This window comes from Bufo bufo, chromosome 1, assembly GCF_905171765.1.
Source record: "Bufo bufo chromosome 1, aBufBuf1.1, whole genome shotgun sequence".
Classification (NCBI taxonomy): domain Eukaryota; kingdom Metazoa; phylum Chordata; class Amphibia; order Anura; family Bufonidae; genus Bufo; species Bufo bufo.
Genome location: NC_053389.1, coordinates 84,559,088 through 84,631,176, shown reverse-complemented (window position 1 = coordinate 84,631,176; position 72,089 = coordinate 84,559,088).

The following is a 72,089-nucleotide window of genomic DNA, read 5'->3' as shown; positions in this document are numbered from 1 at the left end:
CATCTATGATTTCTTAGGCAACAAAACTAAGTTTATTAAAACCAATCCTTTCAAAAAGTTGCAACAGGAAATAGGGCGTTCATTCTCTGACAATTCTTAGTCACTCGCTATTGGCTTCTTAACTTCCAATTTTAAATGTGTCACCCACTACGAAGTGGGGGTTAAGACGCTCCTAAATTGGTATTTTACTCCTCAGAAGTTACATATAATATACCCTTCTACTACTCCTTTATGCTGGAGGGGATGCGGGAACTTAGGATCATTATTTCACATTCTGTGGTCGTGCCCAGTTATTGCTGACTTCTGGAGACGAGTGTTCACGTTACTCGGGGAGTTAACGAAAATAGCCATACTCCCGTCCCCAGAACTTGCACTTTTGTTCTTGGGCATCCATCTTATACACCCTTCTCATAGGCCCATAGTCGGACATGTACTGCTTAGTGCTAAATTAATAGTGACTCATCACTGGAAAAGTCTAACCCCCCCCCAGACATATCAGAAGTGATAATTGATTTGAACACAACATGCCGCTATGAAAAAATGCTTCCATCCTCATTGCTCTCTTCCGCAAAATATGAGCATACAGTCGTGGCCAAAAGTTTTGAGAATGACACAAATATTAGTTTTCACAAAGTTTGCTGCTAAACTGCTTTTAGATCTTTGTTTCAGTTGTTTCTGTGATGTAGTGAAATATAATTACACGCACTTCATATGTTTCAAAGGCTTTTATCGACAATTACATGACATTTATGCAAAGAGTCAGTATTTGCAGTGTTGGCCCTTCTTTTTCAGAACCTCTGCAATTCGACTGGGCATGCTCTCAATCAACTTCTGGGCCAATTCCTGACTGATAGCAACCCATTCTTTCATAATCACTTCTTGGAGTTTGTCAGAATTAGTGGGTTTTTGTTTGTCCACCCGCCTCTTGAGGATTGACCACAAGTTCTCAATGGGATTAAGATCTGGGGAGTTTCCAGGCCATGGACCTAAAATGTCAACGTTTTGGTCCCCGAGCCACTTAGTTATCACTTTTGCCTTATGGCACAGTGCTCCATCGTGCTGGAAAATGCATTGTTCTTCACCAAACTGTTGTTGGATTGTTGGAAGAAGTTGCTGTTGGAGGGTGTTTTGGTACCATTCTTTATTCATGGCTGTGTTTTGGGGCAAAATTGTGAGTGAGCCCACTCCCTTGGATGAGAAGCAACCCCACACATGAATGGTCTCAGGATGCTTTACTGTTGGTATGACACAGGACTGATGGTAGCGCTCACCTTTTCTTCTCCGGACAAGCCTTTTTCCAGATGCCCCAAACAATCGGAAAGAGGCTTCATCTGAGAATATGACTTTGCCCCAGTCCTCAGCAGTCCATTCACCATACTTTTTGCAGAAGATCAATCTGTCCCTGATGTTTTTTTTTTTTAGAGAAGTGGCTTCTTTGCTGACCTTCTTGACACCAGGCCATCTTCCAAAAGTCTTCGCCTCACTGTGCGTGCAGATGCGCTCACACCTGCCTGCTGCCATTCCTGAGCAAGCTCTGCACTGGTGGCACTCCGATCCCGCAGCTGAATCCTCTTTAGGAGACGATCCTGGCGCTTGCTGGACTTTCTTGGACGCCCTGAAGCCTTCTTAACAAGAATTGAACCTCTATCCTTGAAGTGCTTGATGATCCTATAAATTGTTGATTGAGGTGCAATCTTAGTAGCCACAATATCCTTGCCTGTGAAGCCATTTTTATGCAATGCAATGATGGCTGCACGCATTTCTTTGCAGGTAACCATGGTTAACAATGGAAGAACAATGATTTCAAGCATCACCCTCCTTTTAACATGTCAAGTCTGCCATTTTAACCCAATCAGCCTGACATAATGATCTCCAGCCTTGTGCTCATCAACATTCTCACCTGAGTTAACAAGACGATTATCAGCAGGTCCTTTAATGACAGCAATGAAATGCAGTGGAAAGTTTTTTTGGGGATTAAGTTAATTTTCATGGCAAAGAAGGACTATGCAATTCATCTGATCACTCTTCATAACATTCTGGAGTATATGCAAATTGCTATTATAAAAACTTAAGCAGCAACTTTTCCAATTTCCAATATTTATCTAATTCTCAAAACTTTTGGCCACGACTGTACATGGGCCCCCTGGATGTCTCATCCACGATTCTCCCGGTAGGAACAATCCTCACTCTCACATTTTTCTGATAATGAAAATCTTATAATGCCTTTAGCGTTCCTCACAGTCGGGTCTCTGCAATAGCTCTTGTTTACTTGAGTTTTTTCCTTGTTAGTTTACTAATACACTGACACCTGATTGGCAGCATCCGAGCGGATGCCCAGGTGTCCTACTGGAGAGGATGATATCACACTGGTAATTATTACTAGTGATAAGCACATTTATTGATCCTGTTTAGTGAATCTGATGTTATTGTAACTATTGAAGCTAATATAACTGTACCTTCTTTACGTGGCTGCGTCCACCACTTCTTTTCTATTACTGCTAAATATACTACATATTACTTAGCGGTTGTACACACCGTAATATGTTTATTTCTAGTGGCTGCGTCCACTACATTCTACTTTATTATACTAGATCCTGCTATACTTTTTTGTGAAAAATTTAATAAAAAACGATGGAATTAAAAAAAGATGAAATTTCAGAATTTAAATTTTTTGCCAAATTTTCCATTTTAATAAATTTTTTCCATTAACAAAGCAAGGGTTAACAGCCAAACTAAACTCTATATTTATTGCCCTGACTCGGTGGTTTACAGAAACACTGCATATGTGGTCATACACTACTGTACGGCCACACGGCAGGATGTAGAGGGAAAGGAGCGCCGTGTGGTTTTTGGAAGGCAGATTTTGATGGACTGGTTTATTTACACCATGTCCCATTTAAAGCCCCCCCTGATGCACCACTACAGTAGAAACTCCCTAAAAGTGACCCCATCTAAGAAACTACACCCCTCAAGATATTCAAAACTGATCTTACAAACTATGTTAACCCTTCAGGTGCTCCACAAGAGTTATGTCACTAGGGTGTCAAGAACCACGCCTGAGTCCGCTATACCCGGGGTCAGGAAGTCGCAGCGGTTGGCTGCGCGCTCTATGTAAGATAGGGCTGTTTCCTTATGGTAGCTTTCTGAGTTTGCTTTGCAACCCTTATTGGCTCACTCAGGGATCCGTAGCTCCTTCTCCTCAGCTGTTCCTTGTCCAGCACTCCCAACCTCCTTATATTCCCCTCTCACACTTCTCTGGTTGCCAGATATAGAGCTTCCTGCCTGGACTTCTATTCTGACCCTCTGGAGCTGTGTTGCTGCGTTCTCTGGTAGTTGTTGCAGAACGTTACCCTCCGGATCCCTGTTGGACCTTTATGATCTGCTGTGGTCGCCCACCTGGGTGTATGTGTTTGTCTGTATTATCTGTCCTCTCCCTGGTGTTTCCCTCTTAGTGTCAGTGGTGCGGACTAGCGATCCCACCAGCCCGTTCACTATCTAGGGCTCATTTTAGGGAAAGCCAGGGTTTAGGCACGTGATCGCCGCACGGGTGAGGAACCCGTCTAGGGACGTCAGGGCAGTCAGGTGCCAGCCGCAAGGTGAGTCAGGGGTCACCACCTTTCCCTCTCCCTTGGGCAGGGCTTTCCCTTTTCCCTCCCTGTGTGTGACGCCGGTCATTACAAGTTATTGGCAAATGGATATGACATTTCAGAATTTAAATTTTTTGCCAAATTTTCCATTTTAATCCATTTTTTCCACTAACAAAGCAAGGGTTAACAGCCAAACTAAACTCAATATTTATTGCCCTGACTCTGCGGTTTACAGAAACACCCCATATGTGGTTGTACACTACTGTACGGCCACACGGCAGGGCATAGAGGGAAAGGAGCGCCGTGTGGTTTTTGGAAGGCAGATTTTGATGGTTTGGTTTATTTACACCATGTCCCATTTGAAGCCCCCCTGATGCACCCCTACAGTAGTAACTCCCTAAAGTGATGCCAATTTGGAAACTACAGGATAAGGTGGCGGTTTTGTTGGGACTATTTTAAGGTTACATATGATTTTTAGTTGCTCTATATTACATTTTTGGGAGGTAAGGTTACCAAAAATAGAAATTCTGAAATTTCATCTCCATTTGCCATAAACTGTTGAGGAACACCTAAAGAGTTAATAAAGTTTGTAAAATCTGTTTTGCATACCTTGAGGGGTGTAGTTTCTTAGATGGGGTCACTTTTATGGAGTTTCTACTCTAGGGGTGCATCAGGGGTTCTTCAAATGCGACATGGTGTCCAATAAAATGTCATCAAAATCTGCCTTCCAGAAACCATATGTCGTTCCTTTCCTTTTGCGCCCTGCCGTTTGGTCATACAGCAGTTTACTACCACATATGGGGCATTTCTGTAAATTTCCGAATCAGGGTAATAAATATTAAGTTTTGTTTGGTTGTTAACCCTTGCTTTGTTAATGGAAAAAATGGATTAAAATGGAAAATGTGCCAAAAATTGCTGCTTTGGCACAGTTTTTAAATTTTTATTTGGACCGTGTTAATCTGGGGGGTTAGGTCATGGGGTATTTTTATAGAGGAGATTCTTACGGATGCGGCGATACCTAATATCTCTACTTTTTTACATTTATTTAGGTTTTACCCTATATTATCCTTTAATAAACCAAAAAAAAAAACATTTTAGTATCTCCATAGTCTAAGCAAAAAGAAGTTGAGAAAAATCCAGCTCCACTTTAAAGGAATGTGCGTTTATTCAGCTTGCGGTTAAAAACTCATCCATGAAATACAAAATTTAGCAGTCTTGTCTACATGTTTCGGGCTACCAGAGACATTTCCAGCCCTTCTTCATGACACCATGAAGAAGGGCTAGAAATGTCTCTTGTAGCCCGAAACATGCAGACAAGACTGCTAAATTTTGTATTTCATGGATGAGTTTTTAACCGCAAGCTGAATAAACGCACATTCCTTTAAAGTGGAGCTGGATTTTTCTCAACTTCTTTCTGCATTTGCTGCCCACACCTGACACGGGCCATCCGTGCTCACAACTAAAGGAAGGGCAGGTGAGAGCTGCTACACTTCTCCTCTCCATAGTCTAAGAGTCAGTTTTCTTTTTAGTTTTTAGCCGATTATCTTAGGTAGGGCTCATTTTTTGCGGGATGAGGGGACAGTTTTATTGGCACTATTTTGGGGGCTATATGACTTTTTGATCGCTTGCTATTACACTTTTTGTTATGTAAGGCGATAAAAAAAATACCTTTTTTTGCACCGTTATATATATATTTTTGACCGTGTTAATCTGGGGGGTTAGGTCATGGGTAGGGATGAGCGAACCCGAACTGTATAGTTCGGGTTCGTACCGAATTTTGGGGTGTCCGTGACACGGACCCGAACCCGAACATTTTCGTAAAAGTCCGGGTTCGGGTTCGGTGTTCGGCGCTTTCTTGGCGCTTTTTGAAAGGCTGCAAAGCAGCCAATCAACAAGCGTCATACTACTTGGCCCAAGAGGCCATCACAGCCATGCCTACTATTGGCATGGCTGTGATTGGCCAGTGCACCATGTGACCCAGCCTCTATTTAAGCTGGAGTCACGTAGCGCCGCACGTCACTCTGCTATGATCAGTATAGGGAGAGGTTGCAGCTGCGACGTTAGGGCGAGATTAGGCAGATTAACTCCTCCAAAAGACTTCATTCTGTGATCGATCTGCAGCTGTGGATCATTGAAGTGCTATTATTGACTTGCTCACTTTTTTGAGGCTGCCCAGAGCGTTTTTAGATCACTTTTTTTCTGGGGTGATCGGCGGCCATTTTGTGACTTGTGGTGCGCCAGCACAAGCTATCACCAAGTGTATTTAACCATCGATAGTGTGGTTATTTTGTGCTATATCCTATATCAGCTGCAGGCTGAGCCTGTGTCACCGAAGTGCATTTAACCATCAACAGTCTGATTATTTTTTGGCCATATACTACATCAGCTGCAGGCTGAGCCTGTGTCACCGAAGTGCATTTAACCATCAACAGTCTGGTTATTTTTTGGCCATATATTACATCAGGGGCAAGTTGAGCCTGTCACCCAGCGCCTAAAAAATAGACCTGACATTTCTATTCAACCAAATCTGCACAGTTTTAGCTGGTCAAGTTATTTGTAGTGACCGTAAAAGCAGACTTTTTGTTCTGGGTTGAAAAAGCATTCCCAAATTTGCCATTCTGAAAATAACTAGTTTGTGGTATTTCAGGCCTACTTGAAATCTATCCCAAAAAGAAAATCTTACATTGAAGTTATTGATAGTATCATTCAGAAAAACCTAAGACACACGCTAGCGTGCTGATAGAAGTGTCATTCTGTGATTAAACCTATAACTGTCACACAGCACAAAAAAAAACAGGTCTCACATCTGTATTCAACCAAATCTGCACAGTTTTAGCTGGTCAAGTTATTTGTAGTGACCGTCAAAGCAGACTTTTTGTTCTGGGTTGAAAAAGCATTCCCAAATTTGCCATTCTGAAAATAACTAGTTTGTGGTATTTCAGGCCTACTTGAAATCTATCCCAAAAAGAAAATCTTACATTGAAGTTATTGATAGTATCATTCAGAAAAACCTAAGACACACGCTAGCGTGCTGATAGAAGTGTCATTCTGTGATTAAACCTATAACTGTCACACAGCGCAAAAAAAAACAGGTCTCACATCTCTATTCAACCAAATCTGCACAGTTTTAGCTGGTCAAGTTATTTGTAGTGACCGTCAAAGCAGACTTTTTGTTCTGGGTTGAAAAAGCATTCCCAAATTTGCCATTCTGAAAATAACTAGTTTGTGGTATTTCAGGCCTACTTGAAATCTATCCCAAAAAGAAAATCTTACATTAAAGTTATTGATAGTATCATTCATAAAAACCTAAGACACACGCTAGCGTGCTGATAGAAGTGTCATTCTGTGATTAAACCTATAACTGTCAAACAGCGCAAAAAAAAAAACGGTCTCACATCTCTATTCAACCAAATCTTCACAGTTTTAGCTGGTCAAGTTATTTGTAGTGACCGTAAAAGCAGACTTTTTGTTCTGGGTTGAAAAAGCATTCCCAAATTTGCCATTCTCAAAATTGTGGTGAACGGGAACAATGAGGAAAACATCTAATAAGGGACGCGGACGTGGACATGGTCGTGGTGGTGTTAGTGGACCCTCTGGTGCTGGGAGAGGACGTGGCCGTTCTGCCACAGCCACACGTCCTAGTGAACCAACTACCTCAGGTCCCAGTAGCCAGCAGAATTTACAGCGATATTTGGTGGGGCCCAATGCCGTTCTAAGGATGGTAAGGCCTGAGCAGGTACAGGCATTAGTCAATTGGGTGGCCGACAGTGGATCCAGCACGTTCACATTATCTCCCACCCAGTCTTCTGCAGAAAGCGCACAGATGGCGCATGAAAACCAAGCCCATCGGTCTGTCACATCACCCCCATGCATATCAGGGAAACTGTCTGAGCCTCAAGTTATGCAGCAGTCTCTTATGCTGTTTGAAGACTCTGCTGCCAGGGTTTCCCAAGGGCATCCACCTAGCCCTTCCCCAGGGGTGGAAGAGATAGAATGCACTAGCGCACAACCACTTATTTTTCCTGATGATGAGGACATGGAAATACCACCTCAGCACGTCTCTGATGATGACGAAACACAGGTGCCAACTGCTGCGTCTTTCTGCAGTGTGCAGACTGAACAGGAGGTCAGGGATCAAGACTGGGTGGAAGACGATGCAGGGGACGATGAGGTCCTAGACCCCACATGGAATGAAGGTCGTGCCACTGACTTTCACAGTTCGGAGGAAGAGGCAGTGGTGAGACCGAGCCAACAGCGTAGCAAAAGAGGGAGCAGTGGGAAAAATCAGAACACACGCCGCCAAGAGACTCCGCCTGCTACTGACCGCCGCCATCTGGGACCGAGCACCCCAAAGGCAGCTTCAAGGAGTTCCCTGGCATGGCACTTCTTCAAACAATGTGCTGACGACAAGACCCGAGTGGTTTGCACGCTGTGCCATCAGAGCCTGAAGCGAGGCATTAACGTTCTGAACCTTAGCACAACCTGCATGACCAGGCACCTGCATGCAAAGCATGAACTGCAGTGGAGTAAACACCTTAAAAACAAGGAAGTCACTCAGGCTCCCCCTGCTACATCTTCTGCTGCTGCCGCCTCGGCCTCTTCTGCTGCTGCTGCCGCCGCCTCGGCCTCTTCCTCCGCCTCTGGAGGAACGTTGGCACCTGCCGCCCAGCAAACATGGGATGTACCACCAACACCACCACCTGCGTCACCAAGCATCTCAACCATGTCACACGGCAGCGTTCAGCTCTCCATCTCACAAACATTTGAGAGAAAGCGTAAATTCTCACCTAGCCACCCTCAATCCCTGGCCCTGAATGCCAGCATTTCTAAACTACTGGCCTATGAAATGCTGTCATTTAGGCTGGTGGACACACACAGCTTCAAACAGCTCATGTCACTTGCTGTCCCACAGTATGTTGTTCCCAGCCGCCACTACTTCTCTAAGAGAGCCGTGCCTTCCCTGCACAAACAAGTGTCCGATAAAATCAAGTGTGCACTGCGCAACGCCATCTGTGGCAAGGTCCACCTAACCACAGATACGTGGACCAGTAAGCACGGCCAGGGACGCTATATCTCCCTAACTGCACACTGGGTAAATGTAGTGGCGGCTGGGCCCCAGGAGGAGAGCTATTTGGCGCACGTCCTTCCGCCGCCAAGGATCGCAGGGCAACATTCTTTGCCTCCTGTCTCCTCCTCCTCCTACTCAGCTTCCTCCTCCTCTTCTTCCACCTGGTCATCCAGTCAGCCACACACCTTCACCACCAACTTCAGCACAGCACGGAGTAAACGTCAGCAGGCCATTCTGAAACTCATATGTTTGGGGGACAGGCCCCACACCGCACAGGAGTTGTGGCGGGGTATAGAACAACAGACCGACGAGTGGTTGCTGCCGGTGAGCCTCAAGCCCGGCCTGGTGGTGTGCGATAATGGGCGAAATCTCGTTGCAGCTCTGGGACTAGCCGGTTTGACGCACATCCCTTGCCTGGCGCATGTGCTGAATTTGGTGGTGCAGAAGTTCATTCGCAACTACCCCGACATGTCAGAGCTGCTGCATAAAGTGCGGGCCGTCTGTTCTCGCTTCCGGCGTTCACACCCTGCCGCTGCTTGCCTGTCTGCGCTACAGCGTAACTTCGGCCTTCCCGCTCACCGCCTCATATGCGACGTGCCCACCAGGTGGAACACCACCTTGCATATGCTGGACAGACTGTGCGAGCAGCAGCAGGCCATAGTGGAGTTTCAGCTGCAGCACGCACGGGTCAGTCGCACTGCGGATCAGACCCACTTCACCACCAATGACTGGGCCTCCATGCGAGACCTGTGTGCCCTGTTGCGCTGTTTCGAGTACTCCACCAACATGGCCAGTGGCGATGACGCCGTTATCAGCGTTACAATACCACTTCTATGTCTCCTTGAGAAAACACTTAGGGCGATGATGGAAGAGGAGGTGGCCCAGGAGGAAGAGGAGGAAGAGGGGTCATTTTTAGCACTTTCAGGCCAGTCTCTTCAAAGTGACTCAGAGGGAGGTTTTTTGCAACACCAGAGGCCAGGTACAAATGTGGCCAGACAGGGCCCACTACTGGAGGACGAGGAGGACGAGGATGAGGAGGAGGTGGAGGAGGATGAGGATGAAGCATGTTCACAGCGGGGTGGCACCCAAAGCAGCTCGGGCCCATCACTGGTGCGTGGCTGGGGGGAAACACAGGACGATGACGATACGCCTCCCACAGAGGACAGCTTGTCCTTACCTCTGGGCAGCCTGGCACACATGAGCGACTACATGCTGCAGTGCCTGCGCAACGACAGCAGAGTTGCCCACATTTTAACGTGTGCAGACTACTGGGTTGCCACCCTGCTGGATCCCCGGTACAAAGACAATGTGCCCACCTTACTTCCTACACTGGAGCGTGATAGGAAGATGCGCGAGTACAAGCACACGTTGGTAGACGCGCTACTGAGAGCATTCCCAAATGTCACAGGGGAACCAGTGGAAGCCCAAGGCGAAGGCAGAGGAGGAGCAAGAGGTCGCCAACGCAGCTGTGTCACGGCCAGCTCCTCTGAGGGCAGGGTTAGCATGGCAGAGATGTGGAAAAGTTTTGTCACCACGCCACAGCTAACTGCACCACCTCCTGATACGGAACGTGTTAGCAGGAGGCAACATTTCACTAACATGGTGGAACAGTACCTGTGCACACCCCTCCACGTACTGACTGATGGTTCGGCCCCATTCAACTTCTGGGTCTCCAAATTGTCCACGTGGCCAGAGCTAGCCTTTTATGCCTTGGAGGTGCTGGCCTGCCCGGCGGACAGCGTTTTGTCTGAACGTGTATTCAGCACGGCAGGGGGCGTCATTACAGACAAACGCAGCCGCCTGTCTACAGCCAATGTGGACAAGCTGACGTTCATAAAAATGAACCAGGCATGGATCCCACAGGACCTGTCCATCCCTTGTGCAGATTAGATATTAACTACCTCCCCTTTACAATATATTATTCTACTCCAGGGCACTTCCTCATTCAATACTATTTTTAATTTCATTTTACAATTATATTGTGGGGCAACCCAAAGTTGAATGAACCTCTCCTCTGTCTGGGTGCCGGGGCCTAAATGTGTGACAGTGGCCCATTCCAGTGGTGGGTGACGTGAAGCCTGATTCTCTGCTATGACATGAATACAGATTCTGCGCTGACATAAGGCCAGATTCTCTGTTACGGGACCTCTCTCCTCTGCCTGGGTGCCTGGGCCTAAATGTGTGACAGTGGCCTGTTCCAGTGGTGGCTGACGTGAAGCCTGATTCTCTGCTATGACATGAAGACAGATTCTGCGCTGACATAAGGCCAGATTCTCTGTTACGGGACCGCTCTCCTCTGTCTGGGTGCCGGGGCCTAAATGTGTGACAGTGGCCTGTTCCAGTGGTGGGTGACGTGAAGCCTGATTCTCTGCTATGACATGAATACAGATTCTGCGCTGACATAAGGCCAGATTCTCTGTTACGGGACCTCTCTCCTCTGCCTGGGTGCCTGGGCCTAAATGTGTGACAGTGGCCTGTTCCAGTGGTGGCTGACGTGAAGCCTGATTCTCTGCTATGACATGAAGACAGAGTCTGCGCTGACATAAGGCCAGATTCTCTATTACGGGACCGCTCTCCTCTGTCTGGGTGCCGGGGCCTAAATGTGTGACAGTGGCCTGTTCCAGTGGTGGGTGACGTGAAGCCTGATTCTCTGCTATGACATGAATACAGATTCTGCGCTGACATAAGGCCAGATTCTCTGTTACGGGACCTCTCTCCTCTGCCTGGGTGCCTGGGCCTAAATGTGTGACAGTGGCCTGTTCCAGTGGTGGCTGACGTGAAGCCTGATTCTCTGCTATGACATGAAGACAGATTCTGCGCTGACATAAGGCCAGATTCTCTGTTACGGGACCGCTCTCCTCTGTCTGGGTGCCGGGGCCTAAATGTGTGACAGTGGCCTGTTCCAGTGGTGGGTGACTTGAAGCCTGATTCTCTGCTATGACATGAATACAGATTCTGCACTGACATAAGGCCAGATTCTCTGTTACGGGACCTCTCTCCTCTGCCTGGGTGCCTGGGCCTAAATGTGTGACAGTGGCCTGTTCCAGTGGTGGGTGACGTGAAGCCTGATTCTCTGCTATGACATGAATACAGATTCTGCGCTGACATAAGGCCAGATTCTCTGTTACGGGACCTCTCTCCTCTGCCTGGGTGCCTGGGCCTAAATGTGTGACAGTGGCCTGTTCCAGTGGTGGGTGACGTGAAGCCTGATTCTCTTCTATGACATTAAGACAGATTCTGTGCTGACATAAGGCCAGATTCTATGTTACGGGACCTCTCTCCTCTGCCTGGGTGCCTGGGCCTAAATGTGTGACAGTGGCCTGTTCCAGTGGTCGGTGACGTGATGCCTGATTCTCTGCTATGACATGAAGACAGATTCTGCGCTGACATAAGGCCAGATTCTCTGTTACAGTACCTCTCTCCTCTGTCTGGGTGGCGGGGCCTAAATGTGTGACAGTGGCCTGTTCCAGTGGTGGGTGACGTGAAGCTTGATTCTCTGCTATGACATGAAGACTGATTCTGCGCTGACATAAGGCCAGATTCTCTGTTACGGGACCTCTCTCCTCTGCCTGGGTGCCTGGGCCTAAATGTGTGACAGTGGCCTGTTCCAGTGGTGGGTGACGTGATGCCTGATTCTCTGCTGTGACATGAAGACAGATTCTGCGCTGACATAAGGCCAGATTCTCTGTTACGGGACCTCTCTCCTCTGCCTGGGTGCCTGGGCCTAAATGTGTGACAGTGGCCTGTTCCAGTGGTGGGTGACGTGATGCCTGATTCTCTGCTATGACATGAAGACAGATTCTGTGCTGACATAAGGCCAGATTCTCTGTTACAGGACCTCTCTCCTCTGTCTGGGTGCCGGGGCCTAAATGTGTGACAGTGGCCTGTTCCAGTGGTGGGTGACGTGAAGCTTGATTCTCTGCTATGACATGAAGACTGATTCTGCGCTGACATAAGGCCAGATTCTCTGTTACGGGACCTCTCTCCTCTGCCTGGGTGCCTGGGCCTAAATGTGTGACAGTGGCCTGTTCCAGTGGTGGGTGACGTGATGCCTGATTCTCTGCTATGACATGAAGACAGATTCTGCGCTGACATAAGGCCAGATTCTCTGTTACGGGACCTCTCTCCTCTGCCTGGGTGCCTGGGCCTAAATGTGTGACAGTGGCCTGTTCCAGTGGTGGGTGACGTGAAGCCTGATTCTCTGCTATGACATTAAGACAGATTCTGTGCTGACATAAGGCCAGATTCTCTGTTACGGGACCTCTCTCCTCTGCCTGGGTGCCTGGGCCTAAATGTGTGACTGTGGCCTGTTCCAGTGGTGGGTGACGTGATGCCTGATTCTCTGCTATGACATGAAGACAGATTTTGTGCTGACATAAGGCCAGATTCTCTGTTACAGGACCTCTCTCCTTTGTCTGGGTCCCGGGGCCTAAATGTGTGACAGTGGCCTGTTCCAGTGGTGGGTGACGAGAAGCTTGATTCTCTGCTATGACATGAAGACAGATTCTGCGCTGACATAGGGCCAGATTCTCTGTTACGGAACCGCTCTCCTCTGTCTGGGTGCCGGGGCCTAAATGTGTGACAGTGGCCTGTTCCAGTGGTGGGTGACGTGAAGCCTGATTCTCTGCTATGACATGAATACAGATTCTGCGCTGACATAAGGCCAGATTCTCTGTTACGGGACCGCTCTCCTCTGTCTGGGTGCCTGGGCCTAAATGTGTGACAGTGGCCTGTTCCAGTGGTGGCTGACGTGAAGCCTGATTCTCTGCTATGACATGAAGACAGATTCTGCGCTGACATAAGGCCAGATTCTCTGTTACGGGACCTCTCTCCTCTGTCTGGGTGGCGGGGCCTAAATGTGTGACAGTGGCCTGTTCCAGTGGTGGGTGACGTGAAGCTTGATTCTCTGCTATGACATGAAGACTGATTCTGCGCTGACATAAGGCCAGATTCTCTGTTACGGGACCTCTCTCCTCTGCCTGGGTGCCTGGGCCTAAATGTGTGACAGTGGCCTGTTCCAGTGGTGGGTGACGTGATGCCTGATTCTCTGCTGTGACATGAAGACAGATTCTGCGCTGACATAAGGCCAGATTCTCTGTTACGGGACCTCTCTCCTCTGCCTGGGTGCCTGGGCCTAAATGTGTGACAGTGGCCTGTTCCAGTGGTGGGTGACGTGATGCCTGATTCTCTGCTATGACATGAAGACAGATTCTGTGCTGACATAAGGCCAGATTCTCTGTTACGGGACCGCTCTCCTCTGTCTGGGTGCCGGGGCCTAAATGTGTGACAGTGACCTGTTCCAGTGGTGGGTGACGTGAAGCTTGATTCTCTGCTATGACATGAAGACTGATTCTGCGCTGACATAAGGCCAGATTCTCTGTTACGGGACCTCTCTCCTCTGCCTGGGTGCCTGGGCCTAAATGTGTGACAGTGGCCTGTTCCAGTGGTGGGTGACGTGAAGCCTGATTCTCTGCTATGACATTAAGACAGATTCTGTGCTGACATAAGGCCAGATTCTCTGTTACGGGACCTCTCTCCTCTGCCTGGGTGCCTGGGCCTAAATGTGTGACAATGGCCTGTTCCAGTGGTGGGTGACGTGATGCCTGATTCTCTGCTATGACATGAAGACAGATTCTGTGCTGACATAAGGCCAGATTCTCTGTTACGGGACCGCTCTTCTCTGTCTGGGTGCCGGGGCCTAAATGTGTGACAGTGGCCTGTTCCAGTGGTGGGTGACGTGAAGCCTGATTCTCTGCTATGACATGAATACAGATTCTGCGCTGACATAAGGCCAGATTCTCTGTTACGGGACCTCTCTCCTCTGCCTGGGTGCCTGGGCCTAAATGTGTGACAGTGGCCTGTTCCAGTGGTGGCTGACGTGAAGCCTGATTCTCTGCTATGACATGAAGACAGATTCTGCGCTGACATAAGGCCAGATTCTCTGTTACGGGACCGCTCTCCTCTGTCTGGGTGGCGGGGCCTAAATGTGTGACAGTGGCCTGTTCCAGTGGTGGGTGACGTGAAGCCTGATTCTCTGCTATGACATGAATACAGATTCTGCGCTGACATAAGGCCAGATTCTCTGTTACGGGACCTTTCTCCTCTGCCTGGGTGCCTGGGCCTAAATGTGTGACAGTGGCCTGTTCCAGTGGTGGGTGACGTGAAGCCTGATTCTCTGCTATGACATAAATACAGATTCTGCGCAGACATAAGGCCAGATTCTCTGTTACGGGACTTCTCTCCTCTGCCTGGGTGCCTGGGCCTAAATGTGTGACAGTGGCCTGTTCCAGTGGTGGGTGACGTGAAGCCTGATTCTCTGCTATGACATTAAGACAGATTCTGTGCTGACATAAGGCCAGATTCTCTGTTACGGAACCTCTCTCCTCTGCCTGGGTGCCTGGGCCTAAATGTGTTACAGTGGCCTGTTCCAGTGGTGGGTGACGTGATGCCTGATTCTCTGCTATGACATGAAGACAGATTCTGTGCTGACATAAGGCCAGATTCTCTGTTACAGGACCTCTCTCCTCTGTCTGGGTGCCGGGGCCTAAATGTGTGACAGTGGCCTGTTCCAGTGGTGGGTGACGTGAAGCTTGATTCTCTGCTATGACATGAAGACTGATTCTGCGCTGACATCAGGCCAGATTCTCTGTTACGGGACCTCTCTCCTCTGCCTGGGTGCCTGGGCCTAAATGTGTGACAGTGGCATGTTCCAGGGGTGGTTGACGTGAAGCCTGATTCTCTGCTATGACATGAAGACAGATTCTGCGCTGACATAAGGCCAGATTCTCTGTTACGGGACCTCTCTCCTCTGCCTGGGTGCCTGAGCCTAAATGTGTGACAGTGGCCTGTTCCAGTGGTGGGTGACGTAAAGCCTGATTTTCTGCTATGACATTAAGACAGATTCTGTGCTGACATAAGGCCAGATTCTCTGTTACGGGACCTCTCTCCTCTGCCTGGGTGCCTGGGCCTAAATGTGTGACAGTGGCCTGTTCCAGTGGTGGGTGACGTGATGCCTGATTCTCTGCTATGACATGAAGACAGATTCTGTGCTGACATAAGGCCAGATTCTCTGTTACGGGACCTCTCTTCTCTGTCTAGGTGCCGGGGCCTAAATGTGTGACAGTCGCCTGTTCCAGTGGTGGGTGACGTGAAGCCTGATTCTCTGCTATGACATGAATACAGATTCTGCGCTGACATAAGGCCAGATTCTCTGTTACGGGACCTCTCTCCTCTGCCTGGGTGCCTGGGCCTAAATGTGTGACAGTGGCCTGTTCCAGTGGTGGCTGACGTGAAGCCTGATTCTCTGCTATGACATGAAGACAGATTCTGCGCTGACATAAGGCCAGATTCTCTGTTACGGGACCGCTCTCCTCTGTCTGGGTGGCGGGGCCTAAATGTGTGACAGTGGCCTGTTCCAGTGGTGGGTGACGTGAAGCCTGATTCTCTGCTATGACATGAATACAGATTCTGCGCTGACATAAGGCCAGATTCTCTGTTACGGGACCTTTCTCCTCTGCCTGGGTGCCTGGGCCTAAATGTGTGACAGTGGCCTGTTCCAGTGGTGGGTGACGTGAAGCCTGATTCTCTGCTATGACATAAATACAGATTCTGCGCTGACATAAGGCCAGATTCTCTGTTACGGGACTTCTCTCCTCTGCCTGGGTGCCTGGGCCTAAATGTGTGACAGTGGCCTGTTCCAGTGGTGGGTGACGTGAAGCCTGATTCTCTGCTATGACATTAAGACAGATTCTGTGCTGACATAAGGCCAGATTCTCTGTTACGGAACCTCTCTCCTCTGCCTGGGTGCCTGGGCCTAAATGTGTTACAGTGGCCTGTTCCAGTGGTGGGTGACGTGATGCCTGATTCTCTGCTATGACATGAAGACAGATTCTGTGCTGACATAAGGCCAGATTCTCTGTTACGGGACCTCTCTCCTCTGTCTGGGTGCCGGGGCCTAAATGTGTGACAGTGGCCTGTTCCAGTGGTGGGTGACGTGAAGCTTGATTCTCTGCTATGACATGAAGACTGATTCTGCGCTGACATCAGGCCAGATTCTCTGTTACGGGACCTCTCTCCTCTGCCTGGGTGCCTGGGCCTAAATGTGTGACAGTGGCCTGTTCCAGTGGTTGTTGACGTGAAGCCTGATTCTCTGCTATGACATGAAGACAGATTCTGCGCTGACATAAGGCCAGATTCTCTGTTACGGGACCTCTCTCCTCTGCCTGGGTGCCTGTGCCTAAATGTGTGACAGTGGCCTGTTCCAGTGGTGGGTGACGTAAAGCCTGATTTTCTGCTATGACATTAAGACAGATTCTGTGCTGACATAAGGCCAGATTCTCTGTTACGGGACCTCTCTCCTCTGCCTGGGTGCCTGGGCCTAAATGTGTGACAGTGGCCTGTTCCAGTGGTGGGTGACGTGATGCCTGATTCTCTGCTATGACATGAAGACAGATTCTGTGCTGACATAAGGCCAGATTCTCTGTTACAGGACCTCTCTCCTCTGTCTGGGTGCCGGGGCCTAAATGTGTGACAGTGGCCTGTTCCAGTGGTGGGTGACGTGAAGCTTGATTCTCTGCTATGACATGAAGACAGATTCTGCGCTGACATAAGGCCAGATTCTCTGTTACGGGACCGCTCTCCTCTGTCTGGGTGCCGGGGCCTAAATGTGTGACAGTGGCCTGTTCCAGTGGTGGGTGACGTGAAGCCTGATTCTCTGCTATGACATGAAGACTGATTCTGCGCTGACATAAGGCCAGATTCTCTGTTATGGGACCGCTCTTCTCTGTCTGGGTGCCGGGGCCTAAATGTGTGACAGTGGCCTGTTCCAGTGGTGGGTGACGTGAAGCCTGATTCTCTGCTATGACATGAATACAGATTCTGCGCTGACATAAGGCCAGATTCTCTGTTACGGGACCTTTCTCCTCTGCCTGGGTGCCTGGGCCTAAATGTGTGACAGTGGCCTGTTCCAGTGGTGGGTGACGTGAAGCCTGATTCTCTGCTATGACATGAATACAGATTCTGCGCTGACATAAGGCCAGATTCTCTGTTACGGGACCTCTCTCCTCTGCCTGGGTGCCTGGGCCTAAATGTGTGACAGTGGCCTGTTCCAGTGGTGGGTGACGTGAAGCCTAATTCTCTGCTATGACATTAAGACAGATTCTGTGCTGACATAAGGCCAGATTCTCTGTTACGGAACCTCTCTCCTCTGCCTGGGTGCCTGGGCCTAAATGTGTTACAGTGGCCTGTTCCAGTGGTGGGTGACGTGATGCCTGATTCTCTGCTATGACATGAAGACAGATTCTGTGCTGACATAAGGCCAGATTCTCTGTTACAGGACCTCTCTCCTCTGTCTGGGTGCCGGGGCCTAAATGTGTGACAGTGGCCTGTTCCAGTGGTGGGTGACGTGAAGCTTGATTCTCTGCTATGACATGAAGACTGATTCTGCGCTGACATCAGGCCAGATTCTCTGTTACGGGACCTCTCTCCTCTTCCTGGGTGCCTGGGCCTAAATGTGTGACAGTGGCCTGTTCCAGTGGTGGGTGACGTGAAGCCTGATTCTCTGCTATGACATGAAGACAGATTCTGCGCTGACATAAGGCCAGATTCTCTGTTACGGGACCTCTCTCCTCTGCCTGGGTGCCTGGGCCTAAATGTGTGACAGTGGCCTGTTCCAGTGGTGGGTGACGTAAAGCCTGATTCTCTGCTATGACATTAAGACAGATTCTGTGCTGACATAAGGCCAGATTCTCTGTTACGGGACCTCTCTCCTCTGCCTGGGTGCCTGGGCCTAAATGTGTGACAGTGGCCTGTTCCAGTGGTGGGTGACGTGATGCCTGATTCTCTGCTATGACATGAAGACAGATTATGTGCTGACATAAGGCCAGATTCTCTGTTACAGGACCTCTCTCCTCTGTCTGGGTGCCGGGGCCTAAATGTGTGACAGTGGCCTGTTCCAGTGGTGGGTGACGTGAAGCTTGATTCTCTGCTATGACATGAAGACAGATTCTGCGCTGACATAAGGCCAGATTCTCTGTTACGGGACCGCTCTCCTCTGTCTGGGTGCCGGGGCCTAAATGTGTGACAGTGGCCTGTTCCAGTGGTGGGTGACGTGAAGCCTGATTCTCTGCTATGACATGAAGACTGATTCTGCACTGACATGAAGCCAGATTCTCTGCTATGGCATGAAGAGACTGATTCTCTGCTGACATGAAGCCAGATTCTTTGCTATGGCATGAAGAGACTGATTCTCTGCTGACGTGAAGCCAGATTCTCTGCTATGGGACCTCTGTCCAATTGATATTGGTTCATTTTTATTTTTTTAATTTTAATTTTAATTCATTTCCCTATCCACATTTGTTTGCAGGGGATTTACCTACATGTTGCTGCCTTTTGCAGCCCTCTAGCTCTTTCCTGGGCTGTTTTACAGCCTTTTTAGTGCCCAAAAGTTCGGGTCCCCATTGACTTCAATGGGGTTCGGGTACGGGACGAAGTTCGGGTCGGGTTCGGATCCCGAACCCAAACATTTCCGGGAAGTTCGGCCGAACTTCTCGAACCCGAACATCCAGGTGTTTGCTCAACTTTAGTCATGGGGCATTTTTATAGAGGAGATTCTTACGGACATGGCAATACCTAATATGTCCACTTTTTTTATTTATTTTAGTTTTACAAAATATCATTTTTAGAAAAAAACATTTTTTTTTGGTGTCTCAAGTCTGAGAACCATAGTTTTTTTAGTCAGTGGCTAAATTGGGGAAGGGGATTATAGATTTAGTACTCCATTTAAGTGTGGTACTCCCTGAAGCAACCAATAATGCAGAGGCCCGGATGATCAGGGCACGTGTCACACTGAGTGGTGGTGTCCTTTCGTATCCCCCTCCTGTGACACATTCTGCACCTTTTTTGGGTCCGTCCCTTCTTTCCTGTGTGGGGGACCACACTTGCAAAGAGTTGGCCAGGGACGATCCGGGCGCTTCCAGTTCCTGAGGTACTCCCGCCTGCTCTTTCCCGGTCAGAAAAGATCAGGACCTTGAGGACTGCCTCAAAGAAATGAAGGAATATCCCTGTGTTGTCAGCGCTCTGGGACAGTACAAAAGAGTTGTACAAGGCAACCTGCACCAAGTAGACCGCAACTTTTTTGTACCATGCCCGGGTTTTGCGCATGCCGTTATATGGCTTGAGGACTTGATCAGAGAGATTAACTCCTCCCATATACCGATTGTAGTCGACGATACAATCGGGCTTGAGGACCGTTGGCGCAGTACCTCTGACAGGGACAGGGTTGATGCCGTTACCGTGAATTGTGGACAGTACAAGGACATCCCTCTTGTCCTTATATCTGAACAGCAGCAGGTTTCCACTGGTAAGGGCATGGGTCTCACCCCTGGGGACAGGTACCTGGAGGGGGTAGGTAGGGAGGCCGCACAAATTTTTCTGCACAGTGCCACAAGCGGACGTGGATCTGGCGGCGAGGGACTGGAACAAGGGGATACTAGTAGAGTTGAGCGAACACCTGGATGTTCGGGTTCGAGAAGTTCGGCCGAACTTCCCAGAAATGTTCGGGTTCGGGATCCGAACCCGACCCGAACTTCGTCCCGAACCCGAACCCCATTGAAGTCAATGGGGACCCGAACTTTTCGGCACTAAAAAGGCTGTAAAACAGCCCAGGAAAGGGCTAGAGGGCTGCAAAAGGCAGCAAAATGTAGTTAAATCCCCTGCAAACAAATGTGGATAGTGAAATGAATAAAAATAAAAATAAAATAAATAAAAATTAACCAATATCAATTGGATAGAGGTCCCATAGCAGAGAATCAGTCTTCATGTCATAGCAGAGAATCAGGCTTCACGTCACCCACCACTGGAACAGTCCATTGTCATATATTTAGGCCCCGGCACCCAGACAGAGGAGAGAGGTCCCATAGCAGAGATTTAGGCTTCATGTCAGCAGAGAATCAGTCTTCATGTCATAGCAGAGAATCAGGCTTCACGTCACCCACCACTGGAACAGTCCATTGTAAGATATTTTTAGGCCCCGGCACCCAGGCAGAGGAGAGAGGTCCCATAACATAGAATCTGGCTTCATGTCAGTAGAGAATCAGTCTTCATGTCATAGCAGAGAATCAGGCTTCATGTCATCCACCACTGGAACAGGCCACTGTCAGATATTTTTAGGCCCCGGCACCCAGACAGAGGAGAGGTTCATTCAACTTTGGGTTGCCCCGCAATATAATGGTAAAATGAAAATAAAAATAGGATTGAATGAGGAAGTGCAATGGAGTACAATAATATATGGTTAAGGGGAGGTAGTTAATGTCTAATCTGCACAAGGGATGGACGGGTCCTGTGGGATCCATGCCTGGTTAATTTTTATGAACGTCAGCTTGTCCACATTGGCTGTAGACAGGCGGCTGCGTTTGTCTGTAATGACGCCCCCTGCCGTGCTGAATACACTTTCAGACAAAACGCTGGCCGTCGGGCAGGCCAGCACCTCCAAGGCATAAAAGGCTAGCTCTGGCTACGTGGACAATTTGGAGACCCAGAAGTTGAATGGGGCCGAACCATCAGTCAGTACGTGGAGGGGTGTGCACAGGTACTGTTCCACCATGTTAGTGAAATGTTGCCCCCTGCTAACACGTTCCGTATCAGGTGGTGGTGCAGTTAGCTGTGGCGTGGTGACAAAGCTTTTCCACATCTCTGCCATGCTAACCCTGCCCTCAGAGGAGCTGGCCGTGACACAGCTGCGTTGGCGACCTCTTGCTTCTCCTCTGCCTTCTCCTTGGGCTTCCACTTGTTCCCCTGTGACATTTGGGAATGCTCTCAGTAGCGCGTCTACCAACGTGCGCTTGTACTCGCGCATCTTCCTATCACGCTCCAGTGCAGGAAGTAAGGTGGGCACATTGTCTTTGTACCGTGGATCCGACAGGGTGGCAACCCAGTAGTCCGCACACGTTTAAAATGTGGGCAACTCTGCTGTCGTTGCGCAGGCACTGCAGCATGTAGTCGCTCATGTGTGCCAGGCTGCCCAGAGGTAAGGACAAGCTGTCCTCTGTGGGAGGCGTATCGTCATCGTCCTGCGTTTCCCCCCAGCCACGCACCAGTGATGGGCCCGAGCTGCTTTGGGTGCCACCCCGCTGTGAACATGCTTCATCCTCATCCTCCTCTTCCTCCTCCTCATCCTCGTCCTCCTCGTTCTCCAGTAGTGGGCCCTGTCTGGCCACATTTGTACCGGGCCTCTGCTGTTGCAAAAAACCTCCCTCTGAGTCACTTCGAAGAGACTGGCCTGAAAGTGCTAAAAATTACCCCTCTTCCTCCTCCTCCTCCTGGGCCACCTCCTCTTCCATCATCGCCCTAAGTGTTTTCTCAAGGAGACATAGAAGTGGTATTGTAACGCTAAAAACGGCGTCATCGCCACTGGCCATGTTGGTGGAGTACTCGAAACAGCGCAACAGGGCACACAGGTCTCGCATGGAGGCCCAGTCATTGGTGGTGAAGTGGTGCTGTTCCGCAGTGCGACTGACCCGTGCGTGCTGCAGCTGAAACTCCACTATGGCCTGCTGCTGCTCGCACAGTCTGTCCAGCATGTGCAAGGTGGAGTTCCACCTGGTGGGCACGTCGCATATGAGGCGGTGAGCGGGAAGGCCGAAGTTACGCTGTAGCGCAGACAGGTGAGCAGCGGCAGGGTGTGAACGCCGGAAGCGCGAACAGACGGCCCGCACTTTATGCAGCAGCTCTGACATGTCGGGGTAGTTGCGAATGAACTTCTGCACCACCAAATTCAGCACATGCGCCAAGCAAGGGATGTGCGTCAAATCGGCTAGTCCCAGAGCTGCAACGAGATTTTGCCCATTATCGCACACCACCAGGCCGGGCTTGAGGCTCACCGGCAGCAACCACTCGTCGGTCTGTTGTTCTATACCCCGCCACAACTCCTGTGCGGTGTGGGGCCTGTCCCCCAAACATATGAGTTTCAGAATGGCCTGCTGACGTTTACCCCGGGCTGTGCTGAAGTTGGTGGTGAAGGTGTGTGGCTGACTGGATGAGCAGGTGGAAGAAGAGGAGGAGGAAGCTGAGTAGGAGGAGGAGGAGACAGGAGGCAAAGAATGATGTCCTGCGATCCTTGGCGGCGGAAGGACGTGCGCCAAACAGCTCTCCTCCTGGGGCCCAGCCACCACTACATTTACCCAGTGTGCAGTTAGGGAGATATAGCGTCCCTGGCCGTGCTTACTGGTCCACGTATCTGTGGTTAGGTGGACCTTGCCACAGATGGCGTTGCGCAGTGCACACTTGATTTTATCAGATACTTGGTTGTGCAGGGAAGGCAAGGCTCTCTTGGAGAAGTAGTGCCGGCTGGGAACAACATACTGTGGGACAGCAAGCGACATGAGCTGATTGAAGCTGTCTGTGTCCACCAGCCTAAATGACAGCATTTCATAGGCCAGTAATTTAGAAATGCTGGCATTCAGGGCCAGGGATCGAGGGTGGCTAGGTGGGAATTTACGCTTTCTCTCAAATGTTTGTGAGATGGAGAGCTGAACGCTGCCGTGGGACATGGTTGAGATGCTTGGTGACGCAGGTGGTGGTGTTGGTGGTACATCCTATGTTTGCTGGGCGGCAGGTGCCAACGTTCCTCCAGAGGCGGAGGAAGAGGCCGAGGCGGCGGCAGCAGCAGAAGAGGCCGAGGCGGCAGCAGCAGAAGAGGTAGCAAGGGGAACCTGAGTGACTTCCTTGTTTTTAAGGTGTTTACTCCACTGCAGTTCATGCTTTGCATGCAGGTGCCTGGTCATGCAGGTTGTGCTAAGGTTCAGAATTTAATGCCTCGCTTCAGGCTCTGATGGCACAGCGTTCAAACCACTCGGGTCTTGTCGTCAGCACATTGTTTGAAGAAGTGCCATGCCAGGGAACACCTTGAAGCTGCCTTTGGGGTGCTCGGTCCCAGATGGCGGCGGTCAGTAGCAGGCGGAGTCTCTTGGCGGCGGGTGTTCTGCTTTTGCCCACTGCTCCCTCTTTGTCTTTTGCTACGCTGTTGGCTCGGTCTCACCACTGCCTCTTCCTCCGAACTGTGAAAGTCAGTGGCACGACCTTCATTCCATGTGGGGTCTAGGACCTCATCGTCCCCTGAATTGTCTTCCTCCCAGTCGTGATCCCTGACCTCCTGTTCAGTCTGCACACTGCAGAAAGACGCAGCAGTTGGCACCTGTGTTTCGTCATCATCAGAGACGTGCTGAGGTGGTATTCCCATGTCCTCATTATCAGGAAACATAAGTGGTTGTGCGTTAGTGCATACTATCTCTTCCACCCCTGGGGAAGGGCTAGGTGGATGCCCTTGGGAAACCCTGCCAGCAGAGTCTTCAAACAGCATAAGAGACTGCTGCATAACTTGAGGCTCAGACAGTTTCCCTGATATGCATGGGGGTGATGTGACAGACTGATGGGCTTGGTTTTCATGCGCCATCTGTGCGCTTTCTGCAGAAGACTGGGTGGGAGATAATGTGAACGTGCTGGATGCACTGTCGGCCACCCAATTGACTAATGCCTGTACCTGCTCAGGCCTTACCATCCTTAGAATGGCATTGGGCCCCACCAAATATCCCTGTAAATTCTGGCGGCTACTGGGACCTGAGGTAGTTGGTACACTAGGATGTGTGGCTGTGGCAGAACGGCCACGTCCTCTCCCAGCACCAGAGGGTCCACTAACACCACCACGACCATGTCCGCGTCCGCGTCCCTTACTAGATGTTTTCCTCATCGTTACCCTTCACCACAATAATAAAAATATTATTCGGGCCAATGTATTGAATTAAAATTCAGGCCTTTTTTTACAGACACCTAACACTATCTGGCTATCTATTTAGGTACCGTATTACACTAATACAGGCACACCAGTAATGACAGATTTAGCTGAATATAAATTTGAGGCCTATTATTTAGGCGCTGGGTGACAGGTATACGTTTACGGACAGAATTAGACTTGGATCTGCACAGAAGCGTGTGTGTGAAGTTATTGAGAACTAGCCTATCAGCACCTTGAATTTAATATACCCTTTTAGGGATAGATTTAAAGTAGGCCTGATACAGCAGAAACCACTAATTTAGAGAATTGCAAAATTGGGAATTGTATTTCAACCCAGATAAAAAACTGTGCTTTGACGGACACTAAATAACTTGACCAGCTAAAGCAGTAATGACAGATTTGGATGAATATAAATGTGAGGCCTATTTTTTAGGCGCTGGGTGACAGGTATACGTTTAATCACAGAATTAGACTTGGATCTGCACTGTAGCGTGTGTGTGAAGTTATTGAGAACTACCCTATCAGCACCTTGAATCTAATATACCCTTTTAGGGATAGATTTAAAGTAGGCCTGATACAGCAGAAACCACTAATTTAGAGAATTGCAAAATTGGGAATTGTATTTCAACCCAGAACAAAAACTGTGCTTTGACGGACACTAAATAACTTGACCAGCTAAAGCAGTAATGACAGATTTGGATGAATATAAATGTGAGGCCTATTTTTTAGGCGCTGGGTGACAGGTATACATTTAATCACAGAATTAGACTTGGATCTGCACTGTAGCGTGTGTTTGAAGTTATTGAGAATAACTTCGTGACAGGCTCAGCTTGACCCTGATGTAGGATATAGCCAAAAAATAACCACACTATTGATGGTTAAATGCACTTGGTGACAGGCTCAGCTTGCCCCTGATGTAGTATATGGCCAAAAAATAACCACACTATTGATGGTTAAATGCACTTGATGACAGCTTGACCCTGATGTAGGATATAGCCAAAAAATAACCACACTATTGATGGTTAAATGCACTTGGGTGACAGGCTCAGCTTGCCCCTGATGTAGTATATGGCCAAAAAATTACCACACTATTGATGGTTAAATGCACTTGATGACAGCTTGACCCTGATGTAGGATATAGCCAAAAAATAACCACACTATTGATGGTTAAATGCGCTTGGGTGACAGGCTCAGCTTGCCCCTGATGTAGTATATGGCCAAAAAATTACCACACTATTGATGGTTAAATGCACTTGATGACAGCTTGACCCTGATGTAGGATATAGCCAAAAAATAACCACAGTATTGATGGTTAAATGCACTTGGGTGACAGGCTCAGCTTGCCCCTGATGTAGTATATAGCCAAAAAATTACCACACTATTGATGGTTAAATGCACTTGATGACAGCTTGACCCTGATGTAGGATATAGCCAAAAAATAACCACCACAGTATTGATGGTTAAATGCACTTGGGTGACAGGCTCAGCTTGCCCCTGATGTAGTATATGGCCAAAAAATAACCACACTATTGATGGTTAAATGCACTTGATGACAGCTTGACCCTGATGTAGGATATAGCAAAAAATAACCACACTATTGATGGTTAAATGCACTTGGGTGACAGGCTCAGCTTGCCCCTGATGTAGTATATGGCCAAAAAATAACCACACTATTGATGGTTAAATGCACTTGATGACAGCTTGACCCTGATGTAGGATATAGCAAAAAATAACCACACTATTGATGGTTAAATGTACTTGGTGGCAGCTTGTGCTGGCGCACCATAAGCCACAAAATGGCCGCCGATCACCCCAGAAAAAAGTGACTGAAAAACTCTCTGGGCAGCCTAAAAACAGTGAGCAATTGAATAGCAGCAGTTCAATGATCCACAGCTGTAGATCGATCACTGAATGAAGTCTTTTGGAGGAGTTGATCACTGCCTAATCTCGCCCTAACGTCACAGCTGCAACCTCTCCCTACACTTGTATCAGCAGAGTGACGTGCAGCGCTACGTGACCCAAGCTTATATAGAGGCTAGGTCACATGCTGCACTGGCCAATCACAGCCATGCCAATAGTAGGCATGGCTGTAATGGCCTCTTGGGGCAAGTAGTATGATGCTTGTTGATTGGCTGCTTTGCAGCCTTTCAAAAAGCGCCAAGAAAGCGCCGAACACCGAACCCGAACCCGGACTTTTACGAAAATGTTCGGGTCCGTGTCACGGACACCTCAAAATTCGGTACGAACCCGAACTATACAGTTCGGGTTCGCTCATCCCTAGATACTAGTATAAAAGTTATCCACGTACAGGTGGTAAGTTGGTAACCCTTATCTAGCAGTGGGTGCATAAGGTCCCACACAAGTTTCCCACTAACACCCAAAGTGGGGGTACATTCTGGGGGTTCAATACGGGAATCTCGCCCCTTGTACACACGAAACTTGTAAGTGTACCCTGAGGTACTCTCACAAAGTTTGTACAGCTTCACGCCATACCTCGCCAGCTTAGAGGGAACATAAATGGCGGAAAATTAGTCTCTCCTTGAAAGCAATGAGAGACTAATCAACCACGACCTCCCTTCCAAGTACATAGGCCTCCACAAATTTGGCCCCAAAGTGATCGATGACCGGCCTGATTTTGTACAGGCGATCATAGGCAGGATCACCTTGGGGGGGACATGCTGCATTATCTGCATAATGTAGGCATTTCCGGATGGCCTCAAATCGGGTACGTGTCATGGCCATACTGTAGAGTGGGGTCTGGGAGTGGACGTCCCCACTCCAGTACTGCCTGACACTGGGTTTTTTGACTAGGCCCATGTGCAGCACGAGGCCCCAAAACGACCTCATCTGGGCTGCACTGACCGGAGTCCAGCCACCGGCCCTAGCAAAAAAGGAGCACGGGTGTTGAGCAACAAACTGTTGGGCGTACAGGTTTGCCGCTCCGCCCGCCCAGCCTCCCTGACAACCAATCAGATGCGAACCTGAGAGGTGGCGTGACCGCCACCTCTCAGGATCGCAGGACGGTGATTGGTGGTGTATTATCACACCACCGATCACCGTCCTTTCCGGGTTATCGGGTCATCAGAGACCCGAATAACCCGGAAACGCAGAAAACTGCAGGTCTGAATTGCTGTGATCGCCGACACAGGGGGGGGGGTGTCACAGGGCCCCCCTGGGCATTGTCCCACGGTGCCTGCTGATTGATTTCAGCAGGCATCGGGTTCCAATCACCGCCAGCCGCGCATACCGGTCATGTGTCCTTAAGTACCAGGACATCATGCCGTACCGGTACGTCATATATCCCTAAGAGGTTAAAAAACACCCTTTTTTGTCAAAATACTAAATTTTACAGCCCTTGCTGCATCTGTACGTGTGAAATTCAAGCGTTATATACTGCTGTCATATTCTGTTATTAAAAAAACATATATTTTGCGGCAAAGTACTTAATATTGCAGCCTTTGCTGCATCTGTGATTGTTAAAAGCAAGCTTGAAATACTTCTATAATTTTCAGTGTTTTAAAAAACACCCATTTTTGGCAATACCCTCTATCTTGGGCCTCTGCCGCATTAGTCAGTGTGCAATTTTAGCTAGAAATACAGCTATAATATTCTGGGTTTTAAAAAACACCCTTTTTTGGCAAAATTCTCAGCCCTTGCTGCATCTGTACGTGTGAAATTCAAGCGTTATTTACTGCTGTCATATTCTGTTAGTAAAAAAAAAAAACACCTATTTTGGGCAAAGTACTTAATATTGCAGCCTTTGCTGCATCTGTGATTGTTAATAACAAGCTTGAAATACTTCAATAATTTTCTGGGTTTTAAAAAACACCCATTTTTGGCAATAACCTCCATCTGGGGCCTCTGCCGCATTAGGGTACTTTCACACTTGCGTTTTTCTTTTCCGGCATAGAGTTCCGTCATAGGGGCTCTATACCGGAAAAGAACTGATCAGTTTTATCCCCATGCATTCTGAATGGAGAGTAATCCGTTCAGTTTGCATCAGGATATCGTCTGTTCAGTCGTTTTGACTGATCAGGCAAAAGAGAAAACCGCAGCATGCATCTGTACGTGTGAAATTCAAGCGTTATATACTGCTGTCATATTCTGTTATTAAAAAACTACCCTTTTTGGGCAAAGTACTTAATATTGCAGCCTTTGCTGCATCTGTTATTGTTAAAACAAGCTTGAAATACTTTAATTTGTTGGTTTTTAAAAAACACCTATTTTTGCCAATACCCTGCATCTTGGGCCTCTGCCGCATTAGTCAATGTGTAATTTAAAGTAGAAATACAGCTATAATTTTCTGGGTTTTAAAAAACACCCATTTTGGGCAAAATACCTAATTTGCGGCCTTGTCTGCATCTGTCAGTGTGAGATACACGCCATAGATACTGCTGTGCTATTCTGCTATTAAAAAAACACCCATTTTGGGCAAAAATCTTAATTTGCGGCCTTGTCTGCATCTGTACGTGTGAGATACATGTTTTAGATACTGCTGTGCTATTCTGGTATTGAAAAAACACCAATTTTGGGCAAAAATCTTAATTTGCGGCCTTGTCTGCATCTGTTCTATTCTGCTATTTAAAAAAAACATGGGTGCAGAGCTAGCGCCTGGCCGGTATGGACGTGTGTGCTTGAGCTCTGCTACTAAGACCCGGCTTTATATCAGCTTTCGTTAGCTACCTGGCATTTATAATGGGCAAAATCGGCCAGCAGAAAGCAGGGGACTCATCCCTCTCCCAAAAGCACTCGACAAACTGTGGGGATATGGATAAGTTTATTTAAAAAATTGCCGCAATCTGTGCAGTGCGGGAAGCTAAGATGGCGCCGGAGGCATGCAAAGAAGCAGAAGAGAGTGAGCCGGATCTTCAAGCTGACGGCAGCGATGTGGAAGATCACAAGCATCGCAAACATCTCCCAATCTCCAGAAAATACCTGGACTCTGCTTTACAAAGAGCGATGGAACCACTCGTGACTGAACTATCCTCCCTTAGATAAGACGTCCGACATGTGGGTGGCAGGGTAGAAGCCCTAGAGAACAACCAGGCCGCGATCCTGGACTTCCAGGCGGCCACAGCCCTTAGTATGAAGAAATGTCAAGCACATCTAAATGCTGCGTTTAATGCCCTGGAAGACCAGGAAAATCGAAGGAGAAGAAACAATCTGCGCTTTAGAGGTGTCCCAGAGATGGACTCTCCCAAGGACTCTGCAGAAATTGTTAAAGAAATCTGTGATGACTTACTGGGCCCAGAACGCTCCGCTTCGATTGTCCTTGAGAGAGCTCACAGGGCTTTACGTCCGAAACCAAAGGGCAATGAGCCTTCAAGAGACATCATCTGCCGTTTCCTCCACTTCCAAGATAAGGAGGCAGTAATATCCAAGACCCATAAGCCAGCAGGAGTGAAATACAACGATAAGTGTCTATCAAGATTTGGCCCCAATGACACTTCAAAAAAGAAGATCCCTCAAACCCCTCACGGATTGGCTCAGAAATCATAAAATCCTTTACAGATGGCAGTTTCCATTTGGTTTATCTTTTTCCTACCTTGGCAAGAGGATCACCATTAAATCTCATCTGGACTTAGGCCCAACATTTGATCTCTTGGACATTCCTCCCATGGAAATCGAGGACTGGGATGCGGTCCAGGACTTAACAGCACTACCGGAGCTACCCAGGATTGTACCCTATGAAATAAAGGGCACCCCCAAGGCCCAAAGAAAGAAGGAGAAGAAGAAAAGCCAGCCTCTCACCCCAAGACGCATAGCTACAGACGTCTTTTGAAGCAAAGTTGCACTATGTCTCCTCATTATTTATCTATATGATGAGTATAAAGCTTTTAACTTTCCCTACCTGAAATCCCTCTTTCCCTTCCTATCTTTCCTTCTCAAGACACATTTCTCGATTCCATCTTTCCTTCCTTTTGCTTTGAGTTATACCCAATACGCCATGACTTTTTCATGTAAGGCATCCTGTGACATTACTCCCTAATGTTTACCTCTCGATATTTTAACTCAGGGTGTTCTTACCAATCTTTAGATATTTTTCGCTGTCAGTGCCACCATGCTGTGTTATATACTCAGTACTCCCTAACCTTTACAGTGCGATATACCTAACGACATTGGGCCTTACGGTCCATGGTGGCCCTTAATATATCAGGTATTATAGTGCCTTATGCTGTTCTCAGTGACGTCCGTCTATTTTATACACCCAGCTTTCCCTGACCGCTAATGAGTAGCTTACCCTGCGATATTGTGCCTTAGGATTTATCCCTTGTCACGCTGTCTCATAACGTAACCAGAAATATAATTGCCAAATAATATACCTGGAGATATCCGATTGGGCTAGGTACGCAGTTTTCCTTATCAATATACCCGGTGACACATTACCTCAGTATCTCTCTTCTAATATTCGGACTTACTGTATGTCAGGCATTATACTGCCATATTGTATATTGCTATACTATTTTCTTATGTATTCAGCATTATAATGTCATGTAGTGTTCTCAGCGCCTTCGGGCTTTAATATGTATCTAGCGGCCTCTGGCTTAATCTTAATGTGTATTCAGCTTGGTATTGTCATATTATGTACTTCAGCGCCCTCAAGTTTTATTTTTAGGGCTTATTATGACCTTTTATGTATTCGGTAATATATTACCTTGTGTGGTTACTAGAGATGTCCGATTATTTTAAGGACTCATCATTATACTGCTATATACTGTTCTCAGAACCTTTGGGCTATGTTATGTATTCAGCGGCCTCTGGCTTAATTCTATACTGCCTGTATTCTATATCCCTCCAAGGTTCTAAACCGATTTCTAGACCATACACAGTCCGATTATTTATCTAGTGGTCCTTAGGATACCTCCTTCCTCAGGGTTACCCTCTGCTTTTTATTCACCTCCCCGAGCTTAAACAACTTGAAGCTATATTTAGATTTATTTTCCCTCCCTCCTATACCCCCCCCTTACCCACTTGTATGCCTCCATATATGTAACTTTTTACTCTCATACTAGATAACCTATTAAAGGGGATTTTGATAATTCACGCCCACACACATATATCACCCATTCCATAAGATATCAGCCTTAAGGTTTATATTATACTTATAACAGAAAGCCGGGTCCATAATTGGCAAATGCCACTTTCCCCCTCTCCCAAGGTCCTTCAGGACTACCTTGTTGTGTTTGATCACATTATTTTATTATTCATTTTATGTTTGTTTTACTGTTCTTTTCCTAGGTCTCTCAATATTCAGCGGTGTATTCATCCGAGGCGGGTCATCTCATCATCAAAATTACGTCCTTCATTTTCATCAATCCGTCTAAACGTTAAGTACCCTTTGCAGTTCACTGATATAACAAGCTATCATACATACATAACTCAGCAATTTACCTCTCCTCTTCATCCCTATGATGGCTATTAGAATTGCCTCTTATAATGTTAAGGGCTGCAACTCACCGTCTAAGCGGAGCCAGATTTTTGAGATATTGAGGAAAGATAAAGCAAATATAGTTTTCTTGCAGGAAACACACTTCAAGACCCACCACTTTCCTAACCTGTCATTTTCATTCTATCCTACATGGTTTCATTGCGGTTCCCCCACATCAAACTCTAAAGGTGTGAGTATCGGTTTTCAAAATAAGATTCCCTTTATATTAGTCGAGCAATTATGTAACCCAGATGGTCGCTTTATAATGATCAAAGGTAAAATAGGCCAACACCTCTATACCTTTGTAAATATTTACACTCCAAACAGTTGCCAGATATCCTGGCTAACATCAGTTTTACTAAAACTGGAAGCTTTTAGAGAAGGTATTACAGTGTTAGGGGGAGATTAAAATCTGGTCTTAAACCCTTTCATCGACTCTTTCTCCCATAAATCAGCTCAATCCCAAAAGGGCATTCGCTCACTACTGCGAACTTTGGCCAAAGCCCATCTGATCGATGTTTGGCGTACCATGCATCCAGATTCTAGAGATTATACCTTTTACTCATCAATGCACAGGTCATATCAACGATTAGACTATCTATTTGTTTCAAAGGAACATCTCCAGTTGTGCTCCAAAGCTGAAATAGGTTCCATAATACTATCCGATCATGCCCCCATATATCTCAACATGAAATCTCCCCTTAACCATAGACCCACTAGCCACTGGCGATTTAATGAACAACTCATTAGCTCGCCGAACACCAAATCTAAGCTGAAATGTCTTTTGGAAGAATACTTTAATACGAACTGCACTTCCGAGGTAACACCCCAAACAATTTGGGATGCTCATAAAGCATTTATTAGGGGCCATTGTATCAGCCTAGGTGCCCATCTTAAAAAGGAGAGACAAAAAGAGATAGATTCCCTTCATGAAAAAATCTATTTCCTAGAAAGAGCCCATAAAAGATCTCTATTAGAATCACACTTACAGGAACTGTCCTCCTGTAGGGCCTCCCTCAAAAACCTCATGAATGTGGCTTCTGCCAAGCTCTTTTTGCACTCTCAATATAAAATATTTGCGCATGGAAATAAAGCCTCCCACTATATGATGTCCAGACTCAAACGTCGGAAGCTAAATAACTATGTTCATAAACTGAAAACCCCAGAAGGTGAATGTAACGGATCCGCTTCCGTTACTGGACGCTTCCTAGCTTGCGCCGAGGACCACAAGCACCGCACTGGACACCACAACTACCGCAGACTCCACAGCCGCCGTAGCTTAACTGGAGCCGCGCCGTCTTCCTTCCACCCTGAATGAACCTCCAGCATTCAGGACCGTGTGGGAAAGATCTCTCCTCCAGGGAATATGCAGAGCATAGCAATCCCCAGCGTGATGCAGCAATTCCCTCCAATAACGAGCCGAGGCTGCGTTTTGAAGGGTTAGAAAAACAGGAACTGAAGTGAACTCTTTATTGAGGGCTACCCGCCCGTATTTATGCAGGTCCCCACAATGCATCATGGTTTCCTCCTCTCTGCCCTGAAGACACCCGAAGTGCAATTCAATTATCTCCCAGGACAAAGGGAAATCACCAATACACATGTGAGAACAATAGGGCAGGAATTACCACCCAAATACACAAAATCCTCCCTTCTGTCTGGGATAATAATTATGGATTAACATAACTATCACAGACAGTAAAAATACAGTTTTTAAACATACACTGTAACTTTAAAACCATACATTCCATCTCCATAAAAATTACATATTTAAACTCAGCATACATCAAACATAAACACTTCCACTAAACTTTTGATCCGCTGGAGGGATTTGTGTGATTTTTGGAAGTCCTTTATGACCGACCACAAGCACAATTTCCTGCCCAAAACAGTTCCATAGATTTGGGCTGTGCAGTCAGTCAATTTCATGCAGAAAACGACTAAGTCCCATCTTCGAACGGGACTTAGTCTCTGGAGCTGAAAGTTCAGTATGGAAGAAGGGTAATATGTCCCGGGGCCATAGTCGTAGGGCAGGAGGCTAGCCATAAGTCCTCTACAATGCCCAGTGGCAAATGGCAGTTTGTCACAGGGAATTAACGTTTGAATCAAATAAAATAGCTTCCTTATTCAGGGATTACTATGAATCCCTCTACAACCTAAACTCACCGCAATCTCTCTCGGGTGACACAGAACTTAAGCCGTCCACTAGTTCATAGATAACCTGGCCCTCCCTTCACTCTCAGAACAAGACAAAAACCACTTATCTTCACCCTTCTCCTCTGATGAACTTCTCGAGGCCATAAAAAATTCTCCCAGAGGGAAATGCCCAGGTCCTGATGGACTCCCTACACCTTACTACGCGTCTTTCCACGAAGTACTGATCCCACACCTTCTCCCAGTTTTTAACAATACACTGCAGGGTATGCCACTCTCTATTGATATGACCAGAGCTCACATCACATTAATTCCAAAAGAAGGTAAAGACCATACTCTATGCCCCAACTACAGACCCATTTCCCTTCTTAATATAGATTTAAAACTCTTGGCAAAAATGCTGGCAAACAGATTGGCGAAGCTCCTCCCTTCATTAATCCACAGGGATCAAGTGGGCTTTGTTAAACAGAGAGAAGGGAAAGATAACACGGCTCGTATACTTAATATTATCCACTATGTCCAAAAAAAAGGCCTCCCATTAGTCCTTCTCAGCACAGACGCGGAGAAGGCCTTTGACAGAGTCAATTGGTCCTTTATGTACTCAGCGTTGCGTTCCCGCAACTTCCCTTCTCCCTTTATACAAGCAATAGAAGCTATGTATTTCCATGCCTCAGCATCAGTCCGGGTAAATGATACCCTGTCCGATCCTTTTAAGATAAGAAATGGCACTCGCCAGGGCTGCCCCCTATCCCTCCTCCTTTTTGTCCTCGCCCTAGAACCTCTACTGCAGACCATCCGGATAGATAGGGACATCCAGGGAATAGCTCTTGGTGACCAACAGCACAAAATTGCTGCTTTCACAGACGACTTGCTCTTAATGGTGTGCAACCCCGAAACAGCTCTTCCAAAGATTTATGGCCACATAGAAACATACGGGATAGAATAAAAGTAAAAACAGGCACTCGCCAGCTGGCAGGTCTATAAGTAGTGTCTTTATGTAATAAAATAACACCTAAAATTGCACATAGAATTACACATAAAATAAAGTAAAATGCACTGGGAACAATAAGTTGGTACAAACGGATCTGTTCTAATATATTCAATGTAATAGCTATCTGGATCGATATAGTACTCTTTATCAATATATAAGTTGGATGGATATATCCTATAAGGTTTGTGCTCAAATGTGCATATAAATCACTTGTGAATAAAGTCCAGTAACCTGTGAATAAAAATCTAAATCCAATAACGCAGTGAGTATCCTGTAAGAAAAATACATATAAGTGTCCTGTGGAAAATAAAAGAAAAAATATATAAATCCTTTGTGGTTGTGTCCTGTGAGGGGAGTCTTGTAAAGACTTAATGACAACTCCTTATGTAAAGATTGTAACTGTGTCCATCCGATAAGGCACTTTTGTATCGGTGTAAGTGCGGTTATGGTTAGGTAAGATACAAGAGGTAGTCGGGTTTTTAACTGGGGCGTCCCCCTTGTTTTTCAAACCCTCTTACCTTGCCCTTGAGAGTGACTGTCCTTAGTGGGGTTGCCGCTCTGATGGTCGCTGGGTCCTTTGTATCTCCCTGGTTAGCACGGGATCCGATACTTCAGAATTACTACTCGCTGGTCTCCACGTTCCACGTGGTTACTTCCTTGTTTGTCACCGACCAGGAAGTAGTCGCAGGGTTCGCGTAATCTCGCGATTCCTTAAGCCAGCTATTCTTTCACTGGCGTATTTCGAGCTGTATGAAGATCTTCCAATGACCAATACTGTATTTGGTAGGTCTGTGTTTAGGTTCGGTTGGGTAGTTTGACACTCGCAGGACCAGCCAGACGCGTTTCGAGGGTCCGCCCTCTTCCTCAGTGGCTAGGGATACGGGATACTCTCCAATTTCAAGGTGAATCACAACAAATCACTGATTATCTCCACGGGTCTTAAAAAATCCTTGAGGGACCAACTTGAGTCATGCTCACCTTTTAATTGGTCCTCCCCTTTTCTAACCTACTTAGGTGTAAAAATGAGCACAGACCTAAACCAACTCTTAACTCTTTAACTTGAACTACATCCCTCTTTAGAATAAATTAGCTGATGACTTAGCTTCCCTGGATGTCCCTACACTCTCGTGGTTTGGGAGGAAAAATATCCTGCTTTCCCTCATTATCCCTAAACTCACTTATCTACAACAGACTCTACCGATTCCCGTTCCCACCACGTACTACTCTAAACTTAGAACCATGTTCAGATCCTTCATATGGAATAATAAAAAAGCAAGAATGTCCTATAAATTTCTGTCTCACCCGAGAGAGAGGGGAGGTATATCACTACCAGACCCCGAATTATATGGCAGAACGGTCATGCTCACTAGAGTAGTAGATTGGTTGTCTGCCCCTAAACAAAAATCCTGGGTCCCGATGGAAGAATCCTTATTTGGATTACCCTTCAGAGCGGCTCTCCTAGGTTGTCTGTCCCCGTTACCTCTCCATCCAAATATCACTCCGATCATGAAAGCTACTTTACATGCATGGAACACTCTACAAAACTCACCCTTAAACTCCCCGCCCCTGTCTCCTATTCTTAATATAGAAGACGTATTCCACCTAGCTCCTCAGGCCTTAATGAACAGCCTTCCTATTGAGATTAGACATTCTAAGACAAAATTAGTAGATCTTTACAATGATGGTCAACTGATTTCTGTAAAAGATATGTGTGAACTTTTGAAAGTACATCAATCTAGCTTTAATGGGCTCCATTTTCTAAGGGCATACATATCTCAAAACGCCCAATTACACGCATTACTACGCCCCATAACTTGGTTTGAGTACGTTATTTCTCTAAGTTCTACTCCACATAAATTAATCTCTCAATGGTACAACAGGTTGAGGACTCCTCCCACCTCTTTTACACCAGCTTTCATTAGACTATGGGAAAAAGATCTAGATAGATGTTTATCTCCAGAGGACAATTTCAATATTTTTAACTCTTCACACAAGGCTTCGAGATGTGTCAAGATTCAGGAGAATAACTATAAAATTAATACACGCTGGTATAAAACTCCTGACAAGACATGTCTTTATTCAGCTTCGGCATCAGATATATGTTGGAGATGCTAAAAACAGAGAGGTACTTTCCTCCACATATGGTGGACATGCTCAATACTGCAATGGTGGTGGATGAAGATTTTTCAAACATGTAATAAGATATGTGGTTCCACTATCACCCCATCACCAGAAGTTGCTCTCCTGAATCTTTTCCCTCGTGGTCCTTCTCCTCCCAACTTGGCACTTTTTAAACATTTAGTGAATGCAGCCAAATTACACTGCGTGCAGAATTATTAGGCAAATGAGTATTTTGACCACATCATCCTCTTTATGCATGTTGTCTTACTCCAAGCTGTATAGGCTCGAAAGCCTACTACCAATTAAGCATATTAGGTGATGTGCATCTCTGTAATGAGAAGGGGTGTGGTCTAATGACATCAACACCCTATATTAGGTGTGTATAATTATTAGGCAACTTTTTTTCCTTTGGCAAAATGGGTCAAAAGAAGGACTTGACAGGCTCAGAAAAGTCAAAAATAGTGAGATATCTTGCAGAGGGATGCAGCACTCTTAAAATTGCAAAGCTTCTGAAGCGTGATCATCGAACAATCAAGCGTTTCATTCAAAATAGTCAACAGGGTCGCGAGAAGCGTGTGGAAAAACCAAGGCGCAAAATAACTGCCCATGAACTGAGAAAAGTCAAGCATGCAGCTGCCAAGATGCCACTTGCCACCAGTTTGGCCATATTTCAGAGCTGCAACATCACTGGAGTGCCCAAAAGCACAAGGTGTGCAATACTCAGAGACATGGCCAAGGTAAGAAAGGCTGAAAGACGACCACCACTGAACAAGACACACAAGCTGAAACGTCAAGACTGGGCCAAGAAATATCTCAAGACTGATTTTTCTAAGGTTTTATGGACTGATGAAATGAGAGTGAGTCTTGATGGGCCAGATGGATGGGCCCTTGGCTGGATTGGTAAAGGGCAGAGAGCTCCAGTCCGACTCAGACGCCAGCAAGGTGGAGGTGGAGTACTGGTTTGGGCTGGTATCATCAAAGATGAGCTTGTGGGGCCTTTTCGGGTTGAGGATGGAGTCAAGCTCAACTCCCAGTCCTACTGCCAGTTTCTGGAAGACACCTTCTTTAAGCAGTGGTACAGGAAGAAGTCTGCATCCTTCAAGAAAAACATGATTTTCATGCAGGACATGCTTCATCACACGCGTCCAAGTACTCCACAGTGTGGCTGGCAAGAAAGGGTATAAAAGAAGAAAATCTAATGACATGGCCTCCTTGTTCACCTGATCTGAACTCCATTGAGAACCTGTGGTCCATCATCAAATGTGAGATTTACAAGGAGGGAAAACAGTACACCTCTCTGAACAGTGTCTGGGAGGCTGTGGTTGCTGCTGCACGCAATGTTGATGGTGAACAGATCAAAACACTGACAAAATCCATGGATGGCAGGCTTTTGAGTGTCCTTGCAAAGAAAGGTGGCTATATTGGTCACTGATTTGTTTTTGTTTTGTTTTTGAATGTCATAAATGTATATTTGTGAATGTTGAGATGTTATATTGGTTTCACTGGTAAAAATAAATAATTGAAATGGGTATATATTTGTTTTTTGTTAAGTTGCCTAATAATTATGCACAGTAATAGTCACCTGCACACACAGATATCCCCCTAAAATAGCTAAAACTAAAAACAAACTAAAAACTACTTCCAAAAATATTCAGCTTTGATATTAATGAGTTTTTTGGGTTCATTGAGAACATGGTTGTTGTTCAATAATAAAATTAATCCTCAAAAATACAACTTGCCTAATAATTCTGCACTCCCTGTATTGATCTCACTATTCTGGCTATCCACTGATGTCCCACCCACGGAATAATGGCTCCAGAAAATTGACCAGTTATACCGTTTAGAAGAGCTATCCTCATGGGAATTGAGATCACACCACAAATTTCTAAAAATCTGGAATCAATGGATCTCCTTTAGAGGTTATTAGACTAATTGTCCTACACTAAAACCATGGTGGCCTTATTTATACAGGGTTGATGCTTCTATTACCCCTATTCACTTCTACTTCCCTCTCTTCCATAAGATCAATAGTATGTATTACTATCCCCTCTGACCCGTCTCGGATGAAATATATAGATGAACTATACGGTGATGTTACAACTCTAGTGATGATGATTTATTTCCTCAATCTTCAATTTTCATCGTGTGTTGACTTACCTCAATGTTTATACTGCAATATATACTATATGCTTGACAGACTGTAATCTGTTTTTTGACCTATACAAGAGTAGTGGAGACTTGTTCAGGCCTCACCATTCCTCCACTGCTCTATTATTGTACTGTATTGATTTGCTCAATAAAATTTGTTAAAAAAATAAATTAAAAAAAAAACATTTTGGACAAAAATCTTAATTTGCGGCTTTGTCTGCATCTTTACGTGTGAGATACTACACCCTTTAGATACTGTTGTTCTAATCTGCTATTAAAAAAACACCCATTTAGGGCAAAAATATAAATTTTGCAGCCTTTGCTGCATATGTCATTGTGAGATACACCCTATAGATACTGTTGTTCTATTCTGCTATAAAAAAAACACCCATTTAGAGCAAAAATATTAATTTTGCAGCCTTTGCTGCATCTGTCATTGTGAGATACACCCTTTACATATTGCTGTGCTATTCTGGTATTAAATAAACACCCATTTTGGGCAAATATCTTAATTTGCGGCCTTGTCTGCATCTGTATGTGTGAAATACATGCTTTAAATATTGCTGTGCTATTCTGCTATTAAAAAATCACCCATTTTGGGCAAAAATCTTAATTTTGCAGCCTTTGCTGCATCTGTCATTGTGAGATACACGCGTTAGATACTGTTGTTCAATTCTGTTATAAAAAAACCACCCATTGTGAGCAAGATCCTAAATTTGAGATACATGAGGAGAGTGTTGAAAAAGGGAAGTGGCCCCGGTCATGGTGCTGCTGGTGGAGCTCCTGTTGCAATAAGACGACGTGGTCGATCTGTGCCAGCTACACGCACAAGTGAAACCCCTTGCTCAGGTGCGAGTAGGCGACAGAACCTGCACCGGTATTTGGTCGGGCCTAATGCGGCTCTACGAATGGTGAGGCCTGAACAAGTACCAGCGATAGTAGATTGGGTTGCTGGCAGTGCCTCCAGTACCTTTTCATTGTCTCCCACCCAGTCTCCTGCTGAAAGATCACAGTTGGCACTTGCAGCCGATGTCCTTAAAATTTTCACCTCACCGCCTTGCAAATCAGCCAAGCAGTCTGAGCCCCAAGTCATGCAGCAGTCTCTTCTGCTTTTTGATGACTCTGCTACCCGGGTTTCCCAGGGTCATCCACCTAGCCCTGCCCCAGAAGTGGAAGAGATTGAGTGCACCGATGCCCAACCACTTATGTTTCAAGATGAGTACATGGGAGGACCATCGCAGCACGTCTCAGATGATGACGAAACACAGGTGCCAAATGCTGTGGCTTTCGAATGTGTGCAGACCGAAAAGGAGGGCAGGAGTGAAGACTGGGTGGAAGATGATGTGGAGGACGATGAGGTCCTCGACCCCACATGGAATCAAGGTCATGCGAGTGACCTATGTAGTCACTCGCATGACGAAGAGGCGGTGGTCGCAACGAGCCACCAGCACAGCAAAAGAGGGAGCAGGGTGCAAAAGCGGAGCTGCCGTCTCCTAGACAGTACGACTGCTACTGCCCACCGCAGCAAGGGACCGAGCACACCAAAGCCAGCTCCAAGGAGTTCCCTGGCGTGGCAGTTCTTCAGACAATGTGCTGATGACAAGACACGAGTGGTTTGCACGCTGTGCAATCAGAGCCTGAAGCGAGGCATAAACGTTCTCAACCTGAGCACAACCTGCATGACCAGGCATTTAAGTGCAAAGCACGAGCTGCAGTGGAGTAGACACCTCTAAAACCAAGAAAGGTCTCTGGCTTCTCCTGCTTCCTCTTCTGCTGCAGTCTTGGCCTCTTCATCCACCTCTGGAGTGACAGTGCCACCTGCCACCCCGCAAACAGAGGATCTGCCAGCAACACCACCCCCTGGGTCACCAAGCATCTCCACAATGTCCCACGGAAGCGTTCAGCTCTCCATTTCCCAAACACTGGAGCGGAAGAGGAAGTAGCCCCTACCCACCCGCTATCCCTGGCCCTTATTGCCAGCATTTCAAAATAACTGTCCTTTGAAATGCTGTCATTCCGTCTGGTGGAGACAGAGAATTTTAAAAGCCTTATGGCGGTGGCTGTCCCACAGTACGTCGTGCCCAGCCGCCACTACTTTTCCAGGCGTGCAATCCCTTCCTTGCACAACCAAGTGGGGGACAAAATCAGGTGTGCACTGCGCAACGCCATCTGTGGCAAGGTCCACCTAACTACGGATACATGGACCAGTAAGCACAGTCAAGGATGTTATATCTCCATAACAGCACACTGGGTAAATGCAGTGGCGGCTGGGCCTGAGTCAGATAGCAGTTTGGCACATGTCCTTCCACCACCGAGGATTGCAGGGCGCTTCAGTTTGCCTCCTGTTTCTTCCTCCTCCTACTCCGCTTCCTCATCCTCTACCGCCTCCTCATCCGGTCAGCGTAACACCTTCACCACCAACTTCAGCACAGCCAGGGGTAAACGACAGCAGACAGTTTTAAAACTTATCTGTTTGGGGGACAAACCCCACACCGTGCAGAAGCTGTGGACGGGCCTTGAAGAACAGACCAATGAATGGTTGGTGCCAGTGAGCCTCAAGCCCGGCCTTGTGGTGTGCGATAATGGGTAAAATCTCGTAGCAGCTCTGGGACTAGCCGTTTGACGCACATCCCTTGCCTGGTGCATGTGCTGAATTTGGTGGTGCAGAGGTTCCTTAAAATTTACCCCAATATGTCAGAGCTGCTGCATAAATTGCGGGCCGTCTGTGTGTGCTGCAGCGTAACTTCGGTCTTCCCGCTCACCGCCTCATATGCGACATGCCCACAAGGTGGAACTCCACCTTGCACATTCTGGCCAGTCATTCGCAAGTGGCTCCGAGGGTGGAATCCTGCACCCACAAACGCCAGGTACACAATTGTATAGCCAGGGCACAGTTCTGGAGGATGACGATGTGTAGGATGAGGAGGAGGAGATGGAGGAGGAAGAACCGTGTTCACAGCAGGGTGGCACCCAAACCAGCTCATGGCCATCACTGGTGCGTGGCTGGGGGGATACAGAGGACACAGACAATACACCTCCCACAGAGGACAGCTTTTCGTTGCCTCTGGGCAGCCTGGCACACATTACATGCTGCAGTGTCTCCGCAACGACCGCCGAGTTGCCCACATTCTAACTTGTGATGATTACTGGGTGGCCACGCTGCTGGATCCCTGTTACAAGGACACTGTACTGTCCTTAATTCCATCACTGGAGTGTGATCATAAAATGCGCAAGTACAAGCGCACGCTGGTAGACGTGCTGCTGGTAGCATTCCCACGGGACAGCGTGGGCACAGTGGAAGCACAAGGCGAAGGCAGAGGACGAGGAAGAGGTCGCCAACGCAGCTGGGGCACCGCCAGCACCTCAGAAGGCAGGGTTAGCATGGCCGAAATGTGGAAATGCTTTGTCAGCACGCCACAACAACCAGCATCACCAGCTGATATGAAACGTCTTAGCAGGAGGCAGCATTTCACCAACATGGTGGAGCAGTATGTGTGCACACACCTACACGTACTGAATGACTGGTCCGACCCTTTCAACTTATGGGTCTCCAAATTGGGCACATGGCCTGAGCTTGCCCTTTACGCCTTGGAGGTTCTGGCCTGCCCTGCAGCCAGTGTATTGTCTGAACGTGTGTTTAGCTCAGCAGGGGGCGTTATCACAGACAAGAGCAGCCGTCTGTCCACAGCCAATGTGGACAAGCTCACGTTCATTAAAAAGAACCAGGCATGGATCCCACAGTACTTGTCTGTACCTTGTGCAGAATAGACAATTGTTTTACTACAGCGCAGTTGCTCATTGTTGAATTTTGGATATTTCACACTCTTTTGGAGTGTACCCTAATTAAAAATAAATATATTAAAACCAAAAACCAGTGTTGGCTACCTCGTCCTCCTTCACCGCCGCATTTACCTACAACGCTACGTCCACCGCCTCCTCAAACTCCTACTCCATATGGAACTCCACCTCATAAATCAATTTAATTTTTTTTGTACATATTTTATTTTACGGATGGAGTAGAGTTAACACTCCTGTTTTCTGAGATTTCTGAGTTGTGTTATCTAACCTAAGCAAACACCTTCAATTGATTTTCAATGGCATTTGTCTCAAGATAACGTGATGAGTTAAGAAATTTGAGTGAAGAGCTGGAGTGCTAACCCTGCTCCATCTGTATGTCATTTCACTAATTTGTCTGTTACATTTTCTGGTGAAATTCACCAATTTTTGGCTGTGATATACCCCTGCTCTACCTAGTAGACAGGTAACATTTCACTAATTTGTCTGTTACATATTCGGGTGAAATTCACAAATTTTTGGGTATGATATACCCCTGCTGTACCTAGTAGACAGATAAAAACATTTCACTAATTTGTCAGTTACATATTCGGGTGAAATTCACTATTTTTTGGCTGTGATATACCCCTGCTCTACCTAATAGACAGGTAAATACATTTCAATAATTTGTCTGTTACATATTCTGGTGAAATTCACCAATTTTTGGCTGTGATATTCCCCGGCTGTACCTAGTAGACAGGTAAAAACATTTCACTAATTTGTCTGTTACATTTTCTGGTGAAATTAACCAATTTTTGGGTGTGATATACCCCTGCTATACCTAGTAGACAGGTAAAAACATTTCACAAATTTGTCTGTTACATATTCGGGTGAAATTCACAATTTTTTGGCTGTGATATACCCCGGCTGTACCTAGTAGACAGGTAAAAACATTTCACTAATTTGTCTGTTACATTTTCTGGTGAAATTAACCAATTTTTGGGTGTGATATACCCCTGCTATACCTAGTAGACAGGTAAAAACATTTCACTAATTTGTCTGTTACATATTTGGGTGAAATTCACCAATTTTTGGGTGCGATATACCCCGGCTGTACCTAGTAGACAGGTGAAAACATTTCACTAATTTGTCTGTTACATTCTTGGGTGACATTTGACAATTTTTGCAGTGATTAAACCCCTGCTCTACATAGGTGATAGGGACATAAATTTCCAAAAATCGTCTGTTACATTGTGAGGTGACATTTTACCAATTTTGCCGTATGCAAACCCCTGCTGTGCATAGGTGACAGGGAATTAAATTTCAAAAATTCTTCTTTAATTGATGCGCGCCACCTCCTTTCATTCAATGCTTAAACTTTAACAAGTTGTCCCACTTTTCCGCTCGATCATATTTAATTTTAAACAATTAACCTCCCTTAAATGTGGTCTCCCTTTCTCATGCTCCCTCTCCGGCGTGGAACCCTGATTCGACGATAACCGTGATCAACATGGTGGGCGCAGAAAAAAACATCAAAAGTTGATAGAGAAGATATCCAAATGGATGGTGGAAATCATGGGGGCACCTCTGCATAGGTGACAGGAACATAAATTTCAAAAAATCGTCTGTTACATTGTCAGGTGACATTTTACCAATTTTGCCGTAAACAAACCACTGCTCTGCATAGGTGACAGGGACCTAATTTTTGTAAAATCGTCTGTTCAATTGGTGGGTGACATGAACTCAGTTTTGCCGTGAATAAACCCTTGCTCTACATAGTTGACAGGGTCCGAAATTTTTAAAAATCGTCTGTTCCATTGGTGGGTGACATTAACCTATTTTTGTCGATGAAAAACCCCTGCTCTGCATAGGTGACAGGGACTAAAATTTCTGAAATTTGTCTTTAATTGGCCCTTTGATTTGATCCTTCCGCATTAATAATTTTTCCCAAATTTCTGCTCGATCACATTGCAGCCATTGACCTCCCTTGGATGTGGTGTCCCTTTCTCACGCTTTAAACATCGATCGTGAACATCACGGGGACGAGCGACATGGTGGGGCAGTATGTGTGCAGACGCCTACACGAACTGACTGATGGGTCTGCCCCTGCAACTTCTGGGTCTCCAAATTGGGTACATGGTCTGAGCTTGCCCTTTACGCCTTGAAGGTGCTGGCCTGCCCTGCAGCCAGTGTATTGCCTGAACGTGTGTTTAGCACCACTGGAGGGGGTTATCACAGGTTATATTTCCCAATGTTTTGGGGTGTACCCTAATTTAAAAAAATTAAAATAAATTTAAATCCAAAAAGCAGTGTAGGCTACATCCTTCTCCTCCACCGCCGCTTCCACCTACACCGCCACATCCACCGCCTCCTCAACCTCCTACACCATATGGACCTCGTCCTCCTAGATCAAGATTATTATTTTTTTATTTTTACGTATTTTATGTTATTTTAAGTCATTTCCCTATCCATATTTGTTCGCAGAGCGCTTGCCATGCTCTTAACCACATTTTGATGCCATTTGCAGCCCTCTAGCCCTTTCCATGACATTTTTACTGCCATTTTAGTGCTCAAAAGTTCGGGTCCCCATGGACTTCAATGTGGTTCGGGGTCAAGTTTGGGTCAAGTTCAGGTCCCGAACTTGAACTTTTTTGTGAAGTTCGGCTGAACACGTCGAACCTGAACATCCAGGTGTCCGCTCAACTCTACTCACCTGCAATCACCTCAGGTAAAACGGAATTCCCGTGCCGGAAGAGTGTGGACTGGCAGCTCCCTCTACCAAGCCTAACTGCCGGTCCAAGTAAAATCCAGCCCTGAAAATGTATACAAAACTGTCTCAGCAAACTATGCTTTTGCTGAGACCACTGCCACTCTCTGTATTTCATCTGAGATACCCGAGTGGGACAACACGCCTTCCAGCACTGTACATATTACCACAGTACTTTCTGGTGAGCAGCATCTCAACTAGTATTAGACCGAACATAGTTTTTCTTGCTACATCTATAACGTAGAATTTCAAGGATTAAGCAGGTTTCTGAGCAGATGTAGTGAGGTTACTTATACAGGACCTGTCACCTCTCCTGACATGCCTGTTTTAATAGCTTCATGCATTCCCTGTGTATTAACAATTCTCGAACATCTATTCTAATGACTCTATGTTGTGCCTTTCCTTTATCATTTCTGCAGTCTGCAGTAAGGGTACAGAGGGGTGTTAACCAGCTGGGGGTGTGTCTCTTCACGGTCTGAATTTATCCAGTCAGTGCTGCCATTTTCGGACTGTGCAGGTACGCACCCCCAACTGGTTACCTCCCCTCTGTACCCTTACTGCAGACCGCTAGCAATTCATTCATAACTTCTAGTGAAAATAATAAAGGAATGGCATAACATAGAGCCATGAGAATAGATGCTCCAGAATTGTTCTTACTTGGGGAATGCATGAAGCTAATAAAACAGGCCTGTCAGGAGCAGTGACGGGTTCTCTTTAAAGAGAGCCTGTCACTTTTCTTTTTTTAAACACACTAGAATTCTGTATTAAAAAAAAAAAAAAAAAAAAAAAACTTGTAACTTACAACTTTAGGGTACATCTACACCTGCCGCTGTCCTAAGTGTCAGCTGTCTGCACACCTCTCCAGGAAGGGACATGCCCCATCTTGGCATTGTCATGGCTTTATACTACTGGTCTGTGAACTGCAGCACTGCCTCCCATTGAAAACAATGGGAGATAGACAAAGAATTTTAATGCAGTGTCCACATAAGAATACCAATTGTAAATTCCACACCGTGAATGGACCCTTAAAAGGAAACTGTCACCCTCGACCAGCCCTATAAACTGCCATAATGGATGAGTAGTCTGCAGAATGGTGAGCTCCGATCAGTACCGCATGTATCTCTGTACTCAGCCCTGTTCTCCCTGTGATGCATAGAGAGGGCTCCTGAGTGCCCACATTTAATGGAGAGGACTCCAGGATTCATAGGGCTGATTTGTGGGTGCATGGTGGGGGTGACTATAAAGGAAAGATGAGCCTACTGTGGATGACTGGATTAAGAAATCAGTTCACACACAATGCTAGTAAACCTCACGCTATTTTATTTTTATTAGTAATAGAGAAGAGCAAATCAATTTTAAAGTAATCAAATTTGTTACAAATTTCTATGAATCTGGAACTTTTGCAATTTGATTCAGAAGAATTGATCAAAATACAGTGGGCACCAAAGAAGCCATCTGCTACCAAAAAGGGGTAATTTTTGGACTGTTTTAAATTGACAAAAAGTCCTACAGAGCAGGCTGTTTGTTACCACCAGCTACCATCAGTTTATCCATATCCATATGGTAACCATAATTGCTATCTTGTGTAGGATGTCTATTGTGGTACTTGTGGTTCGCTGCTGGGGATCGCCATTAGCAACGGGCCACAAGTGCAGGATTTGCTCCCCTATATATATGCACAACTGCATGTGGGTTTGAGCACTTCCTGCCTGTTTAATACCACACCATTCTTTTCAGTTTGTATATAGAGATGCCTGGAGGTGTATAAACTCCAATTTAAATGTGCCTGTTTTCCATCTCCAGGCTACATTTAGGTGCACCTGTGAGGCCTGGGCCATATCAGCCAGTCTTGAGTGGGACTCGCAGACTCCTCCCTCCTCCCATTGCTAGCATGGTTACATGCTGGAGGTAACTGGTGAGTTGTTTGTGAGTCGGCCTCATGCTCCTATAATTTGCCCACTGGCTCCTGGTATTGTCCATATGGCCCAGGTAGGTGAGTGTTAGGTCCCGAGCTACTTGAGAAACCTTGGCGCGGTGCTCGGGCTCAGACATGTCCTACACCGTAGGATATGTTGGCTAATCTCTCAATTTTAAAATCAGTTTGAGGGTTTAGTAAGACCGCAGAGTGCACCTGTCTTTGCTATTATTTTGTTATACTGTTACATTGATTATCACCTCCCCATAATTGCTATCTTGTGTAGGATGTCTATTGTGGTACTTGTGGTTCGCTGCGGGCATCCTCCACTGTATGCATTTTTGCTGGGGATAGTCATTAGCAACGGGCCACAAGTGCAGGATTTGCTCCCCTTATATATGCACAACTGCATGTGGGTTTGAGCACTTCCTGCTTGTTTAATACCACGCCATTCTTTTCAGTTTGTATATATACAGTTGATATAAAAAGTCTAAACACCCCTGTTAAAATATCAGGTTTCTGTGATGTAAAAAATGAGACAAAGATAAATCATTTCAGAACTTTTTCCACCTTTAATGTGACCTATAAACTTTACCACTCAATTGAAAAACAAACTGAAATCTTTTAGGTAGAGGGAAGAATAAATATAAAAATAAAATAATATTGTTGCATAAGTGTGCACACCCTTAAACTAATACAGCCCTGATCAAAAGTTTAAGACCACTTGAAAAATGGCAAAAAATCATATTTTACATTGTTGGATCTTAACAAGGTTCCAAGTAGAGCTTCAACATGCAACAAGAAGCAATGAGAGTGAGACAAAAAAATTTTTGAGCATTCAATGAATTGAAAATAACGATTAAACTGAAACAGGCTGTTTTTCACCTGATCCAAATTTTAGGACCACATGCCTTTAAAAAGACAAATCTGTGCAAAGATGTGGATTCATTGTCATTTTCTGTCAGGTAGTCACACGTTGTGATGGCAAAGGCAAAAAAACTCTCCCCTTTTGAACGTGGTCGGATTGCTGAACTGCATAAGCAGGGTCTCTTAGAGCGCGCCATGGCTGCTGAGGTGGGACGCAGTAAGACAGTCATTTGGAATTTCTTATATGATCCTGAGGGTTATGGAACAAAAAAGTTAAGTGGAAGACCCCAAAAATTTCATCAGCACTGAGCCGGAGGTTCCAATTGGCTGTCCGTCAAGACACTGGACGATCCTCGACCCAAATTAAGGCCCTTACTGGTGCTGACTGCAGCCCCATAACCATCAGACGGCATCTGAGACTGAAGGGCTTCAAAAACAAAACAACGTCTTCAAAGACCTCGTCTCCTTGAACGCAGCAGAACTGCTCGTTTGGACTTTGCAAGAGCACCAAACATGGGACATTCAAAGGGGGAAGAAAGTTTTATTCTCTGATGAGAAAAAAATTTAACCTTGATGGTCCTGATGGTTTCCAACGTTACTGCCATGACAAGCAGATCTGACCTGAGATGTTTTCTACACGCCACAGTGGAGGGGGCGCCATAATGGTCTGGGGTGCTTTTTCCTTGAGTGGAACAATGGAGCTTCAGGAAGTGCAGAGGCGTCAAACGGCCGCTGGCTATGTCCAGATGTTGCAGAAAGCATTCCTCATGACTGAGGACCATTGTCTGTGTGGTTTTCCAACTGTGTTTTTCAACAGGACAACGCTACAGTACACAATGACCGCAGGACAAGGGACTTCTTCCAGGAGAATAACATCACTCTTTTGGCCCATCCTGCGTGTTCCCCTGATCTAAATCCAATTGAGAACCTTTGGGGATGGATGGCAAGGGAAGTTTACAAAAATGGACAGCAGTTCCAGACAGTAGATGGCCTTTGTGCGGCCGTCTTCACCACTTGGAGAAATGTTCCCACTCATCTCATGGAAATGCTTGCAGCAAGCATGCTGAAACTAATTTTTGAAGTGATAAACAAAAACAGCAGGGCTACTCATTACTGAGTTCATGTTTAGAAGTTGGATTTCTGTTTTGGGGGGTTTTAGTTTTTTTTTGGAGGTGTGGTCCTAAACTTTTGATCAGCTGAAAAACAGCCTGTTTCAGTTTATTCATTGTTTTCATAAAAATGGAATGCTCAAAAAATGTTTTGTCTCACTTCCATTTCTTCTTGTTGCATGTTGAAGCTCTACTTGGAACCTTGTTAAGATCCAGCCATGCTAAATATGATTTATTGCCATTTTTCAAGTGGTCTTAAACTTTTGATCAGGACTGTACTTTGTTGAAGCACCTTTTGATTTTATTACAGCACTCAGTCTTTTTGGGTATGAGTATATCAGCATGGCACATTTTGACTTGGCAAGATTTACCCACTCTTCTTTGCAAAAACACTCTAAATCTGTCAGATTGCGAGGGCATCTCCTCTGCACAGCCCTCTTCAGATCAACGCACAGATTTTAAATTGGATTCAGGTCTGGGCTCTGGCTGGGCCATTCTAAAACTTTGATCTTCTTCAGGTGAAGCCATTCCTTTGTTGATTTGGATGTATGCTTTGGGTCGTTGTCATGCTGAAAGATGAAGTTCCTCTTCATGTTCAGCTTTCTAGCAGAAGCCTGAAGGTTTTGTGCCAATATTGACTTGTATTTGCAACTGTTCATAATTCCCTCTAGCTTAACTAAGGCCCTATTTCCAGATGAAGAAAAACATCCCCAAAGCATGGTGCTGGCACCACCATGATTCACTGTGGGTATGGTGTTCTTTTGGTCATGTGCAGTGTTGTTTTTGCGCCAAACATATCTTTTGAAATTATGGCCAAAAATGTCAACTTTGGTTTCATCAGACCATAACACCTTTTCCCACATGCTTTTGGGAGACTTCAGATGTGTTTTTGCAAAATGCAGCCTGGCTTGGATGTTTTTCTTCGTAAGAAAAGGCTTTTGTCTTGCCACTCTAGCCCATAGCCCAGACATATGAAGAATACGGGAGATTGTTGTCACATGTACCACACAGCCAGTACTTGCCAGATATTCCTGCAGCTCCTTTAATGTTGCTGTAGGCCTCTTGGTAGCCTCCCAGACCAGTTTTCTTCTCGTCTTTTCAGCAATTTTGGAGGGAAATGAATTAAAATAAAAATAAAATAAATAAAAATTAACCAATATCAATTGGAGAGAGGTCCCATAGCAGAGAATCTGGCTTCACGTCAGCAGAGAATCAGTCTCTTCATGCCATAGCAGAGAATCTGGCTTCACGTCACCCACCACTGGAACAGTCCATTGTCATATATTTAGGCCCCGGCACCCAGGCAGAGGAGAGAGGTCCCGTAACAGAGAATCTGGCTTCATGTCAGCAGAGAATCAGTCTGCATGTCATAGCAGAGAATCAGGCTTCACGTCACCCACCACTGGAACAGGCCACTGTCAGATATTTTTAGGCCCAGGCACCCAGACAGAGGAGAGAGGTCCCGTAACAGAGATTCAGGCTTCATGTCAGCAGAGAATCAGTCTGCATGTCATAGCAGAGAATCATGCTTTACGTCACCCAACACTGGAACAGTCCATTGTCAGATATTTAGGCCCAGGCACCCAGGCAGAGGAGAGAGGTCCCGTAACAGAGAATCTGGCTTCATGTCAGCAAAGAATCAGTCTTCATGTCATAGCAGAGAATCAGGCTTCACGTCACCCACCACTGGAACAGGCCACTGTCAGATATTTTTAGGCCCCGGCACCCAGACAGAGGAGAGAGGTCCTATAACAGAGATTCAGGCTTCATGTCATAGCAGAGAATCAGGCTTTACGTCACCCACCACTGGAACAGGCCACTGTCACATATTTAGGCCCAGGCACCCAGGCAGAGGAGAGAGGTCCCATAACAGAGATTCAGGCTTCATGTCAGCAGAGAATCAGTCTTCATGTCATAGCAGAGAATCAGGCTTCATGTCACCCACCACTGGAACAGGCCACTGTCAGATATTTTTAGGCCCCGGCACCCAGACAGAGGAGTGGTATTGTAACGCTGATAACGGCGTCATCGCCACTGGCCATGTTGGTGGATTACTCGAAACAGCGCAACAGGGCACACAGGTCTCGCATGGAGGCCCAGTCATTGGTGGTGAAGTGGTGCTGTTCCGCAGTGCGACTGACCCGTGCGTGCTGCAGCTGAAACTCCACTATGGCCTGCTGCTGCTCGCACAGTCTGTCCAGCATGTGCAAGGTAGAGTTCCACCTGGTGGGCACGTCGCATATGAGGCGGTGAGCGGGAAGGCCGAAGTTACGCTGTAGCGCAGACAGGCGAGCAGCGGCAGGATGTGAACGCCGGAAGCGCGAACAGACGGCCCGCACTTTATGCAGCAGCTCTGACATGTCGGGGTAGTTTTGAATGAACTTCTGCACCACCAAATTCAGCACATGCGCCAGGCAAGGGATGTGCGTCAAACCGGCTATTCCCAGAGCTGCAACGAGATTTCGCCCATTATCGCACACCACCAGGCCGGGCTTGAGGCTCACCGGCAGCAACCACTCGTCGGTCTGTTGTTTATATACCCCCGCCACAACTCCTGTGCAGTGTGGGGCCTGTCCCACAAACATATGAGTTTCAGAATGGCCTGCTGACGTTTACCCCGGGCTGTGCTGAAGTTGGTGGTGAAGGTGTGTGGCTGACTGGATGAGCAGGTGGAAGAAGAGGAGGAGGAAGCTGAGTAGGAGGAGGAGGAGACAGGAGGCAAAGAATGTTGCCCTGCGATCCTTGGCGGCGGAAGGACGTGCGCCAAACAGCTCTCCGCCTGGGGCCCAGCCGACACTACATTTACCCAGTGTGCAGTTAGGGAGATATAGCGTCCCTGGCCGTGCTTACTGGTCCACGTATCTGTGGTTAGGTGGACCTTGCCACAGATGGCGTTGCGCAGTGCACACTTGATTTTATCAGATACTTGGTTGTGCAGGGAAGGCACGGCTCTCTTGGAGAAGTAGTGGCGGCTGGGAACAACATACTGTGGGACAGCAAGCGATATGAGCTGTTTGAAGCTGTGTGTGTCCACCAGCCTAAATGACAGCATTTCATAGGCCAGTAGTTTAGAAATGCTGGCATTCAGGGCCAGGGATCGAGGGTGGCTAGGTGGGAATTTACGCTTTCTCTCAAATGTTTGTGAGATGGAGAGCTGAACGCTGCCGTTTGACATGGTTGAGATGCTTGGTGACGCAGGTGGTGGTGTTGGTGGTACATCCCATGTTTGCTGGGCGGCAGGTGCCAACGTTCCTCCAGAGGCGGAGGAAGAGACCGAGGCGGCGTCAGCAGCAGCAGAAGAGGCCGAGGCGGCAGCAGCAGAAGAGGTAGCAGGGGGAGCCTGAGTGACTTCCTTGTTTTTAAGCTGTTTACTCCACTGCAGTTCATGCTTTGCATGCAGGTGCCTGGTCATGCAGGTTGTGCTAAGGTTCAGAACGTTAATGCCTCGCTTCAGGCTCTGATGGCACAGCGTGCAAACCACTCGGGTCTTGTCGTCAGCACATTGTTTGAAGAAGTGCCATGCCAGGGAACTCCTTGAAGCTGCCTTTGGGGTGCTCGGTCCCAGATGGCGGCGGTCAGTAGCAGGCGGAGTCTCTTGGCGGCGGGTGTTCTACTTTTGCCCACTGCTCCCTCTTTGTCTTTTGCTACGCTGTTGACTCGGTCTCACCACTGCCTCTTCCTCCGAACTGTGAAAGTCAGTGGTACGACCTTCATTCCATGTGGGGTCTAGGACCCCATCGTCCCCTGAATTGTCTTCCACCCAGTCTTGATCCCTGACCTCCTGTTTAGTCTGCACACTGCAGAAAGACGCAGCAGTTGGCACCTGTGTTTCGTCATCATCAGAGACGTGCTGAGGTGGTATTCCCATGTCTTTATCATCAGGAAACATAATTGGTTGTGCGTTAGTGCATTCTATCTCTTCCACCCCTGGGGAAGGGCTAGGTGGATGCCCTTGGGACACCCTGCCAGCAGAGTCTTCAAACAGCATAAGAGACTGCTGCATAACTTGAGGCTCAGACAGTTTCCCTGATATGCATGGGGGTGATGTGACAGACTGATGGGCTTGGTTTTCATGCGCCATCTGTGCGCTTTCTGCAGAAGACTGGGTGGGAGATAATGTGAACGTGCTGGATGCACTGTCGGCCACCCAATTGACTAATGCCTGTACCTGCTCAGGCCTTACCATCCTTAGAACGGCATTGGGCCCCACCAAATATGGCTGTAAATTCTGGCGGCTACGGGGACCTGAGGTAGTTGGTACACTAGGACGTGTGGCTGTGGCAGAACGGCCACGTCCTCTCCCAGCACCAGAGGGTCCACTAACACCACCACGACCATGTCCACGTCCGCGTCCCTTACTAGATGTTTTCCTCATTGTTACCGTTCACCACAATAAGAAAAATATTATTCGGGCCAATGTATTGAATTAAAATTCAGGCCTTTTTTTACAGACACCTAACACTATCTGGCTATCTATTTAGGTACCGTATTACACTAATACAGGCACACCAGTAATGACAGATTTAGCTGAATATAAATGTGAGGCCTATTTTTTAGGCGCTGGGTGACAGGTATACGTTTAATCACAGAATTAGACTTGGATCTGCACTGTAGCGTGTGTGTGAAGTTCTTGAGAATTACCCTATCAGCACCTTGAATCTAATATACCCTTTTAGGGATAGATTTAAAGTAGGCCTGATACAGCAGAAACTACTAATTTTGAGAATTGCAAATTTGGGAATTGTTTTTCAACCCAGAACAAAAGCTGTGCTATGACGGACAGTAAAAATAACTTGACCAGCTAAAACAGTACAGATTTGGATGAATATAAATGTGAGGCCTATTTTTTAGGCGCTGGGTGACAGGTATACGTTTAATCACAGAATTAGACTTGGATCTGCACTGTAGCGTGTGTGTGAAGTACTTGAGAATTACCCTATCAGCACCTTAAATCTAATAAACCCTTTTAGGGATAGATTTAAAGTAGGCCTGATACAGCAGAAACCACTAATTTTGAGAATTGCAAATTTGGGAATTGTTTTTCAACCCAGAACAAAAACTGTGCTTTGACGGACACTAAATAACTTGACCAGCTAAAGCAGTAATGACAGATTTGGATTAATATAAATGTGAGGCCTATTTTTTAGGCGCTGGGTGACAGGCTCAACTAGCCCCTGATGTAGTATATGGCCAAAAAATAACCACACTACTGATGGTTAAATGCACTTGATGAAAGCTTGACCCTGATGTAGGATATAGCAAAAAATAACCACACTATTGATGGTTAAATGTACTTGGTGGCAGCTTGTGCTGGCGCACAAGCCAGCCACAAAATGGCCGCCGATCACCCCAGAAAAAAGTGACTTAAAAACGCTCTGGGCAGCCTAAAAACACTGAGCAATTGAATAGCAGCAGTTCAATGATCCACAGCTGTAGATCGATCACTGAATGAAGTCTTTTGGAGGAGTTAATCACTGCTTAATCTCGCCCTAACGTCGCAGCTGCATCCTCTCCCTACACTTGTTTCAGCATAGTGACGTGCAGCGCTATGTGACCCAAGCTTATATAGAGGCTGGGTCACATGCTGCACTGGCCAATCACAGCCATGCCAATAGTAGGCAAGGCTGTGATGGCCTCTTGGGGCAAGTAGTATGACGCTTGTTGATTGGCTGCTTTGCAGCCTTTCAAAAAGCGCCAAGAAAGCGCCGAACACCGAACCCAGACTTTTACGAAAATGTTCGGGTCCGTGTCACGGACACCCCAAAATTCGGTACGAACCCGAACTATGCAGTTCGGGTTCGCTCATCCCTATTGATATCCTATTGTGATTTTTATTGCTAATTTTACTGTTTAATATTGTTATGTTTAATAAAAGATCCCTTTACTCATAGAGAGTGCCCCACTTCTATTCTTTATTATATTTATTCTCATCAGACTGGGTGTTGTCTGTTAGTGGGCGCACATCTGTTGGATCTCCATCTCATTTTAGTGCGACATTACCTTTATTGATTACATTTTTAAGAAATTCCCTCATCTTTAACCACTTCCCGCCACACTAACGCCGAAAGGCATCATTGCTGCGGCGCTCCCAGGCTACACTAACGCCGATTGGCGTCATCTCGCGTGAGCCGAGATTTCCTGTGAACGCGCGCACACAGGCGCGCGCGTTCACAGGATCGGAAGGTGAGCGAATGGATCTACAGCCTGCCAGCAGCGATCGTTCGCTGGCAGGCTGTAGATGCGATTTTCTTAACCCCTAACAGGTATATTAGACGCTGTTTTGATAACAGCGTCTAATATACCTGCTATCTGGTCCTCTGGTGGTCCCTTTTGCTTGGATCGACCACCAGAGGACACAGGCAGCTCAGTAATAAGTAGCACCAAACACCACTACACTACACCCCCCCTGTCACTTATTAACCCCTTATTCACCCCTGATCACCCCATATAGACTCCCTGATCACCCCCCTGTCATTGATAACCCCCCTGTCATTGATCACCCCCCTGTAAGGCTCCATTCAGACGTCCGTATGATTTTTACGGATCCACTGATACATGGATCGGATCCGCAAAACACATACGGACGTCTGAATGGAGCCTTACAGGGGGGTGATCAATGACGGGGGTGATCACCCCATATAGACTCCCTGATCACCCCCCTGTCATTGATCACCCCCCTGTAAGGCTCCATTCAGATGTCCGTATGTGTTTTGTGGATCCGTAAAAAACATATGGACGTCTAAATAGAGCCTTACAGGGGGGTGATCAATGACAGGGGGTTGATCACCCCATATAGACTCCCTGATCACCCCCCTGTCATTGATCACCCCCCTGTAAGTCTCCAATCAGACATTTTTTTGGCCCAAGTTAGCGGAAATTTTTATTAAAATTTTTTTCTTACAAAGTCTCATATTCCACTAACTTGTGTCAAAAAATAAAATCTCACATGAACTCACCATACCCCTCACGGAATCCAAATGCGTAAATTTTTTTAGACATTTATATTCCAGACTTCTTCTCACGCTTTAGGGCCCCTAAAATGCCAGGGCAGTATAAATAACCCACATGTGACCCCATTTCGGAAAGTAGACACCCCAAGGTATTCGCTGAGGGGCATATTGAGTCCATGAAAGATTTAAATTTTTGTCCCAAGTTAGCGGAAAGGGAGACTTTGTGACAAAAAACAAAAAAAATCAATTTCCGCTAACTTGTGCCAAAATTTTTTTTTTATATGAACTCGCCATGCCCCTCATTGAATACCTTGGAGTGTCTTCTTTCCAAAATGGGGTCACATGTGGGGTATTTATACTGCCCTGGCATTTTAGGGGCCCTAAAGCGTGAGAAGAAGTCTGGGGTCCAAATGTCTAAAAATGCCCTCCTAAAAGGAATGTGGGCCCCTTTGCGCATCTAGGCTGCAAAAAAGTGTCACACATCTGTTATCGCCGTACTCAGGAGAAGTTGGGGAATGTGTTTTGGGGTGTCATTTTACATATACCAATGCTGGGTGAGAGAAATATCTCGGTCAAATGCCAACTTTGTATAAAAAAATGGGAAAAGTTGTTTTTTGCCGAGATATTTATCTCACCCAGCATGGGTATATGTAAAATGACACCCCAAAACACATTGCCCAACTTCTCCTGAGTACGGAAATACCACATGTGTTACACTTTTTTGCAGCCTAGGTGGGCAAAGGGGCCCAAATTCCAAAGAGCACCTTTCAGATTTCACCGGCCATTTTTTACAAATTTTGATTTCAAACTACTTTTCACGCATTCGGGCCCCTAAAATGCCAGGGCAGTATAACTACCCCACAAGTGACCCCATTTTGGAAAGAAGACACCCCCAGGTATTTCATGATGGGCATAGTGAGTTCATAGAACTTTTTATGTTTTGTCACAAGTTAGTGGAATATGAGACTTTGTAATAAAAAAATAAAATAAAAAAAATCATAATTTTCCGCTAACTTGTGACAAAAATAAAAAAAATTCTAGGAACTCGCCATGCCCCTCACGGAATACCTTGGGGTGTCTTCTTTCCAAAATGGGGTCACTTGTGGGGTAGTTATACTGCCCTGGCATTCTAGGGGCCCTAATTTGTGGTAAGTAGTTTGAAATCAAAATGTGTAAAAAATGACCTGTGAAATCCTATGGCCTCTTTCACACGGGCGTTGCGGAAAAATGTGCGCGTGCGTTGCGGGAACACCCGCGATTTTTCCGCACGAGTGCAAAACATTGTAATGCGTTTTGCACTTGCGTGAGAAAAATCGTGCGTGTTTGGTACCCAAACCCGAACTTCTTCACAGAAGTTCGGGCTTGGGATCGGTGTTCTGTGGATTGTATTATTTTCCCTTATAACATGGTTATAAGGGGAAATAATAGCATTCTGAATACAGAATGCAAAGTAAAATAGCACTGGAGGGGTTAAAAAAATTAAAATAAATTTAACTCACCTTAATCCACTTGCTCGCGTAGCCCGGCATCTCCTTGTGTCTCTTTTGTTGAAGGACCTGTGGTGAGCATTAATTATAGTTCAAGGAACTGTGATGACGTCACTCCGGTCATCACATGGTATGTCACATGATCTTTTGCCATGGTGATTCAACCATGTTATAAGGGAAAATAATAATGATCGGGTCTCCATCCCGATCGTCTCCTAGCAACCGTGAGTGAAAATCGCACCGCATCCGCACTTGCTTGCGGATGCTTGCGATTTTCACGCAACCTCATTCACTTCTATGGGGCCTGCGTTGCGTGAAAAACGCAGAATATAGAACATGCTGCCATTTTCACGCAAAGCATAAGTGATGCGTGAAAATCACCGCTCATGTGAACAGCCCCATAGAAATGAATGGGTCGGTATTCAGTGCGGGTGCAATGCGTTCACCTCCCGCAGCGCATCCGCGCGGAATACTCGCTCGTGTGAAAGGGGCCTAAAAGTCCTCTTTGGAATGTGGGCCCCTTTGCCCACCTAGGCTGCAAAAAAGTGTCACACATGTGGTATTGCCGTACTCAGGAGAAGTTGGGCAATGTGTTTTGGGGTGTCATTTTACATATACCCATGCTGGCTGAGATAAATATATTGGTCAAATGCCAACTTTGCATAAAAAAAAATGGGAAAAGTTGTCTTTTGCCAAGATATTTCTCTCACCCAGCATGGGTATATGTAAAATGACACCCCAAAACACATTCCCCAACTTCTCCTGAGTTCGGCATTACCACATGTGTGACACTTTTTTGCAGCCTAGGTGGGCAAAGGGGCCCAAATTCCAAAGAGCACCTTTCGGATTTCACCGGCCATTTTTTACAGATTTTGATTTCAAACTACTTCGCACGCATTTGGGCCCCTAAAATGCCAGGGCAGTAAAACTAACCCACAAGTGACCCCATTTTGGAAAGAAGACACCCCAAGGTATTTCGTGATGGGCATAGTGAGTTCATGGAAGTTTTTATTTTTTGTCACAATTTAGTGGAATATGAGACTTTGTAAGGAAAAAAAAATAAAAAATCATTTTCCGCTAACTTGTGACAAAAAATAAAAAGTTCTATGAACTCACTATGCCCATCAGCGAATACCTTAGGGTGTCTACTTTCCGAAATGGGGTCATTTGTGGGGTGTTTGTACTTTCTGGCCATTGTAGAACCTCAGGAAACATGACAGGTGCTCAGAAAGTCAGAGCTGCTTCAAAAAGCGGAAGTTCACATTTTTGTACCATAGTTTGTAAACGCTATAACTTTAACCCAAACCATTTTTTTTTTACCCAAACTTTTTTTTTTTATCAAAGACATGTAGAACAATAAATTTAGAGAAAAATTTATATATGGATGTCATTTTTTTTGCAAAATTTTACAACTGAAAGTGAAAAATGTCATTTTTTTGCAAAAAAAAAAATCGGTAAATTTCGATTAATAACAAAAAAAGTAAAAATGTCAGCAGCAATGAAATACCACCAAATGAAAGCTCTATTAGTGAGAAGAAAAGGAGGTAAAATTCATTTGGGTGGCAAGTTGCATGACCGAGCAATAAACCGCTAAATTTGTGGAGTGCAGATTTGTAAAAAAGGGCCTGGTCACTAGGGGGGTATAAACCTGTGGTCCTTAAGTGGTTAATCTATCAGAAGAACAGAAAAATAAACCAAAAAAATGGATCCTGTATTTTAAGCATCCGTTATTCTCAATTATGCACATTTTGCATCCGCAATACACGGGCACCGTTCCGTGGCCATTCTGCATCACAGATGCGGACCCATTCATTTCAATGGGTCCGCAAATCCGGAGATGCGGAACGGTACTGAACGGAAGAACGGAACACTATGGAAGCACTACAGAGTGCTTTCTGGGGTTCCGTTCCGTGCTTCCGCACCGCAAAAAGATGGAACTTGCTCTTTTTGCGGAACAGAAGGATCGCAGACCCATTCAAGTGAATGGGTCTGCAATCCCCATGCGCCTGGCCCACGGACGGTGCCCGTGCATTGCGGACCGCATTTTGCAGTCCACAGCTCTGGCACAGGCTTCACACGTTCGTGTGGATGAGCCCTTAGTCTTAGATCCATTATTTTAGATGGAAAAATAGTCCTACACCAAGTATTTTTACACATCTCAGACAGAAATGGCTAAAACGGATAAAAAATGTGCATAACTGAGCATAACGGATGCTTAAAATACAGGATCCGTTTTTTTTCTTTATTTTTTTGTTCTTCTGACGGATCAGAAGAACGGAAAACTAAGCGGTGATGTAAACCTGGATGAATTAGAAAGATGCTGAATTTACGCTTTATTTACACAAATTACAAAAATGTAAATATTCATCATTCTGATTGTGTTAATCCAATGGATGAGTAGAAAAAAGGAAATCTTCTGATCCATGTACATGATCGATTCTGCTTTCTAATGTGTTCCAAGATTGTTTAATCATCTCGTTTCCATAAGCTACCAATGCGCTCATTGATTCCAAGCACTATGACATGAAAAGGCAGCTCCAAAACATCTACTCATGACATCCAAAGCTTTTCTCACTCATAAATGCAATTGTTCGGTGACATTGGTGCCCTTTCATTGTGAAGAGCAGGTCAATCTATGTATTAACACTCTCTGCACAATCTCTGATGTGATATAGAGATCACAGAGGTGACTGGCCTGAGGAGGTAACTACCTCTATGTTGAGTTCAATGTATTTCAGGCAGACAGTGCAATCATTTACTCCGTTACCCCTAGTTGTAGTATGGTGGTGGTAAGCTATTTGGATTATTTATATATCATTGATACTAGTTGCTTACTTTCAGTATGAAATGTGAAAGCATGACAGCGACTCTTTTCTCACTACGGTTTAGTAAGCAGCTCAAAAACCCTTCAACAGGTCCTAATAGTTAAAAGGGGTTTTCCAGGCTATGAGCTGAGCGCTGCAATTGGCCGGCGCTACAGCATAGGAGAAGGAGACCGCGGCAGGTTCCCCTCGGTGGAGCCTAACTATGAACATACCGGAGGCTATAACCGGAGAACGGAGCGGCGCCCGGGGATAACAGTAAGTGCAGGAAGATCCCTGGGCGCCGCTCTACACGTCTGTATAGTCAGTGTAGATACTTTATTCTGGTGAAAGGTCTTCTTTAAGCAGGGAGGAATCATAACTTCAGATGGAAAAAAATGACGAATATTCTAAAAAACAAATATATAGCACTATATCGAATATAGTGCTATATATTCCTTTTTGACCCACGCCTGTATTGATCGCGTAATATTCTCATATTACGCAATCATTATATTGCAGATTTTTCGAGTAAAAAAAAAAAGACGAATATTGAAAAAACGAATATAAAGCATTACATTCAAAATATTTGCAAATTCTCGAAGTTGCGATATTCGCAATAAATATTTGTGATTCAAATATTTGCGCTCAACACTACTGATGACCTATCTTCTGTATAGGTCATCAGTATCTGATTGGTGGGAGTCCGACACCCGGGGCCACCGCCAATCAGCGGCGGCACTCCTGTGAGCTCCGCTGCCTTCTTCTCGCAGCTCCTCAAGCACAACACCGTACATTGTATAGTGGCTGTGCTTGGTATTGCAGCTCAGTCTCTTTCACTTGAATAGGGCTGATCTGCTCCTAGGCCACGTGACCGATGAATGTGTCATCACTGGTCTAGGGAAAGCTGGAGAAGGCTGCAGTGCTCACAGGTGTGCCACTGCCTTCTCAAACAGCTGATCGGCTGGGGTCCAGGGTATCAGACCTCCACCGGTCATATACCGAGAACTTATCCTGAAGATAGGTCATCATTTCAGAAAACCCCTTTAAGTGACCAATTCTGCCCTGCTATAGCTATTCATAATGAAACATCTGTGAGATATACAGGGAGTGCAGAATTATTAGGCAAGTTGTGTTTTTGAGGATTCATTTTATTATTGAACAACAACCATGTTCTCAATGAACCCAAAAAACTCATTAATATCAAAGCTGAATATTTTTGGAAGTAGTTTTTAGTTTGTTTTTAGTTTTAGCTATTTTAGGGGGATATCTGTGTGTGCAGGTGACTATTACTGTGCATAATTATTAGGCAACTTAACAAAAAACAAATATATACCCATATCAATTATTTATTTTTACCAGTGAAACCAATATAACATCTCAACATTCACAAATATACATTTCTGACATTCAAAAACAAAACAAAAACAAATCAGTGACCAATATAGCCACCTTTCTTTGCAAGGACACTCAAAAGCCTGCCATCCATGGATTCTGTCAGTGTTTTGATCTGTTCACCATCAACATTGCGTGCAGCAGCAACCACAGCCTCCCAGACACTGTTCAGAGAGGTGTACTGTTTTCCCTCCTTGTAAATCTCACATTTGATGATGGACCACAGGTTCTCAATGGGGTTCAGATCAGGTGAACAAGGAGGCCATGTCATTAGATTTTCTTCTTTTATACCCTTTCTTGCCAGCCACGCTGTGGAGTACTTGGACGCGTGTGATGGAGCATTGTCCTGCATGAACATCATGTTTTTCTTGAAGGATGCAGACTTCTTCCTGTACCACTGCTTGAAGAAGGTGTCTTCCAGAAACTGGCAGTAGGACTGGGAGTTGAGCTTGACTCCATCCTCAACCCGAAAAGGCCCCACAAGCTCATCTTTGATGATACCAGCCCAAACCAGTACTCCACCTCCACCTTGCTGGCGTCTGAGTCGGACTGAAGCTCTCTGCCCTTTACCAATCCAGCCACGGGCCCATCCATCTGGCCCATCAAGACTCACTCTCATTTCATCAGTCCATAAAACCTTAGAGAAATCAGTCTTGAGATATTTCTTGGCCTAGTCTTGACGTTTCAGCTTGTGTGTCTTGTTCAGTGGTGGTCGTCTTTCAGCCTTTCTTACCTTGGCCATGTCTCTGAGTATTGCACACCTTGTGCTTTTGGGCACTCCAGTGATGTTGCAGCTCTGAAATATGGCCAAACTGGTGGCAAGTGGCATCTTGGCAGCTGCACGCTTGACTTTTCTCAGTTCATGGGCAGTTATTTTGCGCCTTGGTTTTTCCACACGCTTCTTGCGACCCTGTTGACTATTTTGAATGAAATGCTTGATTGTTCGATGATCACGCTTCAGAAGCTTTGCAATTTTAAAAGTGCTGCATCCCTCTGCAAGATATCTCACTATTTTTGACTTTTCTGAGCCTGTCAAGTCCTTCTTTTGACCCATTTTGCCAAAGGAAGGGAAGTTGCCTAATAATTATGCACACCTAATATAGGGTGTTGATGTCATTAGACCACACCCCTTCTCATTACAGAGATGCACATCACCTAATATGCTTAATTGGTAGTAGGCTTTCGAGCCTATACAGCTTGGAGTAAGACAACATGCATAAAGAGGATGATGTGGTCAAAATACTCATTTGCCTAATAATTCTGCACGCAGTGTAGATGTGCTTTGTACCAGACTGTAGGACACTCTTGTGTGAATGGTTGTTCTCAGCTAACGGGAGATGATGAGGAGATGGACCTCTTCTTCTGCATGTTCTACCCATTCCTCTCATCACAATAGGAACGTGTCATCAGAAAATGACCTATTGTTTAAATCAAGTTTTTATGTTTAACATATTTTTAAAGAATTTTGTTATTTTCCATGTCAATATCTATATATAAACAAAAATCATAAAATCCTGCAGTATTCACACCAGCCACTAAATCTAATAATTAGTGTCACTTCCTGTTCTGTACAGATCACTTTACTGCAGTTATCTGCTTATCTGTCATTCTAATCCTGCCTGTAATGATATCACCTCTGTGTATAGATAAGACAGGATCCACCATTCAAAATCGTTGATTGTCAAAGCTTATCTGTTCTTTCAGGTTACAGAATATGCCTAGAAAACTCTCCCATAGAAGTCAATATGGACAACTACAGACAATTGTGTCTGTGGACCATGGGGCTGCCATAAAGCAATTTTTTAATGCTGTGTAAATGCTGTTAAGAGCAGCTCAGATGAGATGGTCATCTCCATAATCATATTCAGGAAACAGAATAAAAATATCTGAAAAATCTGAAAATAAAAACAGATAAGATAAAAAGGATATGTATAACTTTCTGGTCTTAACTGGCAGACAAATGTTTTGATGACACATTTCCTTTAACCACCTCCGGACTGCCTAACGCACGGATGCGTCCGGAAGGTGGTTGATTCATTTCTCCTGGACGCATTCGTGCGTCATCTCGCGAGACGCGAGATTTCCGTCAGAGCCGGCCCGCGCATGCGCATCGCGGGCCGGCAAAAGTTAAAGGAGTATTTCGTCAGCAACCTGCCAGCCAATGATCATGGCTGGCAGGTTGCTGATTTTTAAAAAATCTAATCACAAGCCATATAACAGATCATATTAGTAAATATGATCTGTTATATGGCTTATCTGCTCGTCTGCTGGTCCCTTTCGTCGGTTGGATCCAGCAGAGGAGCAGAGATCACAGTGAGTAGCACCAACAGTACACTTTAGCCCCAGATCACCCCCTGCACCCCAATAAACCCTTTGATCACCCCTTTGATCGCCCCTGTCAATCACTAGTGAAAGGAAAAAAGTGATCAGTGTAAACTGTCACTTTTTTTTTCCACTGGTATTGACTGTTAGGTTTTAGGGATAGTTTAGGCCCCTTGGTTAGGTAGTTTAGGGATCAGTTAGCGCCCAGCCCACCGCACCGCAGTTCCTTATTCGCTGTTTAGCGTATCGCTAATCAGCATTTGTACTTTTATAGTATCTGTAAGTGATCAAAACTGATCACGGTCAGATCTATAATAGTATTAGTGTCACTTTAGTTCGCCCTCCACCCAAAATGCAGTGTTTGCCCGATCAGGCCTGATCGGTCGCCCACACGTGCGTTCATCCACGCACGCCCCACCGCAGTGACAACATTATTTTTTTTTTTTATCACTGCACAATCACTTTACAAGCGCTGCGGCGATAAAAAAAATCTGTTTTGATATTTTCTATCAATCGCAGCGGCCTCCGGTACTTCGCTAGCCTCCCATTTGTAAGACAGGCTTGCTTTTTTTCTTGGGTAGTCTCAGGGAATACCCCTAAATTTAGTTGCCCAAATGTCAAACAGGGGGTATTCTTCTGAAGAGGCCTACAGGCTTCTGACCCAGTCGGATGAGGAATGGGAACCCTCATCTGATGAATCTAGCGGGTCAGAATATGAACCTGTAGAAAGCAGTGGCTCTCTGACCCAAAGTTCGGACGAGGAGGCTGAGGTCCCTGATAGCACCAGGCGTACCCGGCCCCGTGTCGCTAGACCACAGGTTGCGCAGGATCCGCTTCAAGAGCAGCAGAGTGGGGCTGGCGCTGTCGGATCACGTGGTGAGGCATACACCAGCAGCGCAGCCCTTCCTGGACCTAGTACCGGCACTGACGTACAACATGGTGAAGTAGCGAGCACCAGAAGGGCAGTTGAAGCTGGTACGGTGGCACGTGCAGTAGTTACCCCGTCGCAGCCACCGCACAGACACGCCCGTAGAGCCCCTAGAATCCCTGAGGTGCTGGCAAACCTTGATTGGCAGTCACCAACTTCAGCCGCACCATTAGTTCCCCCTTTCACCGCCCAGTCTGGAGTTCGGGTTAAGACGGCTCAGATCGGTTCGGCCCTGGGATTTTTTGAGCTGTTCTTGACTGCGGATCTCTTAGACTTAGTTGTGGCAGAAACAAATCGGTATGCCACACAATTTATAACCGCCAACCCGGGAAGCTTTTATGCCCAGTCTTTCCGGTGGAAACCAGTCCAAGTTTCCGAAATTAAAATTTTTCTGGGCCTTCTCCTCAACATGGGTCTAACTAAAAAGCATGAATTGCGGTCATATTGGTCCACAAACTCCAATTCATCACATGCCCATGTTCTCTGCTGCTATGTCCAGGACACGATTTGAGACCATCCTGCGTTTCCTGCACTTTAGCGACAACACCACCTCCCGTCCCAGAGGCCACCCAGCTTTTGACCGGCTCCACAAAATTCGGCCCCTCATAGACCATTTCAACCAGAAATTTGCAGATTTGTATACCCCTGAGAAAAAAATCTGCATAGACGAATCCCTAATACATTTTACCGGACGCCTTGGCTTCAAACAATACATCCCAAGCAAGCGTGCCTGGTATGGGGTCAAATTTAGGGATGAGCGAACCCGAACTGTATAGTTCGGGTTCGTACCGAATTTTGGGGTGTCCGTGACACGGACCCGAACCCGAACATTTTCGTAAAAGTCCGGGTTCGGTGTTCGGCGCTTTCTTGGCGCTTTTTGAAAGGCTGCAAAGCAGCCAATCAACAAGCGTCATACTACTTGGCCCAAGAGGCCATCACAGCCATGCCTACTATTGGCATGGCTGTGATTGGCCAGTGCACCATGTGACCCAGCCTCTATTTAAGCTGGAGTCACGTAGCGCCGCACGTCACTCTGCTATGATCAGTATAGGGAGAGGTTGCAGCTGCGACGTTAGGGCGAGATTAGGCAGATTAACTCCTCCAAAAGACTTCATTCTGTGATCGATCTGCAGCTGTGGATCATTGAAGTGCTATTATTGACTTGCTCACTTTTTTGAGGCTGCCCAGAGCGTTTTTAGATCACTTTTTTTCTGGGGTGATCGGCGGCCATTTTGTGACTTGTGGTGCGCCAGCACGAGCTATCACCAAGTGTATTTAACCATCGATAGTGTGGTTATTTTGTGCTATATCCTACATCAGCTGCAGGCTGAGCCTGTGTCACCGAAGTGCATTTAAGGATCAACAGTCTGGTTATTTTTTGGCCATATACTACATTAGCTGCAGGCTGAGCCTGTGTCAAAGAAGTGCATTTAACCATCAACAGTCTGGTTATTTTTTGGCCGTATACTACATCTGGTGCAGGCTGAGCCTGTGTCACCCAAGTGCATTTAACCATCAACAGTGTGGTTATTTTTTGGCCATATATTACATCAGGGGCAAGTTGAGCCTGTCACCCAGCGCCTAAAAAATAGACCTGACATTTCTATTCAACCAAATCTGCACAGTTTTAGCTGGTCAAGTTATTTGTAGTGACCGTAAAAGCAGACTTTTTGTTCTGGGTTGAAAAAGCATTCCCAAATTTGCCATTCTGAAAATAACTAGTTTGTGGTATTTGAGGCCTACTTGAAATCTATCCCAAAAAGAAAATCTTACATTGAAGGTATTGATAGTGTGATTCAGAAAAACCTAAGACACACGCTAGCGTGCTGATAGAAGTGTCATTCTGTGATTAAACCTATAACTGTCACACAGCGCAAAAAAAAAAAAACAGGTCTCACATCTCTATTCAACCAAATCTGCACAGTTTTAGCTGGTCAAGTTATTTGTAGTGACCGTAAAAGCAGACTTTTTGTTCTGGGTTGAAAAAGCATTCCCAAATTTGCCATTCTGAAAATAACTAGTTTGTGGTATTTGAGGCCTACTTGAAATCTATCCCAAAAAGAAAATCTTACATTGAAGGTATTGATAGTGTGATTCAGAAAAACCTAAGACACACGCTAGCGTGCTGATAGAAGTGTCATTCTGTGATTAAACCTATAACTGTCACACAGCGCAAAAAAAAAACAGGTCTCACATCTCTATTCAACCAAATCTGCACAGTTTTAGCTGGTCAAGTTATTTGTAGTGACCGTAAAAGCAGACTTTTTGTTCTGGGTTGAAAAAGCATTCCCAAATTTGCCATTCTGAAAATAACTAGTTTGTTGTATTTGAGGCCTACTTGAAATCTATCCCAAAAAGAAAATCTTACATTAAAGGTATTGATAGTGTGATTCAGAAAAACCTAAGACACATGCTAGCGTGCTGATAGAAGTGTCATTCTGTGAATAAACCTATAACTGTCACACAGCGCAAAAAAAAACCAGGTCTCACATCTCTATTCAACCAAATCTGCACAGTTTTAGCTGGTCAAGTTATTTGTAGTGACCGTAAAAGCAGACTTTTTGTTCTGGGTTGAAAAAACATTCCCAAATTTGCCATTCTGAAAATAACTAGTTTGTGGTATTTGAGGCCTACTTGAAATCTATCCCAAAAAGAAAATCTTAAATTGAAGGTATTGATAGTGTTATTTAGAAAAACCTAAGACACACGCTAGCGTGCTGATAGAAGTGTCATTCTGTGATTAAACCTATAACTGTCACACAGCGCAAAAAAAAAACAGGTCTCACATCTCTATTCAACCAAATCTGCACAGTTTTAGCTGGTCAAGTTATTTGTAGTGACCGTAAAAGCAGACTTTTTGTTCTGGGTTGAAAAAGCATTCCCAAATTTGCCATTCTCAAAATTGTTGTGAACAAGAACAATGAGGAAAACATCTAATAAGGGACGCGGACGTGGACATGGTCGTGGTGGTGTTAGTGGACCCTCTGGTGCTGGGAGAGGACGTGGCCGTTCTGCCACAGCCACACGTCATAGTGAACCAACTACCTCAGGTCCCAGTGGCCAGCAGAATTTACAGCGATATTTGGTGGGGCCCAATGCCGTTCTAAGGATGGTAAGGCCTGAGCAGGTGCAGGCATTAGTCAATTGGGTGGCCGACAGTGGATCCAGCACGTTCACATTATCTCCCACCCAGTCTTCTGCAGAAAGCGCACAGATGGCGCATGAAAACCAAGCCCATCGGTCTGTCACATCACCCCCATGCATATCAGGGAAACTGTCTGAGCCTCAAGTTATGCAGCAGTCTCTTATGCTGTTTGAAGACTCTGCTGCCAGGGTTTCCCAAGGGCATCCACCTAGCCCTTCCCCAGGGGTGGAAGAGATAGAATGCACTAACGCACAACCACTTATTATTCCTGATGATGAGGACATGGGAATACCACCTCAGCACGTCTCTGATGATGACGAAACACAGGTGCCAACTGCTGCGTCTTTCTGCAGTGTGCAGACTGAACAGGAGGTCAGGGGTCAAGACTGGGTGGAAGACGATGCAGGGGACGATGAAGTCCTAGACCCCACATGGAATGAAGGTCGTGCCACTGACTTTCACAGTTCGGAGGAAGAGGCAGTGGTGAGACCGAGCCAACAGCGTAGCAAAAGAGGGAGCAGTGGGCAAAATCAGAACACCCGCCGCCAAGAGACTTCGCCTGCTACTGACCGCCGCCATCTGGGACCGAGCACCCCAAAGGCAGCTTCAAGGAGTTCCCTGGCATGGCACTTCTTCAAACAATGTGCTGACGACAAGACCCGAGTGGTTTGCACACTGTGCCATCAGAGCCTGAAGCGAGGCATTAACGTTCTGAACCTTAGCACAACCTGCATGACCAGGCACCTGCATGCAAAGCATGAACTGCAGTGGAGTAAACACCTTAAAAACAAGGAAGTCACTCAGGCTCCCCCTGCTGAACCTTCTGCTGCTGCCGCCTCGGCCTCTTCTGCTGCTGCTGCCGCCGCCTCGGCCTCTTCCTCTGCCTCTGGAGGAACGTTGGCACCTGCCGCCCAGCAAACATGGGATGTACCACCAACACCACAACCTGCGTCACCAAGCATCTCAACCATGTCACACGGCAGCGTTCAGCTCTCCATCTCACAAACATTTGAGAGAAAGCGTAAATTCCCACCTAGCCACCCTCGATCCCTGGCCCTGAATGCCAGCATTTCTAAACTACTGGCCTATGAAATGCTGTCATTTAGGCTGGTGGACACACACAGCTTCAAACAGCTCATGTCACTTGCTGTCCCACAGTATGTTGTTCCCAGCCGCCACTACTTCTCCAAGAGAGCCGTGCCTTCCCTGCACAACCAAGTGTCCGATAAAATCAAGTGTGCACTGCGCAACGCCATCTGTGGCAAGGTCCACCTAACCACAGATACGTGGACCAGTAAGCACGGCCAGGGACGCTATATCTCCCTAACTGCACACTGGGTAAATGTAGTGGCGGCTGGGCCCCAGGCGGAGAGCTGTTTGGCGCACGTCCTTCCGCCGCCAAGGATCGCAGGGCAACATTCTTTGCCTCCTGTCTCCTCCTCCTCCTACTCAGCTTTCCTCCTCCTCCTACTCAGCTTCCTCCTCCTCTTCTTCCACCTGCTCATCCAGTCAGCCACACACCTTCACCACCAACTTCAGCACAGCCCGGGGTAAACGTCAGCAGGCCATTCTGAAACTCATATGTTTGGGGGACAGGCCCCACACCGCACAGGAGTTGTTGCGGGGTATAGAACAACAGACCGATGAGTGGTTGCTGCCGGTGAGCCTCAAGCCCGGCCTGGTGGTGTGCGATAATGGGCGAAATCTCGTTGCAGCTCTGGGACTAGCCGGTTTGACGCACATCCCTTGCCTGGCGCATGTGCTGAATTTGGTGGTGCAGAAGTTCATTCGCAACTACCCCGACATGTCAGAGCTGCTGCATAAAGTGCGGGCCGTCTGTTCGCGCTTCCGGCGTTCACACCCTGCCGCAGCTCGCCTGTCTGCGCTACAGCGTAACTTCGGCCTTCCCGCTCACCGCCTCATATGCGACGTACCCACCAGGTGAAACTCCACCTTGCATATGCTGGACAGACTGTGCGAGCAGCAGCAGGCCATATTGGAGTTTCAGCTGCAGCACGCACAGGTCAGTCGCACTGCGGATCAGACACACTTCACCACCAATGACTGGGCCTCCATGCGAGACCTGTGTGCCCTGTTGCGCTGTTTCGAGTACTCCACCAACATGGCCAGTGGCGATGACGCCGTTATCAGCGTTACAATACCACTTCTATGTCTCCTTGAGAAAACACTTAGGGCGATGATGGAAGAGGAGGTGGCCCAGGAGGAGGAGGAGGAGGAAGAGGGGTCATTTTTAGCACTTTCAGGCCAGTCTCTTCAAAGTGACTCAGAGGGAGGTTTTTTGCAACACCAGAGGCCAGGTACAAATGTGGCCAGACAGGGCCCACTACTGGAGGACGAGGAGGACGAGGATGAGGAGGAGGTGGAGGAGGATGAGGATGAAGCATGTTCACAGCGGGGTGGCACCCAAAGCAGCTCGGGCCCATCACTGGTGCGTGGCTGGGGGGAAACACAGGACGATGACGATATGCCTCCCACAGAGGACAGCTTGTCCTTACCTCTGGGCAGCCTGGCACACATGAGCGACTACATGCTGCAGTGCCTGCGCAACGACAGCAGAGTTGCCCACATTTTAACGTGTGCGGACTACTGGGTTGCCACCTTGCTGGATCCCCGGTACAAAGACAATGTGCCCACCTTACTTCCTACACTGGAGCGTGATAGGAAGATGCGCGAGTACAAACGGACGTTGGTAGACGCGCTACTGAGAGCATTCCCAAATGTCACAGGGGAACAAGTGGAAGCCCAAGGCGAAGGCAGAGGAGGAGCAAGAGGTCGCCAACGCAGCTGTGTCACGGCCAGCTCCTCTGAGGGCAGGGTTAGCATGGCAGAGATGTGGAAAAGTTTTGTCACCACGCCACAGCTAAGTGCACCACCACCTGATACGGAACGTGTTAGCAGGAGGCAACATTTCACTAACATGGTGGAACAGTACCTGTGCACACCCCTCCACGTACTGACTGATGGTTCGGCCCCATTCAACTTCTGGATCTCCAAATTGTCCACGTGGCCAGAGCTAGCCTTTTATGCCTTGGAGGTGCTGGCCTGCCCGGCGGCCAGCGTTTTGTCTGAACGTGTATTCAGCACGGCAGGGGGTGTCATTACAGACAAACGCAGCCGCCTGTCTACAGCCAATGTGGACAAGCTGACGTTCATAAAAATTAACCAGGCATGGATCCCACAGGACCTGTCCATCCCTTGTGCAGATTAGATATTAACTACCTCCCCTTAACAATATATTATTCTACTGCAGGGCACTTCCTCATTCAATACTATTTTTAATTTCATTTTACCATTATATTGCGGGGCAACCCAAAGTTGAATGAACC